Source organism: Helianthus annuus, chromosome 14 (genome assembly GCF_002127325.2).
Source record: "Helianthus annuus cultivar XRQ/B chromosome 14, HanXRQr2.0-SUNRISE, whole genome shotgun sequence".
In the NCBI taxonomy this organism is placed as follows: Eukaryota; Viridiplantae; Streptophyta; class Magnoliopsida; order Asterales; family Asteraceae; genus Helianthus; species Helianthus annuus.
In genome coordinates this window covers 34,463,743-34,535,831 of record NC_035446.2, presented here as the reverse complement: position 1 = coordinate 34,535,831, position 72,089 = coordinate 34,463,743, and the positions used below count along the sequence as shown (strand labels likewise).

General features: G+C 38.2%; 1 protein-coding gene across 1 annotated transcript; it reads right to left on the bottom strand.

Annotated features, from left to right (window-relative positions):
* Window positions 1-49,571: 49,571 nt before the first annotated feature.
* On the bottom strand, window positions 49,572-69,264 carry LOC110921665 (lipoyl synthase, mitochondrial). Its single transcript, XM_022166012.2, has 4 exons — window positions 68,769-69,264; window positions 66,824-67,035; window positions 66,343-66,722; window positions 49,572-49,897 (listed from the first exon to the last, which is right to left on the bottom strand). The coding sequence occupies exons 1-4, from the start codon at window positions 69,191-69,193 to the stop codon at window positions 49,793-49,795; spliced, it is 1,122 nt and encodes a 373-aa protein (XP_022021704.1). The 5' UTR covers window positions 69,194-69,264; the 3' UTR covers window positions 49,572-49,792.
* Between the last annotated feature and the right edge of the window lie 2,825 nt (window positions 69,265-72,089).

Sequence of the window (72,089 nt, the reverse complement as noted above, 5' to 3'; positions counted from 1 at the left end):
CTATATGTAATGATGGTGATTTCTTGGCAAGAGCATCAAATAAGGAGGTCCAATCAAATGAAAAGGGAATATTTGGTAGGGGATTTGTAATGATTAAGGTGGGTCCCCTTGCTTGAGCCGAAAATTAGAGAGGGGGGGTTAATTGTAAGTTTTTTTTATAAGTAGGTGATTACTTGGAAGGTTTAGTGAATTATCTAAGGTAGTAAGTGTATGACATATTTATATAGTGTGTTGGGATTTTTGGGACCATTATTAGTTAAAAATAATAAAATAATGTTTCTGACAAAATTTTGGTGTCCCGAGTAATGTCCGGGTTCCGTTAATGTGTTAAATTGTACCGTATAGTGTCTTTTATGCATCTTTTGTAACACAATTAATTCTCAACACATAGAAAAGCATACAGGATCATTTAGTCAATTTTTCTGCACAATCAATAAGCACAATTTAATATTAATTAATCGTACGGATACATGTAATTATGAGGGTTGTCACATTCTCCCCATGTTAGAAAAATTTCGTCCCGAAATTTAGCACGTGGTTACTGAGGAAGCTAGTTAAGTTGCGTAGTTTCCCGGTTTTCCTGGGGTGTCACAGAACACACCTAAGTCGAGCCTTAATCTCTTTGACTGAATGGTAGTTCATACCTGAGCTCTCAAGGCCTCGCACTAACCCAGAGTACAAATAACATTTAGGTATATTCACCTGTAAGACTGAATCTAGGGAATCTTGATACGGAAGTATATTCTGAGGTGGGACACGCGAATAAGTTAAGTTCTTAAAACACTAATTTCGTATCTTGAATCAATTTAACTTTGTGTGAAAATTTAAGTGGACCAGTATACTTGATGAAGATTCTTGGAGGCTTTATCCCAGTAACCAGCCTTGACTCGCTTGTCGTTGATCTCAGCAGCGAGTAAGAAGGTTTCCTCAATAGTTGACATCTTTGCAGCTTGAACGAAATCAGCCACGCAATCCAGAAGAGCACGGGTATACTTCTTAATGGTGATTTCGGGCGTAGTAACTTGGCCTGGACAGATTATGCTCAGCTGCTTAAAGCGAGTAGTTAAACCAGCGTTGTCGCCATCCTTTTGTTTGATGTGCCAAAACTCATCCTCCAACTTTTGAAGCTCGTGGGGAGGGCAGAACTCTTTCATCATAATGTCCTTCAACTCGTCCCACGTAAGCCAGTAAGCTGCATCATTTCCACGCTTGTTTCTTTCGGCAGTCCAGAGCCCTGGACTGGAAAACGCCGGTGGCGTTAACAGTGCGGAGATTATCAGGACAGTTGCTTTGGCGCAGGGTGACTTTAATAGAATCAAACCATTGGAACATGGCAGTAGGTCCATCTTCTCCGGTAAATTCTTTGGGTCCGCAAGCTTTGAACTGCTTGAAGCTAAAAGTAGCTCTGGGCGAATCAGTCCTGGACTCTTCAGAAGACTTGCTAGTGTTTTCATTCAGCTCACTAACAATTTGAGGGATAACTTTCTCCATCTGCTTAGCGACCAGAGCGGCGATGCGTTTGTCTTCAAGATTGCGGGTAGCGGTTCGAGAATAGCGTGATCCAAATGACGACATTGTCTGCAACAGACATCGTCATAGGACTCAGACACAAATTACGATTAACCCTAGTATAGACTCTCACTCCGCTCTAAACTACTTCATATAAAGCCCAGGAACACAGTCAATCATATAAACACATATTCACGTTGGCACGTAAACACATCAGCACGTAGAGCACAGAGCACGTAATCCACAGAAACTACCCCATATTTTGCATATATTCACCTACATATATTGCACGCATTCACCTATCATTCAAAGTTCACACGTTCGAGAATAGCGATTGCGATTAGCGAGTACACAACGGGTAGCATAAGCGAGTAGTATAGCATAAGCAAGTAACATAGCACGCGATTATCCACAAGTAGTAGCGATTTGTTAGCTATTTGAGATAGATGAGCCGTGCGTGTCGTGTGTGTTGATTCAAAGAATAGCAAAAAGTGTATAAATACCAAAATCGAAACACATAAACAGGTAAAATCCATATAAAACCTTCACATAAAAGTGACAAATATCAGAGTCAGCAGTTGCGGGCTTAGAATCGAAAACACATAAAATTAGCGATTGCGAGCTTGAAATCGAAAATAGATTGTCTAAGGCTTGATAGACGTTGACTACCTAAAGTGATTCGACTATTCTCAAGGACTACGTGTATACGTTTTGGCCTAATAGACTGTGCTCTATCACTGACACACGGTGAATGGCACGCATCCTTTCGGTTATCTACGCAACTCTAGTCGTTGGAATCCATCAAGACTTTGGTGAGAGTTTTGTAAAACAAAATAGAGAACGGAACAAGTCATCAAGATTCAGGTTTCACCCCTAGCTCAATGATTACATCCCTGTTTGTGTGATAGAATCACGAGATCGAGAGAGAAAATTGTGTCGAAGTACGGATTTCACTCCTAATTCAACGCAATTTCCCTTGTTTATAGTAAAAATGCGGGTCGAACAAGCGATTTAATCGAGAGTTTGCGGTTTTCACACCTAATCTCGATCTAATCACGCATTTATTTTCGAAAATAGTGCAGTGCGACTGCCTTAGGAAAGGCAGTGTGATAGTGTAGCATAATTGCGAGTCGATCGAATAATAGCAATAGGCTCGTGCGGAACCCCTAACGGGTTCGCACAAGGCGGTCTGTTGGTACTTAGACTATAGACTAGGTCGTTTCTAAGACATTGACCCGGACTAGGTCGAGTCTTGCCTAATTCCCTATAGTTATGGCTCTGATACCAATCTGTCACACCCCAACCGATGGCGGAAACATCGGGGCGCGACACTGAGCGAAACATCCAGGAGTTTCCATAACAACTACGATTACCAAACATCACGTCCCGTACCATGACATAATATGTAGCATAGTTATTACAGACAATTCAAAGACAAATAACTCTGTTTCGACAACTCAAATATAAATTGTTTTTGTTTCTAGACTCTCCTACTCGATTTCCATGAAAGCAAGCAACATCCTAGCATCTCCAACACCTATCACATACGTTAAAAATAGAGGTCAATACACATAGTGTAAAGGTGAGCATACAAGTTTAATAGTATAATAGAGTTCGAAATCGTTTACGCATAACCAACATGTAACATGTAACAAAGTGAAGGCTAGTAGGTTATAGACAGAGAAATATGCACAGACGTGACTGCAAGTTGTAGAATGTGCAACACATATCCCCACCGGGACACGTGAAGTAAAGCCCTTACAACCCCTGTCCACCACAGGTGCTGAGTCCAAACTATAGTACGATCGTTGCTAAAGTGTCAGGCAACAATCACTGTGTTAACATAACATACAAGCATTCATCGAATAACACGTTGCATGCAATACGGTCAGCGTATAAATAGTGTTTGCGTTGTGTGTCGATTGTGATTTGAATAAGTAACGTATGTAACACCCAAAAGTGCATAAAGCAAAAAGGGTTCGAGTATACTCACAGATCGTGTTTAAGTAAATAAACACTCTCTTGGATTGGAGGGAGCGCTGAGAGATTAGCCTGAACAGTTAACGATAGCATAAGCGAAGAACGGCGCGTTAAATAGTAAAAAGTGACTAAGTGTCGAATGGTAATCCGATCGGCGGGAATTCGATCGGTTGGTCATTCGATCGGATATCAATCCGTTCGGATGGTCATCCGATCAGATGGCCATTCGGTCGTATCGACATTCGATTGGGAAGGATGTGTTTGTGCATGATGGCTTTGAAGTTTTTGTTGTAGCATTTTGAAATCAAGGAAGTATCTCTACCCTCCTGGTCGATCGATCGAACGGTCGATCGGTCGAACGGCCGTTCGATCGGATTGCAATCCGATGGGCGAGACATTTCAGTTGAGAACAAGTTCACAGCAGGGTGGTCATTCGATCGGATGGCAATCCGTTAGAAACTATTGATCTTTGAAAATTATGAAAATGTTAAATGTTGGAACCAAGTGCAATCCGATCGGATTGTCGTTCGATCGGATGGCAATCCGATCGGACGACAATCCGTCCCAACGACCTAATCGTCTTGAAACTTGATTATTTTGCTAATTTTGAAAAGTTTTGCGGTTTGCTCGAGACGGTATGACAACGTTCTAAACAACGGAACCTCGTCAAGTGCCAAGTCGTCCGATCGAACAGGAATCACCCAAATCCGATAAGTTTACTGGTTCATGACGGTTGTTCATGTTTAATCCGAAATCGTTCATCTCATTGATAGAAATAAGATCTCAGACCGACACTTCACTAAGAAATGAGTAGAAGACCTGAATGAGCTCCGATTCTACCAGTTTTGAGTGCATTGAGTGTAAAAGAGTTGAAAGAAAGTTGGAAAAGTATCTTTCAATCCTTTTAACTTTGAAAATGTTTAGATCTTTGTGAAATCGTTGTGAAATCATGTGGTAATCCTTCAAATCTGAGTTATTCTTGGTGAAATGAGGTCAAAATTTGAAGTTCATAAGAACTCCATGATGACATCACCCTAGAACACCTCAAATCCACTGATTTCACGGTTAAAAGTTTAGATTCAAAGGTGAAAAGGATGAAGAAGTGCGTGTAGATCATAGAAGTACAAGATCTAGGTTGAAAACTTACAAGAACCGCGAGAAATCGAGAGAAAGGTGGTCTGGAACACTGGTCGGACGAGAGAGAGCCGTCACATCACTGTTGTGATGTGACAGGGGTATTTATAGGTTGCCAAAAGAGGAAAGTGTGCAAGGGTGTCGGATAGCACATCGATCAGATGAAACTTTGATCAGATGGCAATCCGATCGGATGGCAATCCGATCGGACGGCCATTCGATCGAACGATCATTCGATCGAAGTGGTCCGGCGGTTTGAGTTTTGGCGTTTCGTTTTGTGTTTCGAGCGTTGCGATGCGTTTAAGCGAGTATCGATTAAGCGATATGATAGATTAATAATAAATACACAAATACTATATCTAACATACAATCATCCTAATTAACTTGCGTTTAACATTCATGATTGAGTTGCGTTGCGATAGAGTTGCGATTGCGTTTCAATAAATCACCACAGACATAAAGTAAACATGCACAAGTAACACATAAACAACACACACACGTAAAACAATATACAGAACCTATCAATCAAGTTACGAACGCGATTGCGATGCGATTAGCGATAAAGCATAAAACATGCGATTAAACCTCTCTCTGAGTAACACGGGGTGTTACATTTAAAGGGCCAGGAAACGATCTTGAAACAAAAATAGTTTTATATTGTCAGTCTTTCATAGAGCTAGGTTCATGATCATGATAATCTAAAAAGCTTTAAATGTCATACATCTGTATTTAGAGCCAGGTTATCAATTCTGGGTGACCAAAAAGCTTTCACTGTTAAATATTTGTGTTTTTCAGATATTGAGTCAGATTACGATCCTGATAGCTGAGGCTAAGGGGGAGTCTGAAGAAAAGCTCAAAGCAAAGGGGAGTTTGAAGTGATAGAACTAGGTGATGATCCTAACAAGCCGGAAGCTTAAAGAAAGGGGGAGCCTGGAGATAGAGTCTAACGAAAGGAAGAGTTGAGGATTCAGAACGCAGAATCAAGAGAAGCTTATTACAGCATTGGGGAATCTGCGGTGCTGAAGATGTCAAAGCTTCTAGAAGACTCTGAGAGAGAAGATAGAAAGTTACGAGATTGACTGCAGCAATATCCAAGGGGGAGTCTGTGAATGCAGTATGTCTATCGCTTCCGTCAATCACGTATCGTAGATGAGAAATGTTCAAGACATGGTTTAGAATTATATATATTTATTAAGGATCATACTTTGTTAAGGAGTCTAAGCTTGATTAAGTGTCCATCCTTCGATATAAGTCCATCTTTACAAAAGTCCATCCTTACGAAATGGATATGTTAGTTGGAAAGGATGGACTCACCCCATAAATAGTGGACTTGTGTTGAACATTTAGAACTTTTGCCCACTTGAGAGAGAACGTGTGGGAGATTGATTCAAGGTGCTTGTAATTGTCAATATTATGAATAGAATCAACAGTTAATTACATTCTTATGCATGATCCACTCACGTACACGGATTCCGCACGTGATACGTGATTTTCGCAGTCATTTGGATTACGAAATTGATCCGGAAACGAACATACCGTATGTCTATCCACGAGTTCGCATGGCGTCTTCCACAGAACCAATGACATTTTCAAGAGGATGATTTCGATTTGTCGTGTAGCGTGCGTTGGTTTGGGTTTCAATTTGTTGGGGAAGATTGGTAAAGTGTTCATCGACATAGATGATTGGAGGTCCGTCTTCTTGAGTTAGTTCATCCACATTCGTCTGTGAAGAAGAAGCATCATTTCCAGATGCATTCTCAGCCGAAGTGTCACCATTTGCTTCTTCAACGGGAAGAATCGAATCAGCTACAAAGGGAGTGAAACGGGTGGTGAAAGGAGTGAAACCAATGTCTGACGAGTCAAACTGTAGGATCGTGTTCCAACCCGAACGAGTCGATCAAAAGAGCTTTTACCCAAAACAAGAGGCGGAAACTAATGTTTCGGTGCAATCTCAGCCGTATTCACTTTAAACTGCTGTTTTTATTGATCTGCAAACGTTTTACAAGCCTGACATCACTTCGGCAGCACTTCGAGGCTCACCGGAAGACAATGACCTAAGAACTATGTGATTTCGCTCCTAATGACACCCTATATATAGATGTCCTGATTCCGCTCGAACACACAAGATCATTACGAGCGGAATCACAAAGATGAACTCGAGCGAAATCAGCAACTTAAGCACTCTCGGGCGGAATCAACATGTGGGGTTTCGCTCCAAATGACAAGATGTCATTTGGAGCGGAATCATTTCCTAAGTACAATTTCTAGGATTCCGTGCTCTGTTCTATCCTATACGATACAAGACTCGATACAAGACGTAGGCGACAGACGGATGCACCAACAAACTCCCCCTCGGATGTTGACGGAGTCTTCAGTGTCGAGTCTTTGGTAGTCAACCTTCAGTCTTTATCAGTCTACATGCTTCTCTCCGAAATGTATTTCCAGGATCAACACTGGCTCTTACTGCTTTATCAACTTTGTCTTCAGACTCCCCCTCTCAATCTGCTGGGATCGTAGTCTGAAAATCACAGATTCAGAATTCATTCCAAGATCGTGACTTGGCTCTTTTCCAGCTCAAGTTACCTGCACAATCTCTCCCCAACACATAAGTTTCTCAAAGATTAAATCTTTAAAATGTAGAAAATATTCAAAATGATCTGTTTTTCTAAAAACCACTTATAAACATAACATCTTCATACACTCTCTCCCAAACCTGTTCTTCATGTTTAGCACTTGAGATTTTGAAACATCAGCTTTTCAACACCAGTTGTCGAAAATCTTTTTGGATTTTTCAAAATTTATGCTAAAACACACTTAAAATCTTTTTGAATTTTCTGAAAGAAAGTAAATGCAGTAAAGAAATATTTACAAACAATATTTTTGTGAGTTTGTGCAAGAGGATCATATCAGTTTTTGAGACAGATCACTAACACCGTTAAGCTTTAAACATTTTAAGTTTTAAACAATTCACCTAGATTGTCAGTATATTGGTCCACTTAAATTTTCACACAAATTTCAACTGTTCTGAGATACGTGATTAGTGTTTTAGATACTTAAACTTATTCGCGTGTCCCACCACTTGAATATACTCCCGTATCCAGATCCCAATATTCAGTCTTACAGGTGAGTATACCACAGATGATATCTGTAAAGGGGTTAAAATGTGAGGGCCGTGAGAGCTCAGGTCGATACTTCCGTCTACGCAGAGAGATGACGGCTTCGACTTTTGGTGTGTCCCCTTTAGAGGATCTTTTCTTCAACAACAATGATTATCAATTTTATTGTTTAATCATTTTTGCTGAGGGCTGCGCTATTTTTCAAGCATTTGTAGAAAGTATTATTCGGGGACTAGGTCAGAACTTCCATTCAGCAGAAGTCCCGGAATAATACCCCAGATATCACTGAGTATAAAGACCTAGTATCTCAGAAAGAGGGACCTTTCAAACGAGATTTTGGGGGTTACCCATATATCCAAGAAATGTACCTCACAAAATAAGCAAGTTTGAATTTAGGTTTATATCTCGAAAACAATTTACTGAATGTGTAAAAATCTACTGACATATCCACAGTAAGATTGTTTATCACTTTTAAACATTCCATATCTTTAGCGTGTTGTGATAGTCCACTGATGTACTATCATTTCCTCTTTTATGCAACAAAAACTCATTTTTCATTTTATCATGTTTTTGGCTTTTTCAAATTTTCTAATGTTTTTGGATTTTCTGAAAATTACTTACTCCCCCTAAAATTCAAAAACATTTAATGAAATTGAAAACAAACGCCTCAATTCTCCATCCTACCTGGCATAAACAATCAAAACTCCCCCTCACAACAAACTATTTTCCCATTAAGATTTCAAAACATTTAAGTTTGTTTTAATCAGAATGGTTTTTCCAGAAAATGAGTTTATTTATCAACCACTTGTAGGTTATGGGGTCATTTCATCACATTGTTTACCAATCTTTTAAATAATAGTCAAATCAAGTTTAACTTAATGACCTTGATTAACCACTTGTAGGATCAAAAACCAAACACTTGCAACAAACCTTTTCAACCAATTATCATCTGTTGGTTGAATTCTCAAGGTGCCGATTCCTACTCCACACTTACCATCCTGGGAGTTCCGACAATTCACATTTCTCCAATTCAAAATTCAAACATTTTTTCAAGAATAATGCCGATTCATGCTCCGCGATTACCAACTTGGGAGCTCCGGTAAGTCAGGTTTCTATTCTTTGAAGAATATATCCACCCAAGCCTGACCAGCCTTGGGTGTAATAATCTCTTCTTCATCATTGCTTTTAACAGTCTTGTGAACATTCATTTTGGAAGCATAAAATTCTTTGACTCCTTTGGCCTTACCATTGACCATTTTTCCAAAAATGTTTTTCACATTACTGTTGAAAGCTTTTTCAACATCAAACTTATTCTTTTCAGAATAAAATTGATTTGAAATTTCAACTTTCCCAACTTTAGATTTCCAATTTTTAGCATTCAGTGGTGGAAAATTCTCATCATCCACTGTCAAAACTGATTTCTCATCTTTTCCTTCATCACGTGGCTACTCTGTCTTTGTGGAGACAGATTCATCACCAGAAATGTTACCTGAACCCTTAACAACCCATTTTTGATTTTTTACAATTTCTTTTCTTTTTAAAACATTCTTTGAACATTCTCCCACCTCAAAGATTGAATTTTCAAAGCCTGTAAATTTTTTGGTTGTCAGTTCAGTTTTCTCAACAACTTTCTCTTTCAGTTTACCAGAGACTCCCTGTTTTGTCTGTATTGTCTTTGGACAATTCCTGGAAATGTGACCAACTGTTTTACACTGAAAACAGGTTCTCGTCTCTGTAGGCTTTTGAGCAACTCTTTTCTTCATGTCTTCTTGCTTCTTGGCAAGGAATTCTTGATTTGTCTGCCTTCTAAAAGCTTGCTCCTTTTCAGCTTCTGTCTTTTTTCCTGAAACAAACACAGTTTTTGGTTTATAAACTTTTTCATTTTTATAATTTTTCGGTTGAATATATCCAAGACCTTTCTTTTTGAGATTACCATTACGGTTTGGTTTCTTTTGAAAACCATAACCACAATTGTAACCCATTTTCTTGTTAATTCTTTGTTGAACTCTTGAAGTGTATTGTTTAGGTTTTCTTGAAAGATTTAAATCTTTTATTTCAGAAATATTAATTTCTGTGATTTTGGAAACCTTTTTAATCATTTCAAAGTTAACACTTCTTATTGGAAAAATCTCATCAGAATATAATTTGTCAGAATCTTTCAAAGTATATGCTACTTTGACCAGTTCATCATTCAAATTAGATTTTGATAGCATAAATTCCTTATCATAAACCCGTTTGTCCTTTTTGATTGTTGGCTTTGATGTATCAGACTCAGACTTTGACTCTGGTTTGGACTCCGGTTTTGACTCCTCTATGTCATCTTTGTCTAACACCTAATCGACCACACTTTTTATCAATTTGGACTCATGATCGGTATCGGACGATGTGAACGTGACATCGATATTTTCTGGTAAGTTATCTGATGACACAGACTCCCATTGTAGGTTAATTGCCTTTTCGACTCTTTCGGAATTTGGATTTCGAGGTGAATATCCATTTTCAACCGGGGTGGACACTTATTGTAGACCACACTTGGTTTCTCACCAGAAATTTTCACTTCATCATCTTTTTTTGTCTCGGACTTCTTTTCTTCTGAAGTCTTCACTTCCTCAAATGTCTTCAAACTCTCCACAATCGGATAAATCCTGTCAACAACAAAAGTAGAACATGAGTAACTTTCCAATAAATTTTTAACTCTCTCAGTTTCTATTCTTTGTGTTGCCAGCTTCAATTCCAGATCAGCACATTTCTTTGTGTAGAAGTTGACATCATCAAGTTGTCTCATGTAAGCTCCTTTGAGTGTATTCATTGCTACAACTTGTTCACAGTTTGAATCAGTATACTTGTTGATTTCTCTGTTCAAAGTATCATATGATTCTTTCAATCTCTTTATGTTGTATAACAATTCATTGTTTTGCTTGATCAACGAATCACAATTCAAACACTTTTCAGAAACTTTGACTGCTTCAGTATCAACTTTGATCTCAAACTCTGGAACATCTTTGACTGTTCTGTTTGATTGGAAAAACTCATTTCTTTTCTTTCTATCGGCTTCCGCTTCAGCTTTTAATCTCTCTTCCTCTTCTTCCTCTTCTTCAATTTTTCTCCATTTTTCTTCTTCAGCTTCTCTCACTTTTCTGCATTTTTCTGCCCATTTCAAATCATAAGCATTAGCAATAAAAGCTTTAACATTTGAAGCTTCTTTGGACATTTCTTAATTGAAACCTTCAACCAACTTTTCATCGTCTTGATCTGCCACACACACTTTGCTGTTCATTGGAATGTATTTATCCCAACTGAAACCATCATATTTCCCCTGATTAACCAGACATGCTCTCTTTGAATCTTCAATCACACTTCTCCCATGTGCAGTTTGTGCCTGATGCGTGTTGTTGGTACGGCTGTGGTGTGACTTGATGATAAATCGCCTTTTTGTGGTAGTCGTTGTTTCCGAAAGGGTTTTGTGCTCCACTCGCTTCTCGATTTGTGCATTCCCTCTTGAAGTGCCCCTTTTCCCTGCAACGAAAACAAATAACTTTAGATTTATCAAAACCTAAAGTTGACACATGAGCCTCGCGAAAATCATCTCTGTCTGTAATTTGTTTGAATTTTTCAGCCCGTCTCAATACACTAGCCATGCACCATTTAATATCCATCAATTCCATTTCCTCGGCATCGATTTGATCATAATCCTCCTTCGTGAGCATTGGATTACCGATCCTCCCTGCAACTAATCCTCCATAGGATTCAAGCACTGTAACCAACAAAGACATGTGGCTTTTAGCAACTTCCTATGTATAGTTCTGATCATTTTCAAGCTTTAAGGCAATGTTACATTGAAGAACTTTGCCACTTTTTGTTGTAGTAAACTGAGGATCATATGTTGGAAATGAAGAGAATCCTGTTGTGCTGCTTGATCCCTGAGATGGTTTTTCAGAAGAACCTTTTGCATTATAAGTTGTTTCAACTTTTGAAGAAAAATTTGTCTTATCAGTAACACCACTTTTAAAGTACAAACTAATATCCTGTTCTCCGTCATAATTCTTCATCCTGGCAATCTTTCGCTGCTCCATCTCTTGAGCTTCCAGATGTTTGATGAATTCTCCCAGTGTTAGCTTTTTGTATTCTTTTCTGTTGTTTCTCAGCATCACCAGAAAAGTTCCCCAGATTTCATGTGGTAGCGCATCTGCAAGCTTTTCAATCAATTCATCAGTATCCTTTTTAATACCAAGTTTTGACATATTTCTCACCAAGTTACAATATCTTTCAATAATTTGCTTGGTGTTTTCAGATTTCAAACCCCGGAAAAGATCAAATTCTTTCTTCATGAGTGACATTTTGTTTTTAAGCATATCATCGCTTCCTACAAATTTTGCTTCCAATTCAGTCCAGATCGAATAAGCAGTTCAATCATGTTGACGCAATATCAAAATGTCCTCTTTAATCGCTTGCTGAAGCAAACTCACCATCAATTTCTCATCTCTGTATTTCTTTTTCTCATCAGCACTCATTTCTCTAATTGTTTGCTGAATACCATTCCTTGTGGGTCTAACATATGGTTCTTCAGTATGTTCCCATGCGTCCAAATGATAAGCTTCAACCCAATTTCCAAACCGTTCGGACCAAGCATTGTAATCATCAATATCCATGAGCTTAGGTGGTTTCTGAGATGTCCCGGTTTCATTTTCAAGCAAAGTACTTTGAGTAATGTTCATTGGTCCAGCAAAGGCATTATAAAACTTGTTGTCCATTGTTCAATTGTCCAAAAGTTCACAAATTCCAAGTTTCAGGCGAAATCAGGTTTGGAGCGGAATCAACAGTTAAGTCTCAAGCGAAATCCCAGTTTGAATTTGGAGCGGAATCAAACTGTTGTTTGGAGCGGAATTAAATTGTATCTTGGAGAGGAATTAGACTGAAGATCAACTGGAGCGGAATCAATCAAAACTTTGGAGCGGAATCTGTATTTGGAGCGGAATCAGCTTTACTTTGGAGCGGAATCAAAAACTGATTTCGAGCGGAATCAATGTGCAATTCAGGCGGAATCAGAATGACGTCATGATATTGATCCAGATTTCAAGCGGAATCAAGTAAAACTCAGATTTTAGATTGATTTGAACTTTGAAACTTTCACGGGTTTATCAAAACATGATTTCGAGTGTTGTGTGTGAAATTGAGCCGATTTTACCCTGAAAAATTTTGATTTTTTTAAGAAGAAGGTGTAGAAAATCAGAAAACACAGCTGAAATGGAAAGAACTCTTCCTCCTGAGCTCTGATACCACTTGTAGGATCGTGTTCCGACCCGAACGAGTCGATCAGAAGAGTTTTTACCCAAAACAAGAGGCGGAAACTAATGTTTCGGTGCAATCTCAGCTGTATTCACTTTAAACTGTTGTTTTTATTGATCTGCAAACGTTTTACAAGCCTGACAACACTTCGGCAGCACTTTGTGGCTCACCGGAACACAATGACCTAAGAACTATGTGATTTCGCTCCTAATGACACCCTATATATAGATGTCCTGATTCCGCTCGAACACACAAGATCATTACGAGCGGAATCACAAAGATGAAATCGAGCGAAATCAGCAACTTAAGCACTCTCGGACGGAATCAACATGTGGGGTTTCGCTCCAAATGACAAGATGTCATTTGGAGCGGAATCACTTCCTAAGTACAATTTCTAGGATTCCGTGCCCTGTTCTATCCTATACGATACAAGACTCGATACAAGACGTAGGCGGCAGATGGATGCACCAACACAAACAGTGGTTCAATTGGAGTAACCTCCACAGGTTCGGTTTTAGGAACAGTTTCGGGAATATCAAAGGTGTTGAACACAACTTCCACATCGTAAAACCAATCGGGAGCACTTCCAGTGTTTGTGTAGTTTCCTTCTTGAAAGTCGACATAGTAGGATTCAGTCACCATCTTGGTTCTCTTGTTGTATACTTTATACGCCTTTTATGTAGATGAATAGCCCATGAAATAACACACATCACCGTCTGCTTCAAACTTGATTAGATTATCTTGAGTTTTGAGAAGAGTGCATGAGCATCCAAACGGTCTAAAGAAATCTATCAGAGGCTTTCGTTTGAAAAGGAGTTCGTAAGCTGTTTTTCCATGAGGTTTAATAATTAGAACCCGATTCAAAACGTAGCATGTTGTGTTGACTGGTTCTGACCAGAAGATGATTGGTAGCTTGGGGTGCACGAGCATAGTTCTAGCAGCTTCGATGAGTGTTTTGTTCTTACGTTCTGCTACCTCGTTTTGCTAAGGAGTTATGGCTGCGCTGTACTAAAGGCAAATTCCTTTTTCTTCACAGAAGAATATAAACGTTTGATTTTTGAATTCAAACCCATTATCACTTCTGAGTGACTTGACGTTCAGTTTGGTGACATTCTCGATCAAAGGAATGAAAGACTTAAGGATGAAAGCAGTCTCGCTTTTAGTTTCAAGAAAATAAACCCATGAGAAACGAGAGAAATCATTTGTAATCACCAAGCAATAAGAACTTTTAGCTAAACTTTTAACACTTATGGGACCAAAGAGGTCCATGTGAAATAATTGCAAAGGTGCAGCTATCGTATTCAATGCTTTGGACTTGTGCGGCTTTTTGTGCTGCTTGCCTTGGGCGCATTCGATACATTTTTCTGAAAAAGGAAATTCTTTTATCGGTAAACCTCTTACTAATTTTAACTTAGAAAGTTTATTCATATTTTTGAAGCTCACATGCCCCAATCGCCTGTGCCAAAGCATTGATTCCGATTCTAATGCCTTAGGGATCAAGCAAGTCATTTGCTCACCAGTTTTGGCATTTTCATATTAAAGACATAAGTATTGTTTTGACAAGGAGCTATGAGCATAATCATTTTGGGAGGAACTGAGTAGCCAGGCTTGAGAAAGATGCATTCTATATTGTTGAAGAGCACAAATATTCCTTTGTCACAGACTTGTGATACACTCATTAGATTGTAACACAATTCTGGTACATAATTGACATATTCCAAAGTAATAGCATCAAAAACAACATCTCCAAATCCAACTATTTTCCCTCCCTTTTCATCTCCTGCAAAAAACACAAAGTCGCCATCAATAATCTGACGTTCTTGAACAGTTCCTTTAACCCCGTCATATGCCTAGAGCATGCACTGTCCACATGCCAAATGTATTCCATGAACATTCAAAGCCATTTTTGAATGTTATTCTGTTATACAACAACAAACAAAAGATATATACAAGTTAGTTAGATTTCGGAACCCAGACTTGTTTCGTCTTTAATTTGTCATGATTTTCTTTGACAATATCTTCTTTTCTTTTCCTATAACAAGTTATGTTAACGAGGTTTTTGACCGATTTCTTAAAATTATCAAATTGTTATGTGAAATTTTTGGAAATTTTTTTCGGGTTTAGGAAATTTCTTGCTTTTGCAATGTTTCGCAGTGTGTCCTAAATGACCACAACGAAAGCATCTGGTGCAATGAACCTTTTTATTTTTGGAGGTTGACTATAACAACTCTCCAAAATAATTCCGACACTCTAAAAATATTTAAAATGTCCCAATACGTCCTAAAATACACCCCGTATACGAAAACAGGCCCCGAATACCTTTATTTTTATTAAAATTAAATAAAAACAATAAAAACGAGTTTGTCGCGGGCCGCGACAGACTACCTTTCGTTCTATGCGGGCCGCGAGCGAGTGGACATGAGGCATTACCCAGAGCCGCCACGTGTCGGCGTCGTGTCAACCCTACTCGATGAGCGGTCAAAGCTATGCCGTAGACCCCCTATGTCACGGGCCGCGAAGGCCCTGCCTTCCTTCTTCGCGGGGCGCGACGGACATGTCGACCAGCCCTATAAAAGGGGCCATCAGCTTTCAGTTTTCGTCGCTCATTTCTTTCTAATTCTCTCTCAATTCTAAAGTGTAGAAGTAATACCCGGGCATTATACCCCCCTGAATAACGAAGTTCTGCCTCGTTGTAAGTATCATATGTCACACCCCAAAAACGTCGCAGCGGAATATAGACACGTAGTGGTGACGGAAGTTGGTGCCCATTTATATCTTGTTGAACAATGCATTTTATTTGTTGGACATATTGATTTATTTTAAACATAAGTTATTAAACATTACGTTTTAAGACACGACACAACCACATAGTTAAGTTGTCTTTGATACTCGCGGATCTTAGTACATACGTCCCAGAAAGTTTAGAAATTTGTCCAGCATTTTCAAATAACACAACATGCATCATCAAACACAAGATACGCCATAATTCCTGAAGCCGAATCAAGTACCTGTAGAACACGTTAAAATCAAGTGTCAACACAAAGGAAGGTGAGTTCACATATTCACGTACAAACAATTCATTCCAAAGGAAAACTTTCTGATTATGTGTTTATTTTAAAACATCCATATAATTTTTAGAAAGTCCGTTTTACTTCCTTAATAAAATCCATGGGTCATCCGTCGAAAGTTTAAAACCCCGACAATAAGGCTCCTACCCAAGTTTTGTATAATAAATTCACAGCGTCAATTTTCAGACTCGTATGTTAGCTAGACAATACGAACTATATATTTACCATGCAGGGATAATCAATGCTAGATAATAACCAGAATCTAAATTCGTCGTTTGACTTGACACGGGGCGACCGGTCACGACGGGGTTGTCAACCCAATAGATCTACCAACAATTCCTCGCGTACATTTACTTAATAGATTAAACGACATCATGGGCTCAGGGTCCTCTTTGAGACCAAATATGATGTCTGCCTCACGTACAATATATATATATCCTACTAATATGACAATTTAATATACGAAGTTGTACGAATCCCCTAAAATCCCCTCCCTTGAGACCAGGAAGCATTCGTTCCAACTTTACGGTCTGTTTCGCCTCGGAAACACCGTATCATCCCAATTTCTCCTCCAAACATTCATTCATCAAAACGTTTTACCTCGAATCATATGATTTATCAAACTCCATATATTTTCAACGAAAATATATATTTTATATTAAAAGGTATGTTTTAATCCAAAAACATTATTAAACCCTTTTATTGGTGTGTTCTACCCCCAAAAAATATATAAAGCAGTAAAAGAGGGGTTTAGTGACACTCACCTTTGGGTGCGTATTTTAAATAGCTGATGTGCACAAAATGCAACATATAAATTATATCAATTGTGGCATAAAACTAACCCTTTTTAGTGCTAATGTTGGAAAAAGTGTGCTTTTGTCTTCCTTTTGTATTTTCAGGATTAAATGAGCTCAAATGAACAAAAGAAGCAAAAAGGCAACTAAATCTAACATAAATACAAGAAAAGGAGCAAACGTGGCATGCCCGACCTCCCGACAGCATCTTCCCAAGCAAAACAAGAAGACAGAAGACTGAACACGCCCCGTGCTCAGTGAGCACGGGGGCGTGCCCAAGTGTCAGCAGAAAAGACAAAGTTGTAGAAGCTTCCATCGCCCACCACGGGGCCGTGCTCAGCGGACACGGGGCCGTGGTCAACTATAAGATTCGCAGAATCCAGACAAATCTCAATAGTACAGATATGCTTCTGCACACAGGGTCGTGCTCAGCGGACACGGGGGCGTGGTCAACTAACGCAGACAAACTACACTTAATGAAGAAAGAGAGGAGGATGGACACGGGGCCGTGCCCAATGGACACGGGGCCGTGCCCGAGCTTCTGTTCAGCCTATAAATAGGAGTGCTTGGAGCTCTTGCAACTCATCCCTTGACACACCACCTCTCTCACACTTCACCCACCACCCACCACCATCACAACACCATCATCCACCACCATCATCCATTGTCCATCATAGAGTGTGTGACTCGTCTCGGGATCCAAGATTGATCGTAAGAGTTCTTGACAATCAAAGGCCATGTTTGCCTAAGTCTCTTACATCACTTGATGAAGACAAGTGTTTAGTGTAATACTTTTTATTTTTAATCTTTTGCACTTTTTAATTGGTTATGCATTAATGACTTTAATTACTAGTTTCTTATGTTGAAGGTGATTCTTCCTTATCGTTTGTTCGTGGTGTCTTGGCATTATTTTACTGTCTATATAAAATAAAAGATTTTCACCATTCATATCTTGTTGGTGCACTACATCTGCTGATTACGTCTTGTATCGAGTCATTGTCTTAGAACGTTAGATTTGGGCTTGAAATACGAGAAATGGTCAAAATGTATAGGTTTTAGGTTAGTGGATCGCTCATTAGGCCCATTAGGGTTTGGACCGCTCGAGCGGACATGTTTGGACCGCTCGAACGGCAAAGCAGTTTATGGACCGCCGATATGACACATGGTTGGAACGCTCTTGTGTCATCATGTGTGGATCGCTTATGTGTCATGTTGGGCCGCTTATTGGGCCTGTCCAATAAGCGGTCCCAGAGGTCTATATATACCCTTGGGGCGATTCCAGTTGTAACAGGGAGAAGACATTGCGTAGAAATCGTGCCGAAGTTCTGCCGGTGCGAGATTTGAGCTGTAAACGTTTGAAATCAATAAAACAAGTAGTTAAAAGTGATTTGCCTGCTGTTTCTACCTTAGTTTCTTGTTATTCCGCACCTGAAACCAAGGAGAAAGCCTCTGAACGACTCGTTCGGGTCAGATTCCGATCCTACAATTGGTATCAGAGCTCAGGAGGAGGTTCTCTGCAGAAATTAGCTGGTTTTCGTCACTTTTTCTTACTTCTACACCTTCTTTTTCAGATTCAGACACTTTCAACGGTCGAAATTTGCTGAAATCTCAGGGATTGTGCGCGATGGCATAGAGACAAATCCTGGAAAGTTTCGGATCAAAATTCAAAGTTTAAGTAGGTCAAAATTGAAATTGATTGTGAACCGCTCATTCGGTCGGATCGACCCTGAACCGCTTATCCGTACAAGTCTGAACCGCTTATTCGGTCGAACAACAAATTTTTGAACCGCTTATTTGAACAAAATCTGGATCGCTTTTTCGATCAGTTCCTGGATCGCTCATCCGAACTAATCTGGACCGCTTATTCGGATTGATTTGGACCGCTTTTTCAGACAAGTTCTTTGAACCGCTTATTCGAACATCGGTTGGATCGCGTATTCGGACATTTGGTTGGATCGCTTATTTGGCAGATTATTGGATCGCATATTTGGTTCATACTAGTTCGATTATTTGTTGCCGTGTTTTGAAAAACCGAGTTAAGAAATCATGGGTTTCGATGTGTTTAATATGACTCAGGAAACAATGGATAAAATAAGGAAATTAGAGACAGAATTTGATTCGTTTTCAAGTTTTCCAGGAGAAAATACAAAGAGTATCATTAAGAGATATATCCATCTTGTTAGTTCAATGTCTGATTTAGATATTACAAAAGAATCAGATAAATGGGTCAACAAATTTGTCAAAGCTTTACCTCAAGAAGAATGGGAAGATTATTTGTTGAAGTTGAAACATTCAGGAGAATTTTCTCAATTGACAATTTGTCAACTCATTGGTAAGATTGAAGAACAGATGGTGATCAAGGATGAGAAAAGGAAAAAGGAAGCTTTAGAAATCAGAGAATCTGTAGAGTCTGGATCTTTAAGTTCTACGTTGGTATGCTCTAAATGTGACAACTTGAAGACAAACAATGACAAACTCATGAAAGGGGCAGAAAATTTGGTATATGAAGTCAAAAAGTTGAACGACGAGAAGCATGCTGCCGAAAAACAGATTCTTATGATTCAGGGTATTTGTGAGAAGTTGAAAGTCGAAAATGGCAAACTGTTGGGTAGTGTGAACAGTTTGACATTAGAGAACAAAGGTTTGAAAGAAAATGAAAAGGTTTTTGAAAGCAAACAGAAATCATCAGAAAATGAAGATTTTTGGATAAAGTTGGAGAACAAAAATCTGAAAGCTAATGAAGTGAAACTTCAAGAACAGATAAATGTTTTGGAAAATGAAAAATCTGTTCTTGAAAACTTGAAAAATGAAAATGAAAATTCAATCAAGTCTCATCTTGAAAGAATATCTAAGCTTGAAGACGAAGCTAAGAGTTCAAGGATCAAGATTGATGAACTTGAAAAGAAATTGATCAGTTTTGCGACTAAATCTGACAAGTTGAATATTCCTTGTCCAAAACCGATCAATTCAGTTCCAATAAGTGACTGTGTCACAAACTTTGACTCTGTCAAAGTTGAAGATTGTGATGATGCATACGATGATGAAAATGTTAAAAAAGAAAAACAAAAATTGTTTTTAAATTTGAAAGAAAAATTTCAGAAAACTGTTTTGCAATCGACCGAAAAAGGTGAATGTTCTAAGCAAAAGCCTTTGAAGAAGAAAGCACAACAGAAACAAAAAGATAATAAAAGTTCATCGGATCGATCATCCAATCAAAAACAAAATTTACAAAAAATAAAAAATGAAAACTCAAAAAATGTTGGTAATAAGTGGTGCAGGTCAGACCACAGTGCTAAAGCGTCAAATCTAGCAAAGTTGAGGAAGGAATATCACCAGGCCAAACAGTGTTACAACTTGAGTGTTTGGTACAACGGTGATAACTGGTACGATAACAGAATGTGTTACAGCTGTGGCTATCATGGACACATTGCTGTTAATTGCCAGTACTGGAGATATGAGACCAGGAGGTGCTATAACTGTAATATCAAAGGTCATATTGCCCGAGATTGCCCGAGGAGATCAATGGGAAGATCAAGGGTTATGTCTCAGAAAGTGGCAAGAATTCCAGTCAAGGTCAAGCCCGAAGAACTAAAAGTTCGAGAACCAAAAGTTCAACAACCGAAAGTTCTAGAGACGAAAGTTAAACTTTCTCAGGGGCAGAAAGACCGACTGAGGAAGAAGAGAAAGAAAGCAAGAGAATATCTCGAGAAGATTTTGTCCTCAGGTTCACAGGATAAACAGAATAAAAGTTCTGATGAATCGACTTCTTCAGTTGCAAAAACAAGCAAGACGAATTCATCAGATACAAATCTGAGGACAAAACAGAGAGGGAAGAAGAAAGAAAAGGTCGGCGATGAATCTGACAGATCAAAGTCGGACAAGCCACCTTCAGGCAATGATTCTGGTATGGTAAAACCAGAGGAGCCATTGGTTGAGGTAAAAGTTGAGAATTCTAGTTTAACAATGGATGAGAAAAACTTTCCACCATTGTTGAGCAAGAATTCAAAATCACCCAAGGTCAGTCAGGCTTGGGTGAAATTGTTTAAATAGAAAAACCTGACTTGCCGGAGATCCCAAGATGGTATCGTGGATCATGAATCGACACATTTCTTGAGAAATTTCACTTTGGTGATTTTTCGCCTCAAATGTGGTAAATCAGGGACATTAAGTTGTACTTGATTTTCTACAAGTATCATGTTGATTTTTTTTAAAAAAATCTGATAGCATCAAATCTATTATGAGTTTGATGAAAACATGATGATGAAGATAACCCCGAACCTACAAATGGTTGTTACACAAACTAATTTTTCCGGAAAAACCATTTTGATTGAAACAAACTTAAGTGTTTTGAAATCATTATGGGAAATTAGTTTGTTGTGAGGGGGAGTTCTGATTGTTTTTGCACGAGAATGGTGAATTGAGGTAATTCACATAATGTTGTCAAGTTTCTTGTATAGTTTGTTTTCAATTTTTCTTCAGAAAATCAAAATTGAAACATATTTTGATTTTAGGGGGAGTATTAAAATTTTGAAAAAATTTAAAAAATTGAAAAATGAAAATGAGTTTTGTTGCAAAAAGAGGAGATGATAGTACGTCGGTGGACTATCACAGCATGCTAGAGATTTGTAAAGACAAAATTGTTTTTAAACAAGTCTTACTAATGATGTGTCAGTAGGCTTCACACAGTTAGTAAATTGTATTCGAGATATAAACATAAAATCAACACTTACTTATTTTGTGGGGAACACTACTTGGATATATAGGTAACCCCTGAAATCTCGTTTGAAAGGTTTCTTATTCTGGAATACTAGGTTCTTGTACTCTATGATGTCTGGGGTATTATTCCGGGACTTCTGCTGAACGGTGGTTCTGACCTAGTCCCTGGCTAATACTTTCTTCATATGCTTGAAACATAGCATAAAGCCCTCAGCTGATTAGACAATAAAATTGATGATCAGTTGTTGTAGCTGAAAAGATCCTCTAAAGGGGACCCACTGCTAAGTCGAAGCTGATATCTCTCTGCTGAACGGAAGTTCTGACCTGAGATCCCTCAGTTCTCGCATTTTTCCCCTAATTTATATACAGATATCATTTGTAGTTATACTTACCTGTAGATCAGAATATTGGGATCTGGATACGGGAGTATATTCAAGAGGTGGGACACTCAAATAAGTTTAAGTGCTAATACATTAAATACGTATCTTGAATCGATTGAAAACTTGTGTAGAGGTTTAAGTGGACAACAATACTGACAATCAGAAGTAAATTTGTTTTTTTAACATTTGCTGATTAATCAAGATCAACGGTGTTAGTGATATGTCTAAAAACTGATATGATCCTCTTGCACAATCTCTCAAAAAATAGTGTTCATTTCTGTTTTTCTATAAATTCAAAAATCCAAAAATATTGTATTTTTGTTTGATATTCAAAAAATTACAAAAAGATTTTCGACAACAGAATGTGAAGAACTGATATTTGACATTTCGAGTGCTAAACATGTTGAACTTGTGGTTTGAGAGAGTGTGTTAAATTGTGAAGATTTGAAATGCAAATTTGGTTCATTAACTTGATGAATAAGTTGAATGGTAACCTACAGTTTGATCTTCATAATTTTTCTTATATGATTTGCTGTTTCATTAAGTTGAATTGCAAATTGTATTAGTTTGTAATAGTATGGTTGAGTTTTGCAGGTTTCTGATCCTGTTGCTACAAATAGCCAGGAGACACATCAGAACCAGAGAAGAGCTTAAACAGAGAAAGCCAGGAGTTGATTTCAATGGTGATAACGATTTCCAGACAGAGATCTCAGCATTATGTTAGGGGGAGTCTGATGAAAGTTAGAGCCAGAGAATGATCCAGGCATATGATTCCAGGAAGGAATTCCTGAAGAAGATATTATTCCAGGCTGAGTTCCTGAAGAAGGCCGAACAAGATTGAAGAGTTGTGAATGTTGAAGACTCTCACTAAAGATTCCGTCAACATCCAAGGGGGAGTTTGTTAGTGCAGTTGTCTGTTGACTACATCTTCGTTCGTGTCTTAGAATGATAGAATGATAAAGAGAGAGAAGCCCGAAGACTGATCAAGACTGAAGAACTGAAGACAGCATTGTTGTGACTCGATAGTCGACTCCATCAACATCTGAGGGGGAGTCTGTTGGTGCACTACATCTGCTGATTACGTCTTGTATCGAGTCATTGTCTTAGAACGTTAGATTTGGGCTTGAAATACGAGAAATGGTCAAAATGTATAGGTTTTAGGTTAGTGGATCGCTCATTAGGCCCATTAGGGTTTGGACCGCTCGAGCGGACATGTTTGGACCGCTCGAACGGCAAAGCAGTTTATGGACCGCCGATATGACACATGGTTGGAACGCTCTTGTGTCATCATGTGTGGATCGCTTATGTGTCATGTTGGGCCGCTTATTGGGCCTGTCCAATAAGCGGTCCCAGAGGTCTATATATACCCTTGGGGCGATTCCAGTTGTAACAGGGAGAAGACATTGCGTAGAAATCGTGCCGAAGTTCTGCCGGTGCGAGATTTGAGCTGTAAACGTTTGAAATCAATAAAACAAGTAGTTAAAAGTGATTTGCCTGCTGTTTCTACCTTAGTTTCTTGTTATTCCGCACCTGAAACCAAGGAGAAAGCCTCTGAACAACTCGTTCGGGTCAGATTCCGATCCTACATATCTCCACGGTCTATATGGAGGTATGTTGGCTACCTGGTCGGGGGTTAAGGGAACGGTTTGGTAAGAGTCTTGCCGTTGTTCAGTGTAAAGATCCTGCAAAGGACCTGGGTCAAATTTAGTAGGACCTCCTTCAATACCCACCGGTATTGGATGGCGGGGGTCCAAACTCTTTGATCCCCTCATAAGTTAAACTACTATTAAAACTTTAACCCGGCTACTTAGGACTGTATCCCTGCTGACTCAGACTACTTAGCCGAGGGTAACGTCACCTTCAAAAGAGGGGCCTACCACATTATGCATTAATAACTTAATTAATTATCTTTCAATACTCCGACCCTTTAAGATTGTATCCTTGCTGACTCAAACTACTGGGTTGAGGGTAACGTCACCTTCAAAAGAGGGGCGTACTACAATAACTAAGATAATCTCTTAAACAAGTGCAAAAGTGCGAAAATAATCAAAGGTTACACTACACACGAGTCGGAGCCAAGTGATTCATCTTGTCTATCTATTTTTACTTTTATTTTTATTTTCAGCATTTTAGTTAGTTTTATTTTCTAGTTTAAAAACCTTTTTTCTAACATTTTGATTTGATTAGACGTTGAGGATAAACCGGTACTAAAAGCTCTTGTGTCCTTGGACAACCTCGGTATCTTACCAATACTATACTACGTCCACGATGGGTGCACCTGCCCATATGTGTGTTTAGTGTTAGTAAATATCGTGTTTATAAATTTAAAACTTGGCTAAAAAGTGTAAAAAAGGGCTTAAAATATACACCTAAAATATAACACACTTCACGCACATCAAGTTTTTGGCGCCGTTGCCGGGGACACAAGGATTTTAAGAAAGTTAGGAATCAGCGACCTAATCATTTTTTTATTATTTATTTTATTTTTTAGGATTTTGTTAAATTTTTCAGCTTCTGCATAACTCAGCACGAGCCATGCCCGCTGAACACGCCCCGTGCCCAATCATTGGAACTGGCAATCCTGTTTTAAGTCAGACAGTACGCTGAACACGGGGCCGTGCCCACCCAATACGCCCCTGTGCCCAAGATTCAGTTACTGAAAACAGAACCGTAAGATCCCGATGGTTGGTAATTTCTGACACAAAAATGAGTGATGATGATATTTTTTACTTTCGACACTCTTATGGTACGTGGTGTCAAATATGTGGTGGCCGTCATAAAGAATTAGAATGTTATTTTCTAAATTATAAGCCCCATTATATAGACCCATCGTCTTCCTTTAGCCTTAAGAGGGGCGAAAGTAAAAATAATCCTTAGCTCTCCCTCGAATCCGCCCAACCAGACATTCTAGGAGAAATGCTCCTCGATGAATTATTTCAATTAGAAGATCTTGTTCTTAATTGGTTAAGAGAACTTAAGATGGATTTCCTTAATTCATCTCAAGACGATAACCAAGAAGAATTGTTGGGATCGCATTCAAATAAAAACAACTTCGTTGTTCCTGACGTTACCTTCAACTCTAGCGAAGACTTGGACGATAGTCGTCCCTGTGCCGATTGTGCCGTGAAGGACTCTCCATCGACTTCGTTCGATGCATACATAGACCTGTGCGATTCGGCATACACCTTCTTTAACGAGAGCCCGGGAAAGGGTTGGACTTGTCCACCTACATTTAGCATAGGAATCACCCTCACCGACAACCTCTTGCGTTCTCGTCTTAATCTAGAGCAACTAAGGTATCTTAGGCACTTTGGGGTTGTTCCATCCAGTAAGGAACCGCCCGATCCGGATAAGTTCCTTGAAAATAGGCAAACTCCATAAGACAGCTTCAAGACACGGGGCCGTGCCCAGGTCAACACGCTCCCGTGTCCGCCAAAAGATTCTCTTCTGATTTCATCAGAATACGGACAAAATGTGTCAGGATTCTGTCTGCACACGGGGTCGTGTCCAGCCAACACGGGGCCGTGTGCAACGTGCTGTCGTTTTCTATAAATGCAGCAAGATTCCTGCTCATTTGGACCACTCCAAAGACAAAGATTTTTGGGATCTTCACTCATACCATCCTAGGTAGTTCTAAAAGAAGGTTATCAACAACCATCTTGTCTTTTCCACTTTCGTACATTGCCTTCTTCTTCAATTTTCACTCGATACCTCCATTAAAGCTTGGAAACTTTATAATTCCAAGCTTTATTGAGATGTTTGTAAGGTTATTATTCTAGGAATCTTGCTTAAAATAAGTTATACAACTTTGTTTTGAATTATTTATGCTTAAAATTAACCTACAAACTAAGAAAATAATTTAAAACTCCAAGATTCCTTGCTTTAAAAACCTGCAGGCAACTGGACACGGGGCTGTGTCCGAGGTACTGTTTCATAAAAATTGAAATCTTTTCGGTCTATTTTCCCAGAATGGCGAGCAGAACAAGCGGAACATCTTCATCGCACTCAAGGAACAACCGACAGGGGAGGAGGTCGTCAATGGCGGAAGACTCTCTTGTAAACTGTGTTTACGCCTTAAGAGAGGCTATTGATAAAATGACGGGAGTGGAAGAAGCATTGGTCGACCGTATCAATCACTTAACGGTGGGACTGGAAGGGTGTCTCCGAGAGGTCAACCTCTTGCACCAGAGGTTGAACATTCTTACTTCTCCTCCTTTGGTACCAATAATAACCCAAAGGGCATGGAACGTGGTGCCTGAAGTCATCATACCAGCCGAGTAGTACGCCATACACCCGAGACCTCCTCGCGATGTATTACAAGGGGTCCCGGTTGGTGCTTCCCCTTCTCCACAAGATGTTGAGGAAAATGAAGCCGCCTTCTTCCTCCTAAGAGAGATAGAAGAATGGCTTTAACGACATCTAGGAAATAACCCTCGGCCGAGAGTCCTACTACACTTCTTGATACCGGAAAGCTATTTCCGGAATTTTGGCTCTTAATGTAAAAGTAGAACTCCCTATGATAATTTTACGTACCACTTGACCTATCTAGTTTAACTCCTATCTCTTCTTTATTTTAACTTTCTAGGAATATTATGTAATTCTCTATATGGTTTAATGAATGATGGTTTTAGTCAATTTGGTGTTTGGATGATGTTTTAATGGGAAAAACACACTCGGGATGGTGAAGGATGACAAGGGAAACGAGAAACATCACCCCATGCACAAAAACAGAGCTTCCCGACAAAATTTCTTCATTACAGTAAGTTCGGCACGGGCCGTGTCCACTCAACACGGCCCTGTGCTGCACGATCTGCAGAAAACACCCAGTTCAGGTAACAGGACACGGGCCGTGTTCACTGAACATGCCCCGTGTCTAGGCTTCTGTTTCTTTTTACAAACTTCTGTTACTGGCACTTGAACAAGGGGCCGTGCCCGGTCACCACGGTGTCGTGTCCAGAGTACCAGTAACATAAAATTTTGCTTTTAACACCCATTTACACATTCAATCAACCTAAAAACTTATTTTTGGGACACATTTAGGACAATGTGTAATTTAAGTGTGGGGGGGGGGGATGCTAAAACTTTGAATCTTGCAAGTCCTAATTAACAAGCCTTACACAAAACTCTATTGGAACCGCTAATCACCCCAAATTTTTTCAAAATTTTATTTTCTTTTTACTTGTCTAGGTTTAAGTTGGGAATTTCAAGTTCTAACAAGGTTATATTTTTACAAATTTACAACCGATAGCGTCGTGATAAAAAGAACCAACATAAGAAAATTATGAAACGACATGACAAGCATAGTTAAAATTTGATTATATATACTTGATCACATAAAAACTCATTCCCACAAAAGTGAGTTTTGAGCCTTTATTGAGCATACAAATACATATCTTTACACTATGCTCAATTTTCGTTTCTTGTGTGAATAGCCGCTTGGTTCTTACGACTCTAGAACTTGCCACGACAATGTATTCCCGGTCCTTACCAACTTAAACCCGAGTAAGTAAATGATGGAGGCATTAGGACTAACCCTTTTTCTTTCTACACCATTATTTTTATTTTTTTTTACCACCTACCCAACATCCCCCTAGTTAACCCCTTTGAGCCTAAACCTTTTCATTTCTTAACCCACAAACAAACACCCCTTTTTACCCACCAAAACCCTTTTTCATTTTAACCCTTTCTTTTAGTAACAAAGCTCGGTTTTTCTTATGACTTACAAAAAAATAAAAAAAATGATATGATGAAACCAAATAAACAAACAAGTTCATCAAAAATAACTTTGTTTGAAAGAAATGGTTCATCAAAATAAAATAAATTGTCAAAAATAAAAAGTCTTTCAAAAACCGACGCTTTTTACGCTTTTCTCCCTTTCACTAACCACTAACCCAACCACCCACCTTTAGCCCAAGCCTAACCCTTCACCCAAAAAGTCCTCTTGATATTTACAAAGGTATATAGTTAAAAATGAGGAGGATTGATTGCTTGGCAAGCTTATGGTAGGAGTAAGTTCCATGCCGCTCTCGAGTGATCCACTAAAAAAATTTACACTTTCGGCCGAGTGTTGAGTGATCCCCCGTGAGGTATGTGAACTTGTATATAAATGGAATTTTAAAAAGGCATATTATGCCCTAATAAGTAATTTATCTTATGAAACGTTTTTCATAAATCATGACGAATAGGATTGTAAATAAATGAAAATAAAACATAATAAAGAATCTTGGAAATCCCGACACTCTATGACAAGCCCAAAAACCTTCTCTTCTACCCATTCCATTTGGGAGTGAAAAAGCCACATTATAAAGAGTTTTGCTTGAGGAAAAGCAAAGATTCAAGTGTGGGGGTATTTGATGTGCACAAAATGCAACATATAAATTACATCAATTGTGGCATAAAACTAACCCTTTTTTAGTACTAATGTTGGAAAAAGTGTACTTTTGTCTTCCTTTTGTATTTTCAGGATTAAATGAGCTCAAATGAACAAAAGAAGCAAAAAGGCAGCTAAATCTAACATAAATACAAGAAAAGGAGTAAACGTGGCATGCCCGACCTCCCGACAGCATCTTCCCAAGCAAAACAAGAAGACAGAAGACTGAACACGCCCCGTGCTCAGTGAGCACGGGGGCGTGCCCAAGTGTCAGCAGAAAAGACAAAGTTGTAGAAGCTTCCATCGCCCACCACGGGGCCGTGCTCAGCGGACACGGGGCCGTGGTCAACTATAAGATTCGCGGAATCCAGGCAAATCTCAATAGTACAGATATGCTTCTGCACACGGGGTCGTGCTCAGCGGACACGGGGGCGTGGTCAACTAATGCAGATAAACTGCATTTAATGAAGAAAGAGAGGAGGATGGACACGGGGCCGTGCCCAATGGACACGGGGTCGTGCCCGAGCTTCTGTTCAGCCTATAAATAGTAGTGCTTGGAGCTCTTGTAACTCATCCCTTGGCACACCACCTCTCTCACACACACTTCACCCACCACCCACCACCATCACAACACCATCATCCACCACCATCATCCATTGTCCATCATAGAGTGTGTGAGTCGTCTCGGGATCCAAGATTGATCGTAAGAGTTCTTGACAATCAAAGGCCATGTTTGCCTAAGTCTCTTACATCACCTGATGAAGACAAGTGTTTAGTGTAATACTTTTTATTTTTAATCTTTTGCATTTTTTAATTGGTTATGTATTAATGACTTTAATTACTAGTTTCTTATCTTGAAGGTGATTCTTCCTTATCGTTTGTATGTGGTGTCTTGGCATTATTTTACTGTTTATATAAAATAAAAGATTTTCACCATTCATATCTCCACGGTCTATATGGAGGTATGCTGGCTACCTGGTCGGGGGTTAAGGGAACGATTTGGTAAGAGTCTTGTCATTGTTCAGTGTATAGATCCTGCAAAGGACCTGGGTTAAATTTAGTAGGACCTCCTTCAATACCCACCGGTATTGGATGGCGGGGGTCCAAACTCTTTGATCCCCTCATAAGTTAAACTACTATTAAAACTTTAACCCGGCTACTTAGGACTGTATCCCTGCTGACTCAGACTACTTAGCCGAGGGTAACGTCACCTTCAAAAGAGGGGCCTACCACATTATGCATTAATAACTTAATTAATTATCTTTCAATAATCCGACCCTTTAGGATTGTATCCTTGCTGACTCAAACTACTGGGTTGAGGGTAACGTCACCTTCAAAATAGGGGCCTACTACAATAACTAAGACAATCTCTTAAACAAGTGCATAAGTGCGAAAATAATCAAAGGTTACACTACACACGAGTCGGATCCAAGTGATTCATCTTGTCTATCTGTTTTTACTTTTATTTGTATTTTCAGCATTTTAGTTAGTTTTATTTTCTAGTTTAAAAACCTTTTTTCTAACATTTTGATTTGATTAAACGTTGAGGATAAACCGGTACTAAAAGCTCTTGTGTCCTTGGACGACCTCGGTATCTTACCAACACTATACTACGTCCACGATGGGTGCACTTGCCCATATGTGTGTTTAGTGTTAGTAAATATCGTGTTTATAAATTTAAAACTTGGCTAAAAAGTGTAAAAATGGCTTAAAATATACACCTAAAATATAACACACTTCACGCACATCAATAGCGCAATCACAGAGATTGATTTCTACACGACCTATTATATATAGGAACGACTTTAAATCAATATAAAATCACAAAAATCTTAAGTTTCTCCGTTTCTTAGAAGTGTCACATAACTTTGAGATTTTTCGAAAAGTTATCATTTTTGATTATGTTGGCACGTTAATATATATATATATATATATATATATATAGGGGAATGCTAAAATGAGAACCACCTCGAGTTGTAAGAACCGTGAGAACTACACCGTAGGGGGCGCGGTGGACCAAATTTTTTTTTCATGGACGTAGATGCATGTATATAAACATCATTTGTAAAAACAAATTCAAAAAAAAAATGTCGTGTGTGTAGTTTTGAGCGCCACAAGTTTGTGTTTACGGGACCCGTAAATCTGGTCGGAAAATTTACGGGTCCTGTAAAGACAAACTTGTGTTGCTCAAAACTACACCCACGACATTTTTTTTTCTGAATTTTTTTTACAAATTTTGTTTTTATACATGCATCTACGTTTCTGAAAAAAAAAATTTGGTCCACCAAGGCCCGGATCAAAAAGTTCTCGCGGTTCTTACAACTTGAGGTGGTTCTTATTTTAGCGCAATTCTATATATATATATATATATATATGATTCCATATATATAATTTTAATATTTTTGCGGCTTGAACGATTTTATTGGTGACTGTTATCGTATAAATCCGTTAATACTCCCGTTTATACACAATATATCCACGATTTGCGCGTTGTAATATATATACATAAACATTCAGATAAATTATCATCGTAACATGCGAAATCTTGTTAACTTATCTATTTTGTCATTTTTAAAACAATTATATATAAACTATCTCATATGTATCAAATTTCATGCTCGACAAACAAGTTACACATTTAACGCGATTTTTACCTTTTCTACCGCACAAAACGCACAAATATACATGCATAATCCAAATTTTCATTATCATGTTATAACTTAACATATTTTCACATCCACATGTTTAAATCACATAACACATCTTAACACATAAGGTTCACCCAAAATTTACCCATACTAGTGTTCATTGAAAAATGTGTATTTTAGCGATTCGGTAGCGTTTTCGGGCGTCGAAAGTCATGTATGACTAACCAAACACCAATTAAACTTAAAATTAGTTAAAATTATTATTTTTAAACTAAAAATATCAGTTTACATACTGATCTAAATCAGTTTTATAAAAATCACTCGAAAAGCCGATTTTTGACCGTTTTAACGCATAGTTTTGCGTTAAGCATTTCTATAATCATCCCAACTCGGAATGACTTGATATTTTAACAAAATACATATTATTTACTGATTAAAACAGTGGTTATAATCATATTAGTGCAGTTTTTATGTAAGTCACATAAATCATGCGATTTCACGTATTTTACAACTTTTAATGCACCAAGTACAATATGCAAAGCTAGCAAACATTATGACAAAGTTATATGTCACTAAGCACTTTAAAATAACTTTATTTTAGTGTTTATAATCTGATTAAAACTGATTTTTACTAAATCATACTCAAATCACCTTTTTATGATCACATATCATCATGCATCTCTAAGTATATGCATCTAGTACACCCATATCATAAAACCATCATCCAACATGATCTTAAATGCATCGAAGACCATATTTATGTCATGTTAATGTAAATCAAGACATGTATATTCCATCATCATCTAATCATAACATTCTTTCATTTATTTACATGTGACAAGACTTTTATACATGCATACATATATACATACATATATACAACACATATACACACATATATGAACTTACAAAAGTTCACTTTACATCACATTCATCTCAAATCACAAGACCCCTTTAGAACCTTCTTTTATGACATCTTTTTAAACCATGCATGAGTCCATCTTTCAAGAATCAAATCATTCATGAATCATTTAACAAAAATCAAAACACAACTAAATACACATGTTCATACATATTTTCGGCCACACACACATACATATACACGCTCATTTTTACTTTGTTTGAAATCTTATTCTTTGTTTGTTACAAGTTTGTGATTTATTTCAAGTTCAAGAGAAACCATCTAACATCTCCATCATCACTAAAAAATCAAGAATGTGGTTTTAAAAAAATAAGTTTATACCTTCAAGATTTCTAAGAGGGTTTTTGAGAAAAGATGGTGATATGAGGCTTGTTCTTTCTTGAATCTTCTTGAAATCCCTTCCAAACATCTATATTAACTTGAAATCACCTTGAAAAGCCCTTGAATCTTCATGGAATGATTTGAAAATTTTGAATGTGTATGTATGTGGGGGTGTTCGGCTGAGATGTTCATGAGGGGAAGAGAGAGAGAGTGATTTTGATCTTTTAATTCTTGATATGGAGTGTTAAATGAGTTATAATGATTAGCTATAGACATGGGTTTGCACTTGGCACACTATCACAATTCCAAGAAGAGGTGGCACCTCCCCTAGCCGCCAACTATCATTCTTCTCACACACTACACGCATCCACACACACACACACACACACACACACACATATATATATATATATACTTATATGTATTGTAGTGTTAAAACAGGTGTCTTACTGGATACCGGGTATTTTATCTGGCGTTTTAGTCCCATTTTAGTGCGTTTTAAATTATTTTTATCATTCTATAAAAATAATCACTCAAAATTATTACTAAAATAATTACCAGTTGCCTTGACTGGCTGCGCTAACAGTATTCTGTCTAATGCGCGCAGCATCGCGCGGTACGCGCTCAAACTCGAAAAAATAGAGTTTCTTAGCGTTTTAATTTATTTTTCCTCACGAATATGATTAAAATTATTATTCTAATCATAACAGACTATTTTTAGGATTTTAACACTGATCGGGTGGTCACCGACATTCGTTTCGCACTTTAACCGTTACGCGATAAGCGTTTATCTTATCGTCGCCAACATAATTTTTACCAAGGTTTAAATTTACCAACTCATTAAAATCCACACATAAACATCATAACCAGTGAAATACAGCCTTTTACCTATTCACAACACGTGTTACAATTGTACGGTACGGCTTGAAAAGCCGGGTGTCACAGTCTCCCCCTGTTTAGGAAATTTCGTCCCCGAAATTTTTACTTTACAGGTTTTGTTTTCGCACTAGGTGGAAATTGTAAAAAAAAAGCTTGATGAATATGGTCTTGTAGTTTCTGCGAGAAACTTTGATTCTTACAAAGAATCTTCGTAGACCTATATTACACACATCCTCAATTCCTAATCTCACATCTCAACGCTCTCCACCCTTTACAAGGTTCCACATTTACAAGCACTTAATCAAGAAGATTAAGGGGCTGTTTGTTTACCTCTTAATGAGGCTCTTAATGGTTCAGACCTCTTACTGGTTCAGCACTTAATGGTTCAGACTGTTTGTTTCACGAGCAGATGTCTGAATGGTTCAGATATTTGCCTCTGAATGGTTAAGATTTATACAGAGTCTGAATGGTTAAGACCTCTAATCTGAATTGGTCAGACATTGGCTCTTAATATTTCAGACCTTTTAATGGTTAAGTATTATATCGGCTCTTAATATTTCAGACCTTTTAGTGGTTAAGCACTTAATGGTTCAGACCTCTTACTGGTTCAGCACTTAACCATTCAGATGTTGCCAAATAGCCCCTAAGTCAAAGTTCCACCGTTTAGGGTTTAACATACATATATTTACATATACATTACCCTGTACCTAAGATAGTCTGAGTCTACACACGATTGATCCAACTCGAGATGGGCTCTCGAAAGTATCAAATCTCATAAACTCGTTTTCTTTCCTCCTTGCATTCATTTCAGGTATCCACAAATTGCAGAACCAATAAATCATATATATACTACTGGAATTCTGAAATTGCCTCTCCGGTTATCAACATAACTCTTCTAGCTATACGTACTGCTTCTACGGTACTTCGATAAACCTCCGTTTATCTCCTAAAATAAATCTCTGCAAAGAACAAAATTAGTGTATTATCCATAATACACTTTCTCAAACTGGTCACATGCAACACATCATGCACACCACTCAATCCTTATGGTAGCTTGAGCCTATAAGCGACTGATCCAACTCAAGATGGGCTCTTGAAAGGACCAAATCAATGTGGCTCAGCTTTTCCCTTTTTCTACTAACTTAATAACATCCTTTAAAGTAACTCCTCCAATAGAACCAATTCTTCGATCTAAAATCACAATAGTTTCCTTCAATTATCCATGTAATCCTTCTGTCGATCAATTGGTGAATTTTAACCTTCCCTCGATCTAGGCAAATCCTGTCGCTGGTTTCCTAGATAACTCGGGTCTGGTTAATTGTCCTTTAAACGCGTTTCAGGTAACAAAATGTGAAGCCAAATAGAAGCCAGCTGGACAACACTGAAGGCTTGGAAAAGTGGCTATAAAGTTACCTAAAATAAAGAGATATTTTTTTAAATAAAATAGGGTTTATCCCTATGAAAATGTGTGTACTAGAAACTTGGGATTTTCCCATGTGTTTAATATTATAAAAGTGTGGTATTTTACTCTAATAAAATATTTCCTAACTACGGTCCTGATGTAATTTCCGCTGCCAAACTGATAAACATCGATACCACTGAAACTGGCCACGGACGCCCGTTCCCGGGTAATTAGGGGACGGGGGTTGCGACAGAAGGTGGTATCAGAGCTAAGCCACTGATTCAGCCACATAAGTGTTCCGCTGACACCAAGATATTATTCAAAATTTTAGGAAATTATCTGTGGAACTACGTGCATATCTGTATTATTATTGTGTGTTAATTGACAATTTGTTAGTTTACAGTATGAGCGACCAAGGACCTTCACACGCTTACCGTCAGTTGTCCAGCTCACCTAGGGACGCGGGCACCTCTTCACAGCCTACCCTCTCAGGGTATTATTCAGCTGACAATGAAGATGGGATATTCGTGTTCAAGGCCCAATCTAAAGAGCCATTCCCTCCTAAGAAGAGAGGATGGTTCAGCAGAGGAGCGCATGAACGTAGGAAAAGGATGAGAAAGTTACAACAGCAACGTGCTTTAGCAGCCGTTAAGAGACAAACAGATGCTCACACTCATGATATGCTCAATATGAGTCTAGCAAATTTTCATATCTTAGCAACTACAGCTGCAGACCCTAATCTAGAGCAACTCATAACACCCCAGCCATTACCACTATTTCCCACACAACCAATGGAAATTGAAGCCAACCCAGAAAACCAAATCCCAATGCTTGATTTTGACCCCGCTGAGATACCTAGAGTACTAGCACCCAATCCCTTAGACCCAGACTACGACCCATGGTTTGACGACCATAGGGATTACCAGCAACGCTACCCAATACCCGAAGAACCTATGCCAAACCTAGCAGCTTACCCAGATCTAGACCCTTTAGACCCCTATTATGATAATGACCAATACATCAGGGAAATTCTAGAGAACCCTTACCCTTACCAAGAACCCATGCCCTAGTTCCCAAACCCAGTACCAGCCCCTACACCACCCATGAGCGCAGAAAATGTGCAAGAACTCCGAACCTTTGGTGAGGAGATTTTAGAAGGTAGTGAGAGGATGAGGCAAATAGGAGAACGACTCGTCTGGAAGTATGACGAGCGTAATATGGAATTCTGGATGAACCCATACCAATGATAGTAATAATAATAATAATAAAATAAAAATACATAATATGTGTGTATGTTTGAAAAAAAAATCTAGACATTAGCTACGGATGCCTAATATAAAATAGAGTAAGTCACAATGTTGGACGATTTTGATCAATACGTTTGTGGTGTGATTGTTGTTATTAAATATTATCTTGTGATATTAATATGTGATAAATGTTTAAAACCCAGATGGACAACGAAGTGAACCAGGAAAATCAGAATAATGATAACCAGAATAACAATAACAATGGATATCGAGTGGATAATAGTGCCTTCCAACACATAGTAGCACAAGGAATTATAGACGCAATGCCATATATTATCAAAAAGGTTAAGGAAGCAGATAATAAAAGTAACAATGGTAGTAAGCGACCTACTGAACCAGAAAACAACGTAAACAATGGATCAATACTTCAAGTGCCCATTCCCAAAAGAAGAAGAACCATGTCTTATGGTTGTTCTTACAAGGAATTCTGGTCCTGTAAACCAATAGAATTCTCGGGCAATGAAGGACTTATTGCAACTCTACGCTTGATAGAAAAGACTGAGGCAGTTTTGAAAATAAGCAAGTGCGCGGAAGAGGATAAGATAATGTTTGCTTCCAATCTGTTTAAGAACTCAGCCTAAGAATAGTGGAACACTATCCTCCAGTCTAGGGGAAGTGACAGGGTTTACAATATGGAATGGGAAGAATTTAAGAACATGGTGGAAAGGAAATTCTGCCCTCCCAATGAAAAAGAACAGATAGCAAATAAATTTTTAAACCTTAGAATGACTGGAGTGGATAGTAAGGGTTACACTGCTACATTCTTTGAATATGCTAGAATAGTGCCAACCCTTGCATCACCAGAACCCGTATTAATCTCCCGTTACATCTGGAGATTAATCAGTGAGATTAGACATGTAGTCAAGGCAGCTAGACCCCAAACTATAGAAGAAGTTGTAGAACTAGCAAATACCTTGACTGATGAATTAGTGCGTACACGAGAAGAAGACCAGAGAAGAAACTTAACTCAAAGGCTTACCCAGGAATTCTGCTACGGTAATTCCAACCGTGGGAAAAATGTAGGTTCTACCTCTGCACCTTACTGTAAGGCCTGCAAGAAGAAGCATTCAGGAAGATGCTCCACTTACTGTAATTTCTGCAAGATGCCAGGATATAAGGAAGAAGACTGTAGGAAGAAACCTAATAATGGAATATGCTTCAACTGTGGAGAAAAAGGTCATATCAAGCCGAACTGTCCGAAACTAGCTCCAGCCATGAACAAGAAGACTACTAAAAATGCTAGAGCATTTGTTCTGACTACAGAAGAAGCCAAGATGATTCCGGACGTGATTGCCGGTACGTTTTTAGTTAATGATGTTTTTGCTAAAGTATTATTTGACTCTAGTGCGAACCAAAGTTTTATTAATACTTCATTTTGCAAACTTCTCAATCAACCATTAACTAAACTCCCACAAGAATGTCTAGTAGAGACAGCAAATGGAGAAACCATTAAGATTACCGAAATCTTGCAGGGAGCAAGAATAGAATTTTTAAATCAAAAGTTTATTGCAAACCTCTACCCAATGAATCTGGCAGGATTTGATGTTGTATTAGGAATGGATTGGTTAATAGCCAATAAAACCAGTATTTCATGTGATCAAAAGTCAATCCAAGTAAATTCACCAAAAGGTGAAAAGATCACAATTAAAGGAGATAAACCATCTAGATCCACGAAATTCATCTCTGTGATGAAAACAGCTGGTTATGTAAGAAAAGGATCATTAGTGTATTTGATTTCCATAATCACTAACACTAAAGGAAAGGAACTAAAAGATATTCCCGTAGTATCTCAGTTTCCAGATGTGTTTCCAGAAGAATTACCAAGATTACCACCAGACAGAGAAGTTGAATTCAGAATCCATCTGTTACCAAGAACAACACCAATTGCCAAAGCACCCTACCGTCTGGCACCTGCAGAGATGCAAGAGTTAAAGAAGCAGTTAGACGAATTGTTGGAGAAAGGATTCATACAGCCAAGTTCATCGCCATGGGGAGCACCGATACTGTTCGTCAAAAAGAAAGACGGATCGATGCGAATGTGCATTGATTACCGTGAATTGAACAAAGTCACGATTAAGAATCGGTACCTATTATTGAGAATCGATGATTTGTTTGATCAGTTGCAAGGAGCTCGATTTTTCTCTAAAATCGATTTACGATCAGGGTATAATCAAATAAGGGTACAGGAAAAGGACATTCCTAAGACCGCTTTCAGAACAAGGAATGGCCATTATGAATTTACTGTGATGCCATTTGGTTTAACCAATGCCCCAGCTGCATTTATGGACATGATGAACCGAATATGTAAGCCATATTTGGATAAATTCATAATTGTCTTTATAGACGATATTCTCATTTACTCTAAAAGCAAAGAGGAACATGCAAAGCATTTGCACGCACTTCTAAGTTTATTGAGAAAAGAAAAGCTTTATGCAAAGTTTTCAAAATGTGAATTTTGGTTAGAAGAAGTGCAGTTTCTTGGGCATTTAGTTAATCATGAAGGAATTCATGTGGATCTCACAAAGATCGAGGCAATTACCAAATGGAAAACCCCTGAATCACCAACCGAGGTTAGAAGTTTCTTAGGATTGGCCGGTTATTATAGAAGGTTTATTCGAGATTTTTCTAGAATAGCCATTCCCTTAACTAAGCTAACCTGTAAATCTGTTAAGTTTGAATGGGGACCAAAACAAGAAGAAGCCTTTAGAATTCTTAAGCAAAGATTAACCAACGCACCAATACTAGCGTTACCAGAAGGAACTGAAGATTTTGTAGTCTATTGTGACGCTTCTAAGTTAGGTTATGGATGTGTGTTGATGCAACGACAAAAGGTTATAGCATACGCCTCTAGACAACTTAAGAGTCATGAAAAAAATTATTCAACCCATGATTTGGAATTAGGAGCTATAATTTTTGCCCTTAAGATTTGGAGACATTACCTTTATGGTAGTAAGTTTACCATTTTTACTGATCATAAGAGTTTAAGGTATGTCTTCGGGCAAAAGGAGTTGAATATAAGACAGAGACGCTGGATGGAAATTCTTAGTGATTATGATTGTAATATCCAGTACCATGCAAGAAAGGCTAATGTAGTAGCTGATGCTTTAAGTCGAAAGTATCATGAAAAGCCAAAAAGAGTGTGTTCTCTTAAATTAAACCTACAGGTAGATTTAAATGAACAGATCAGAGAAGCACAAGAATCAGTAATCAAGGACGATACTGAGAAATTGAAAGGAATGATTAAAGAATTAGAACAAGGAACCGATGGAATTTGGAGATTCCATAAGAAAAGAATGTGGATACCTAAATTAGGGAACCTACGCCACCGTATATTAGAAGAAGCCCATAAGTCTAAGTATACGATGCATCCTGAAAGTGATAAAATGTATCAGGACTTAAGAAAGAACTTTTGGTGGATAGAAATGAAGAAAGATATAGCAGCTTATGTTTCTAAGTGTCTAACTTGTTCACAAGTTAAAGCTAAGCATCAGAAACCTTCCGGTTTGTTGCAACAGTTAGAAATGCCAGTTTGGAAATGGGAATTAATAACAATGGATTTTGTTACCAAATTACCCAAGACAAGAAAAGGTAATGATACAATTTGGGTGATTGTTGATAGGCTAACTAAGTCAGCTCATTTCCTACCAATGAAGGAAACTTTCAGTATGGAACAACTAGCCAAGTTGTATGTAAATGAAATAGTTTCATTACATGGAAATCCTTTATCAATTGTTTCTGATAGAGATAGCCGTTTTACCTCTCATTTTTGGACAAGTTTCCAAAAGGCAATGGGAACCAAGTTAAATCTAAGCACCGCTTATCATCCTCAAACGGACGGACAAAGCGAAAGGACAATTCAGACAATGGAAGATATGCTTAAAGCTTGTATAATTGATTTCGGAGGTAGTTGGGACGATCACTTACCATTAGTAGAATTTTCTTACAATAACAGCTATCTCACCAGTATCAATGCTGCACCATTCGAAGCACTCTATGGACGAAAATGCCGAACTCCAGTTTGTTGGGCAGAAATTGGAGAAAAGCAACTATCTGGACCTGAGATAGTACAAGAAACAACTGATAAGATTATGCAAGTCAAGGAAAGACTGAAAGCAGCACGTGATCGACCGAAGAGCTATGCAGATAACAAACGCAAACCGTTGGAATTTCAAGTAGGAGACAAAGTGTTATTAAAAGTTTCTACTTGGAGAGGAGTGGTAAGATTCATCAAAAGGGGAAAGCTAAGCCCCAGGTATGTTGGACCTTTTGAGATTATTAGAAGAATAGGATCTGTAGCTTATCAGCTACAACTGCCAGAGGAAATGGCAAGAATACATGATGTATTTCATGTATGTAATCTCAAGAAACGCTTAGCTGATGAATCACTGGTAGTACCTCTTAAGGATATAGAAGTAAATGAGCAGTTAAAATTTGTAGAAAGACCTCTACATATTGAAGACACAAAAGTCAAGAATCTTAAACACAAGAGATTAGTTCTGGTCAAAGTGAAATGGGACTCCTAGAGAGGACCAGAATACACATGGGAGCTTGAATCAGAAATGCAAAGGAAGTATCTACACCTATTCCAGTAGACCTCGAGGACGAGTTCTAAAACAAGGTGGGGAGGATATAACAACTCTCTAAAATAATTCTGACATCCTAAAAATATTTAAAATGTCCGAATACGTCCTAAAATACACCCCGTATACGAAAACAGGCCACGAATACCTTTATTTTTATTAAAATTAAATAAAAACAATAAAAACGAGTCAGTCACGGCCGCGAGCGAGTGGACATGAGGCATTACCCGGAGCCGCCACGTGTCGGCATCGTGTCAACCCTACTCGATGAGCGGTCAAAGCTGCGCCGTAGACTCCCTATGTCGCGGGCCGCGAAGGCCCTGCCTTCCTTCGTCGCGGGGCGCGACGGACATGTCGACCAGCCCTATAAAAGGGGCCATCAGCTTTCAGTTTTCGTCACTCATTTCTTTCTAATTCCCTCTCAATTCTAAAGTGTAGAAGTAATACCCGGGCATTATACCCCCCTAAATAACGAAGTTCTGCCTCGTTGTAAGTATCATAACCCCCGGTTACGTATTAGCTACGTTGCCCGATTGATTTAAGGTTCCGTAACGGCTGTCGAGGTTCTGCCCGACGTAGTCATTGGAATGTCGTCTCGGGGAGAGTATTACTAATATAAATATTGGGTTATTATACTAACGCGTGTGCAATTGTGTAATTAATAGATAATCACCATGAAATCCTAAAGGAAAACCCTAAAACAGTAATGTGAGTAATCTCCTTTTTGTAAACTGTTTTTGCAAAACCTCAAATATTAAACATTATATGAAACAGTGATTGAGTATTTGTATTCTACAATTATCGTCGGTATGTTGGGGTTTTGTATACAAAATTTGTTACTACATTGTGAGTAGTAACATGACCACAAGTCGGGTTGACAGTACCGTGGGTGGTAATTAAAGTAGATGGAAACAAATGTAATTGCGCGACCACCCCAATACTGTAACGGTTTTACTTATCTTGATTAATCTGGGATTCACTCACCAGTATTTCCCACTGACAAAATGTTTTAAATGCGTTTCAGGTAACAAAATGTGAAAGCCAAATAGAAGCCAGCTGGACAGCACTGAAGGCTTGGAAAAGTGGCTATAAAGTTACCTAAAATAAATAGATGTTTTTATTAAATAAAATAGGGTTTATCCCTATGAAAATGTGTGTACTAGAAACTTGGGATTTTCCCATGTGTTTAATATTATAAAAGTGTGGTATTTTACTCTGATAAGATATTTCCTAACTACGGTCCTGATGTAATTTCCGCTGCCAAACTGATAAACACCGATACCACTGAAACTGGTCACGGTCGCCCGTTCCTGGGTAATTAGGGGACGGGGGTTGCAACATTGACGCGTTGGAAGATGATGTATGTGATAAGAGTCTTGAACTGCATGATGCGTTGTCCGATGATACAACGGGGCTTGAACTTTTGACTTTCTTCATTTTCTTGTCAAGACGACTCTCATCTTCTAAGCAATCTTCATCATTCTCGTTATTTGATGAAACATCCGATCCTTGATCTTTACTTGAATCATCTGAACCTTGATCCTCACTTGAGCTTCCTTCGCCACTCTCTGAAGTTGTGGTGCTTGAGTCTTCACTGCTGCTTTCTTCATTTAGCTCTTTCTCCGACTCTGACGTACCTGTGTGAGATGGAACAAATTCTGATATTTCCTCGGTGAGGAATTTTTCGAATCTGTTTTGTTTCAATTCTGGAAATAACACAGGAGGTTCACACACTTTTTTTTTCATCACAAAAAGCAGATTGCAAATCAAAACATTCAACCACTACATTATCATGGTTTTGGGTCATAGGTTTAGGCACATGCCTTTTACAGTCATCCCGAATATTTAAGCTAGGTTTAATACAGTCATCCGTCCTAGTTAAATTATTACATTTATCCCAAATAGAAGTTTTGTTTGTCTTATCACAGTTCCAGGCAAACCAGTTAACAGTGGAATAACTATCACCTGAATATCCTATCCTTATTTTTGATCCTCCACAATCCTCATCGCACACATCTTCCTCACGCTCAAACACATCTTCATTGCTTTCAGAAATGTTAGTAACTTTATCATTTTCGCAAGTGACATTTTGAGAAATTAAATCATTTTCATCAATTAAAACGTTATCAGGATGAGGAGAATCCATGGGTACGTAGTTTTTTTATGTAAGGAGGAGGAAAGAGTTTTCTTCCATTTCCAAGCTTATCTTTGTACACAATTCCATCCTTCACGTATGTCGGTCGTTGCAATTTTTAATATCAAACTAGTGACTTTTTGCTTACATTCCATTTATCAATTGTGATTTGCAACTTATTGTTTTCATTTTTAGATTTTTCTAATCTTTCTGTTAAATCATTTATGACAAAATCTTTTCTGAAAACAAATTCCTTCAAAGTTTGCATTTCAACTAAAGTTGAGTTCAGCTTTCTCTGATAGGCTGCTTCGTTTTGTTTTAGTTCTTTGTTAAATTGCAAAACTTTTGCTTTATCTCTGATCAGGTCACGTTTGAGGGATTTATAATGAACCACGACATTGACACACGGTTGGGAGCATAATTTGACTTTAAATTTGTAGGGTATGTTGTTTACCAAATCCTTTTCCTCTTTTTCTTTTGTGGATTCGGCTTTCATTCATACGACACTTGATTCATACTTTGTGCTAAATATGTCAAATTTGCAAACTTGTGATCTATATGCTGAATTTACGGAATTTCGACACTAAATCTCGACAAATAAACATAATTATACTTATTTTATGTTGGTTTATGACATAATTACCTTCCATACCCTTAACTATGATCCATTGTGCCAAAACACCTTGAAAACCCCTTAAAACATGAAAATATGAAAGTTTAGGGGCTTAAAACGTCAAAAATCAAACTTGAGCCCATCCCCCACTCTCTGGCGGCCCGCGACCCGGCCCAGAGGATTGCCTCGCGGCCCGCGAGGGCGGCCCAGTTCAAGAAATGCTGATCAGACGCGTTTTAGGTGGGTTTTTGATGTTTGGTTTGAGTTTTGAACATGTTTTGAGCAATAAATACACACCTAACCCAACCCTAAACACTTCCCTATAAAACCGAAGCATAATCCTTACATTTTACACTTTGCAACTCATCTAAAACTCTCTCAAATCAGCCTCCAACCTGCAGTTAATCAGAAGTTCGAGCAGAATCATACCAACTTACAAAAGTGAGCATATCTCACTCATTTCTTAACCTTTTCACTTGATTCTTTTTCCCACTTGCTTTGAACAACCTTAGGAACATTTCCACATTTTTCCATGGAAAATCAAGCTCTGGAATGTCACCAAAAAGGCTCCAAAGTGGACTGTTACTTTCTGTTTTCACTTAAACTTTGTTAAACTTAGCTAAACTTGAGTTCTCTCATCTCAAACCTATGTCCTAATGCTCATAATCAATTGAATGGTTAGTTGGGCTTAAAAACAAGGCTGAGACAAGTCAAATCAGAGGTTAAAACCTCACAAACATTCTGTTTTAGAAAGGGTTTTACCCACAAGAAGTGTTCAAACTTGAAGCTTGATGTATGTGTGATTGTTAGACTAGCTTGGGCTATCTTTCATAAGAATCCACTCACTTCTTGATGTTTTCCACAGATTAGTTGTTCTTATTTCTCTATTTACTTGTAAGTTCATGACCCTCCTTGTTGTTCATAACAACAAGTGTAGCACTGAACAATAGAGGTACCTAAATGGAAGACTTGATTCTTCCTACCTCATGTTTGAATTATATGACACTAAGAGGTGCCTAAATGGAGACTTTAATCTCCTACCTCATGCTTGATCTATAGAACTTGTAATCTTTATAAAATATTCTTACGTTATCCATATAATCTATATAAATCTAGGTAGCCAGACTTGATGATAACTTAATAGTTACTTGTCAAGAATATGTTACATCACATATGACCATACACATGTTACGAGTCTAATGGACTTTAATCCATGAAAACATACAAACTCTTTCGAGTTTCAAAAGTGTCAAGAACATGTGATATGTGTACAAGATGATTACTTTCATAAGTTGTTTTCATGACCTCAAGCTCCAAATCCTTAAACCATATTTAAACACCTCTTAAACTCCAAAATGAACACATTCAACTTTCTAGTCTCAACAACCTCGTCACGTTGGATAAATCGGAAAGCATATGCAATTTTGTGAGTATACTCGAACCCATTTTTACTTTTAAACACTTTTGGGTGCAACATGTATTCTATAAACACGAAACACTTGAAACTATTTGAATCACTCTTCATCCATGTTTGAACATGAAACTATATGATGCTTGTTAATCTCGTATGTTATGTAAACTTTCCGTGTCTATATGCTCATTAACTACGTACAAGCCTACCTTAACAATTATAGCACTATAGGAGTAATGCACCGCCCACTAATCTCGGGGTATTGTTAAGTTAAACATGTTACCTCCCGTTATTCTTTGGGATAGGCTTTTTTAATGCATTGGATTCTTGGGTTTGAACATATACTTGACACCGTTTCAACATACTAGTAACTTGCATATTGTGATTCATGTTGGATACGAGCCATTAGACTATTTTAAACTATTTTATACTATGTATCAAACTTATATACTCGCCAACTTTTTGTTGATCATATTTTAATACATGTTGCAGGTTTGATAGACAAGATGATGCTAAGTGAAGAAACGAGATTTAGGTGGACTTAGAAACACATTTAGATTAGTCTATTTTGTCAATGTATGTTTGAAACAATGTTGTCTTATTTGATTCTTGTATGACATTTTTAGCAATTCTTATGAAATCTGTCACATAGTGTTATGAAGTCTCTTGCAGTCTCGTTTTCGTCTCATCCCGATGTTTCCGCCATCGATTGGGGTGTGACACATATCTTCAGCGGTAAAAATTTCTCGTTTCAGCTCTCCTGACATGAGGGCTTCATAGCTGCTCAGAAACGTGTTAAATAAAGACACGTGTTCAGTAGAGATCTTGAGAGCTTAAGTATCACCGACCACAGTTGCTTTCTCGTTAGACTGTGGAGCCCTTGCAACGCTTGCAGAAGCATTGAAGTACGAAACATTTGTAGCTTGTGGGTTTGAACCCTCTGAAGTAAGGAACACTGCATTCTTGAGACTAGCAGTTGATTGAGTAGATTTCTGAGAATATCCAACTTGATTCATTTCTCGTTTATTGACATCCATTTTGAAGGATTTCAGAGTGTTGATTAGATCTGAGAGTGTGACATGATTCGGACTGTTCAAGAAATCTCTTTTAATCATCATACATTGAAGGCTCCATTCTTTTGGAAGAAAATCCAAAAGTTTCTTGATTGTAGCACGGTTGGTAATGGGGTTACCAGCCTTCTTCATTTTCATCATCATGTTCAAGAATCGACTGAAGCAAGGAATGCTACCGAACATATCATATTCTTTTTGAACCATGTCTCTCTTGTTCTGAATCAGTTCTTCGTTGTCTTCATAGAAATCAATCAAGGCAAACCAAAGTTCATTCGATGTCGTGTATTCTTCAAACATGTTGCAATCGTTCGTCGATAAGGACATTGTCAAAGCAGCGTGAGCACAGCGGTCACGTTGGATCAATGCCTTGTCTTCATCGGTGAAGGTCAATGGATCGTTGTTGACCACGCGCATGTCATCATGAACTGTCATCGGGACGTGGGGTCCAACAGCGACCGAGATCCATTGATTATAGTCTGTATACTCAAAAACGGACTTGATTCGGTTCTTCTAGCTACCGAATCGGCTAATCCTTTCAACTTTGGAGGTCGGATTGCGGTTTCGGTCTCAAGTTCGGTTTGTGCAATTGGATTAAGTTGATTAAGTGACATTTTGGTTCGATTTTAAGTTCAATTTGAAATCACAGGTTAAATACGCCGGTTTTGAGGACCTAGGCACAAATACGCCGTAATTGTTAAGTTCGCTGGTGGTTTAGTTATGAGGTCACAGTCAAATACGTTGAAAGTGTCTAATACGCTGGCTGAAGTAGACTTGTTTCTTGGATCGGCGACGCAACAAATACGTTGACACAATGATCACACTCAAGAATTTGGCTAAAATCGACAAACACCGTGATAAAATCATTGAGGATCTTTATCACTGACTCCGAAGTCACCTTCGGTTAACAACGCTGACACACAAATACGCTGACAAACACAAGTTCGCAGACCAACGTAATTGTAATTACGCGACCTTCAAACACTAATACGCTATCTTCAAGATTATCTACACTGACTTCAACAACAAATACACCCAGCAGGGTTTTAATACGAATAAAAACCCACTAATTACACCAAAACAGCTCAAAAATCATGATTTTTTGTATCAAAATGACCTAAATGTTTACCTAAACACTGATAAACAACAACCTAATCATTAAACACACCAGATCAAGCCATTTAAGTCCAAAAATTTTGAAAAACTTGAAAACTTTGAAAAACCTTTGAAAAACATTCAAGACTTGAAAATCTTAACAAAACTCAGTCAATCAAGAGCACAAAGGCTCTGATACCAAATTGTGAGTCCCAAACAAGATTCGGATCACAGTGATAGTGATTGACAACACCTTTGAAGGATGAAAAGTAAGAAAACAAGATGAAGGTGAAGATTCTTGACCAAGAACTAATCAACTAGTGTTGATTTGTAATCCCACAATGTTGTAAACAATCAAAGATCCTGGATAATCAGATTCAAGCACAAAATCAGAGCACAAACACAATATGAACACCAAAATGCCTTAGTCCAAGAAACTTGGAGGCTAAGGGCTTCAAGCTTTCATATATATAGAAACTAACTACCCAACGTATTTAATAAATACATTGGGTTTACAATTACGCCGCCACTATGGCAAATTACAATAATTACACTTTTAGCCCTTCTAACTATCAAACTATTACTAAGCAAACCCAAAACTAGTAAACTCAAGTACCGATGGTCTCAAACTAGTCTAACACGCTACTTCAAGCCACTATTGTTTACTGCGACAATGTTCTAGCCGTATATCTTTCAGAAAATCATGTCCAACACCAGCGCACAAAGCATATCGAGATCGACATTAACTTTGTTCGTGAGAACGCTCGCCTTGGTCATCTTCGCGTCTTACATGTCCCTTCAGCGTTTCAATATGCCAATATTTTTACTAAAGGGCTTTCTCGACAGCTCTTCGAGACATTCTTATCCAGTTTAAGAGTCGCTTCTCAAACCGTTCCAACTGAGGGGGCGTATTAGCACATTATATTTTAGTGTGTATATCTTGTAATTATGTAGAGATAATTAGAATATTTGATTGTTGTAACTTCGGAAAGTTGTTAGATATTATCTCTATTTATACTCACTCTCTTGTACAATTTTGATCATGGAATACAATTAGCTTTTAATTTATACAGAATAATAAAAAAAATTTATTGAAACTCGCTTTCTTATTCATCCCAAACGGTCGGCTTGGCCCCCCACACATCCCAAAGGCTCTCAAATCCTACCCCACGCCTATGAGCCGCCCCATGCCCCAAGTACGTGCCCTGTTGTCATCTTCTGTGCCCGAGTCCATCCATATGGCACATCCACGGGCCCACAACAGGTTATCTAAAGGGTTTGTTTTTTCAGAGAAGAGCTTCCTAGCCTTTTATGTCTCCGCCGCGCAGACCACGCGCAGACGTTTGGGTCTGCAGACTGTTTGTTTTTTCGAAGATCTTTCATTAAAAAACCTCAGCGCGTCCTCTTTTTGGTGCAGATGTGGGATGTCCTCTTTTAATGTCTGCAGACTCTTTTCTTGCCCTAAAATCTAAGCACGGTATTTCACCCACAAACCCTAGCACCTCTCCACCCCATCTCCTCAACCGCCGCCACCCTTTTTCCACCCGGCGGCACCTCCCCACCGAAGCCACCCTCCCCATATCCTCCCTCGTCACCTGCCGCCACCTCTTCAACTAACGCCACCACGTCACCTGCCGCCACATCTTCACCTTCAACAGCAACATCCCACCGAGCCACATCCTACCGGAGTTTTATCAATGTCAACATCCCACTGGAGCCACATCCCACTGACATCAACGTCAACAGCAGACGCATCCCATCAACATCAAATCTGGTATGTTAATTTTGTGTTTTTTGGTGTTAATTTTCAGAAATTTGGTGCTACTTTCAGAGTTTTTGTGTTAATTTTCAGAATTGTGGTGTTATTTTTTAGATTTTTTGATGTTAGTTTTTCACATTTTTTATGTAAGTTTTTCTGTTTTTTTGTATTAATTTTTAGAATTGTGGTTTTAATTTGCTGAATTTTGGTGTTTATTATTAGAATTTTTTATTGTTATTCATGCCTATTATGTTGTTTTACATGTTCATTGTGATAAAATGGTAATTAAAATTTCAGCACCTTACAGAAGTTAAAAAACAAACAGCCTTCTTCTTGCAGACTGCAGAAGTTTGGCCCGCCTCTTCTACTACAGATGTCTGCAGATATGGTTCACAGACTGCAGACATTTACCTCTAAAAACAAACAGCACCTAAGTCTATAACCTATGTTCATGATTTTAGTTGGAAAAAAAAAAAACCAAAATAATGAATTAATAGACTTATTTAAATATTGCTCTAAAATATAAAAAGGGTAAAGCCACTTATATTCTTTTCTAAGTATAAAATTAAAAACTATTTGAAGTTTCATTATAGGTTAAAGCAAGTGACTTGAATAAAATACATATGAAATTTAATTTAGGGGTTATTTTTTCTAGTTAGTTAAATTTATCAATTATGAAACTAATTATTATTTAAATTTATATTTAACCATACCTTTTATTCCAAATTATCATGTAAATATATACCCGACCAACATTCAAAATATAAAATACACCATTTTTATAATAACTTTTAAATTGTGACTATTTTAACCTTGTTTCTTCTTGTCATAAAAGTTAAAAAGACTTCAAACATCTAACTCCATAACTAAGGCATAATAATGGAAGTCTTATTACCCTTGGTTTCTTTCTAAACACTAAATGATAACCAAGACTCATTTATGTTTCGTTTTGTACACTTCAATTAAACAAAAACATTAATAAAAAACAAAAAAAAAACCATAATACTGAAAGAATAATTAAACATAATTAGTTTTTATAGTTGGAAGATAAATATGAGTACCTTTGGTGGAATAAAAAAATAAAAACCGAATAAATTTTTATAACAAAATCATAATCAAGTTTAAATCACCACTACGATGAACATAATTATAATTACAATGAATGAGGTAAACAAAGTAGCAGCAGTGTGAATTACCAACAACAATGAGAAGCAAGAACTTTTGACCAGTTACATGTTCCCTTCTCAACATTCATCAGGATTTAAATTTTTAATAAATCACACAAGAGATCATACATGTTACGCAGATGCAGCGCGATCTTTTTCTATCATGGATTTGATGTAAAACTCTCCCGCTTTGTATGAAGACCTCACCATAGGACCAGATGCCACGTATCGGAATCCCTGCCATTAAACAAGAGAAAGAAAACACAATATGATTAGGGACCAGATTTGACCAAATGCTCTAGCTTTATCATGAAATTTGACTAAATTCTCACAACCTATTGACTTTGAACAGATTCATGTGTATTATAAATTATACCTGATTCTTACCAAATTCATGTGATTTATCACAAAATATAACCAAATTACCGAGGTTTAACAAAGAGTCAAGAACAAATTATCATGTGCTTTATCACAAGAATAGACCAAACCCTTAACACTATATTAAAAATCTTTTAATTAAACTGTTATCTGGATTAACTGGGAATTTGACAGGATGAGAATCCTGTTTAAAATTTGTAGTTTTTTAACTGTTAAATGAGAATTTAATTCGGATTGAGGTTAAGGTTGGAGAAATATACCTACAAGAAATCAAAACCGATTATTGAAATAGAACTTTAATCCACTAGAACTTGGATTACCCAAATTGGCTACCTGATTTTTGTTGGATAAGACACAAACTATGTGCGCTGTTCGCCAAAATAAGGATAACAAAAAGAATAGGGCCCGCATGTTTTTTTTGGGGGGATAAAGTCATAATAAGAAGAATTAATTACATAGTTAGTCCCTGTGGTTTGTACAAAATAACATACTTAGGTACTAATAGTTTAAAATCACATTCTAGGGTATTAACTTTTCCTTTTGTAACGTTTGGAGGTATTAACTTCTAGGGTATTAACATAGTTAGTCCATGTGGTTTGCACAAAATAACAAACTTATGTACTAATAGAATGTGATTTTAAACCTACAAATAACGTTAATACCTCCAAACGTTACAAAATGAAAAGTTAATACCCTAGAATGTGATTTTAAACTATTAGTACCTAAGTATGTTACTTTGTGCAAACCATAGGGACTAACTATGTAATTAACTCTAATAAGAAAATGAAATGAGAATTTACTTAAGGATCAAATAGGAAGTTTATTTTGGCTAGGGAGTGTAGGAAGCAATAGGATTAGGACATGTGGCAACATTTAAAATAAAGAAAAAGGGTATTTTAGTCAATCCAACCCCTTCTTCTTCCTTTTCAAAACCCAATAACTTCAAAACCCACCATCTTCAACCATTTCTTCACTTTCTATCTCAATAATCACTACATTATAGTGCGATTTTCATCACCAATCAATGATTCAAACACCCGATCAACGTGTTCTTCAGCTTTTTTGAAGAAAACCAAGTTTAATTTCATACAAAATCTCGTTTTTTCCGGTGACTTTGAAGATAATCACTCGATCCGTTCGATTCGAGCGCTGATAAGTGTTTCAATCATTCAAAATTCGTCAATTGTTGAAGAAATCACTCGATCCATGTAAGATATTCTTTAATTTCATTTTTACGATCTGGGTTTTTGATTTAGTCATTGCGTTTTACAATCTTGGCGGGGTCCGGGGGCAGCGCCCCTGGTAGCAGGGTCCCAGGGGCGGCAGCCCCTGGCGGGGTCCAAGGGGCAGAGCCCCTGGCTGGGGTTGAAATGCATCAGAAAAATTAATTTTCTGTAAATTGCCTCTGGAAACTGCATTGGTTCAGACAGTTCACAGCACAGACAATTCACAGCACAGACAAAACTATTGTCATGGTTTAATGCATTTTAGAAAGAACACTTTCTTTGGTATTTTTAGGCAATTGCGTTTTAGAACTAAAACATTTTTATGTGTTTTCTAACCATTGCGTTTTAGAAAAACACATTCTTGAAGTGTTTTTGGTGCATTGCGTTTTAGATATAACACTTTTTTAGGTGTTTTCAGTCCATTGCTTTTTACAGAGAACACTTTCTTTTGTTTTTTAGGCAATTGCGTTATAGAATGAGTCATTTTTAAGTGTTTTCTAGCCATTGCGTTTTACAAATAAGACATTTCTTTGTGTTTTTGGTGCATTGCGTTTTAGGTAAAACACTTTTTTATGTGTTTTCAGTCCATTGCGTTTTAGAAAACAGACATTTTAAGTGTTTTATGGCCATTGCGTTTTACAAATAAGACATTTCTTTGTGTTTTTGGTGCATTGCGTTTTAGGTAAAACACTTTTTTATGTGTTTTCAGTCCATTGCGTTTTAGAAAACAGACATTTTAAGTGTTTTATGGCCATTGCGTTTTACATATAAGACATTTCTTTGTGTTTTTGGTGCATTGCGTTTAAGGTAAAACGTTTTCAGCCCATTGCGTTTTAGAAAATAGACATTTTAAGTGTTTTTTGGCCATTGCGTTTTAGAAATAGGACATTTGTTTGTGTTTTTGGTGTATTGCGTTTTAGGTAAAACACATTTTTATGTGTTTTTAGTCCATTGTGTTTTAAGAAGTACATTTTCTTTTGAGTTTTTAGGCTATTGAGACATTTCTTTGTGTTTTCTGGCCATTGTGTTTTACAAATAAGTCATTTCTTTGTGTTTTTGGTGCATTGATTTTAGAAAAATGTCATTTTTTAGGTTTTTTTTTTCATTGCGTTTTACGTAACTGGGGGTTTTTCTATTGCGTTTTACGCAACTGGGTTTTAAATTTTTTTTTTTTTTTTTGAAAATATAGCAATAGTATATACTCGTTTTAAAGATAAAAAAACGCTCGTTTTTTTTTGTGCAATTTTTATAAAAAAATAATGTCGTATGAAAGAGTTATTAACGTTTAAAAAATGGGGAGGGGGGGGGGAATTGGAGGAGAGAGAAACTATTGGCTTAGATTGACTAGAATGCCCCTAAACAAACTCACACGCCTCTTTTCTTCTCTTCAATTTCCCTGATTTAATCTTAGCCCTTGATTAACTAAATGGATGGTCAAGATCACTTCCTAGCCAAATAAACTTCCTATTGTATCTCCACCCATTTTAAGCTTGTTTTAATCATTTAAGAAATGTTAGTCCTAATTGATGGTAATAAATGTTTCTACTAGACAGGTGGGGTAGTGTTTTATGACTTTTTTTGCAGTTGATTATTAGCGGATATAGATCATTACCGGTTATGTATATATTTAGAGATAGATATTGTATATGTTATAGATTTATCTCTTTCCTTATTTTGTGCTAGGGTTTGTTATTCTTTGGGTCTATAAATATGATCCTCTCCTATGTAATATCATTCATTCACATTAATAAAATCTTCCGCACTTTTATGGTATCAGAGTCTCGGCTCTTTACCTAATCGCTGTTCTTTTTCTTTCGATTCCCTGCCCAGCTTCGACTCCCTCCCAATCTGCCATCAAATCCAACCTACACCCCGCATACTCGGTTACCAACATACAAAGCAAAATCCGAACCTTGGATGATAAGAAAGTTACATACGATCAAACTTTTTCGTTTACATGCTACGGCGTATCAAGTTCTCAATCACATCGATGAGACACCCCCACCCGAACCCAAGTCTCCGGATTATCCATCTTGGAAAGAACTCGAGGCCCTTGTTCTTCAGTGGATTGATGCCACATAATCTGATGAACTCCTTCTTTCGGTCTTGGAGAACGAGTCCACTGCAAGTAATGCGTGGGTTAAATTGGAAAAGAAATATTTGAGCAATAAGAAGGCTCATGCGGGTGCCTTAGAAACAAAATTTTGCAACCTGACACTTTCTGCTTATAAATCTTTGGATGATTATTGTCAACAGTTGAAGGACCTTGCTAACCAACTTGAAGATGTGGACCACCCAATCACTGAGGATCGGCTTGTTCTTCAGCTTGTACGCGGTCTCCCTGCCGAGTTTGATACGACCGCGTCTTTAATCAATGCTAATAATGTGGATTGGGACTTAGCCAGGATTATGCTGAATGATGAGGTAATACGTCTTGAGGCTCGAAAAAAATCTTCGAACTCTGTTTTAATGGCCCAAAACCAAACCACCAATAACCAACATTCACCGAACCCTTACCCCTCATACTCCCCTACACCCAACCAACAACATCAAAACTAAACAGGGTATTATCGTGGCGGTCGAGGCCGCTGTCGTGGCCGCTCCTATAGGGGCGGTCGTGGTCGAGGTTCTGGCCGCTCACAAAGACAGCACCAATATGACAATATCAACAATCATGGGCCCCTCAACAGTCCTCTTATCCCCAGTGGGCCTGGTGGTCCACACCACCATGCCCCTACCCTACCCTACCTATGTTGTCAAAAGCGCAAAAAGCGCGCGCCTAGGCGCTCGGGCGCAGCGAGGCGCACATATTGCGCCTGGTGGTAGCCTAGGCGCAAATCTGGGCTTTTTTTGTAAAAACGGTGGCCAGGCGCGTGCCCGGAACAAGGCGCAACGAACAAAAAACGTGGGCTTTTTTTCTGTCAGGCGCAGTATCTGCTTTTATGTTATTTTTTTAAAGTTTTTTACAGTTGTACCCCATTTCTTTTAACCACTGGATAAAGACTTGTTTCTTTTATCCTTTTTAACCCTAATAGTCAGCCACAGAAACCCTCGATCTTTTCTTAAAATTAAAAACCCCAAATGCTCTCTTCTTCTCCAAGAAACTCAAGAAGACAAGTCGACTGCAGCATTTAATCAGGTGAGTTGTTTTCGTTTTTTTTTATCTTTGTTAACGTTTAATGTTGTTCCTACTTCCTAGTTTCCTTTTCATTGTTGTTGACTTTTAAATGTTGTTAAATTCTGACTGCAGTTAGTGTTTTTGACCGAACTTGGCTAAATGTTGTTAAATTCTGACTGCATTTAATGTTAAGTTCTGACTTCAGTTAGTTAAATGTTGTTCCTATCATGTTTTATCTTGTTAAATTGCTGATGATTTTTGACATTCAATTTCCAGCTGTATGTTTTATCTTGTTCGGTTGTTCCTTTTTTCTTCTGTGTAATTGTTATTGTTCTTCCAGGGGCTTTTTAGGCTTAATAATGTTTGTTTTTCCTACAGAATGTCTTCTAATGCACCTGAAGCATCATCACAATTAAGAAAAGATCCCGGGTGGAAGTATAACTTTAATAAAGACAAAAATGACCCAAATTGTGTCACTTGCGTATTCTGCAACTTCTCTACCAAAGGAGGAATTTATCGAGCTAAACAACATCAAATTGGAGGTTATAGAAATGCAAAAGCATGTACCAAGTGTCCTACAAATGTTAGAGATGAATTGAAAGCGTATGTGGAAAGTCAAAAGGCAAAGAAGAATGTTATTGCTGATGGTTTCGATGACTGAGATTTTGTTGAGGATGAAGAGGATAATGAGGTAATCGAGATATCGAATGTTCAAAAGAAGAGGAGTGGAATTAATATTGGTGGGGGAAACAAAAAGATGAAGTCAAACACAAAAGGCCCGATTGATATGCATGTAACAAGAAGTAAAGGAAACTCAACAAGTCTGAGACAAACAAGCATAAATGATGCTTGTGACAAAGAACTCCGAGAAAGAACAATTCAAACAATAGCTGCGTTTTTTACCAAGCGGGAATAGCATTCAATGTCGCTAAGTTAGATGCTTTCAAAGAGATGATCGCGGCTATCGGAAACTATGGGCCAAATCTCAAGCCGCCTTCTTATCATGAGTTGCGAGTTCCACTTCTAAAGAACGAGGTAGACAATGTGGAAAAGTGGATCGAAGAGCAAAAGGTGGAGTGGTCAAAAACCGGGTGTTCGATTATGTCGGATGGTTGGACAGATCGAAGGCGTAGAACATTGATCAACTTTTTGGTCAATAGTTCTAAAGGAACCGTTTTTATGGAATCGACTGATGCTTCTTCTTATATGAAGACAGGGGAAAAGGTGTTTGAGCTACTTGACAAATTTGTGGAGCAAGTCGGGGAATCAAATGTTGTTCAAGTTATCACCGATAACGGAAGCAACTTTAAACAAGCTGGTTAGTTTTATGTTCTTTATCAGATTACAATTTTTTAAAACTTGATTTTTAAGTAATAAATACTAATCATTGTTTTTAATTTTATATCTCATGTTTTTAGGCAACTTATTGATGGACAAAAGGAAACACTTGTTTTGGACCCCTTGTGCGGCGCATTGCTTAGATCTAATGCTTGAAGATGTTGGAAAGATTCCTAAAGTCAAACAAACCATTGAAAAAGGAATTTTTCTTGTTGGTTATATTTACAACCATTGTGGTGTTTTGAACATGATGAGAGAGTTCACAAAGAACAAGGAGTTGACAAGAAGTGGAGTTACAAGATTTGCAACAACATATCTTACTTTACAAAGTTTGCATAAGCAAAAGTCGGCTTTGAGAACCATGTTTGCTAGTGATAAATGGAAGGAAAGTAAATGGGCAAAACAACCTAAAGGAAGGCGGGCTAAGGATGTTGTTCAAACATATGCTTTTTGGACCAATGTGACTTTCACTCTTAAAGTTATGGGTCCTATTGTACGCGTACTTCGCCTTGTTGACAATGAGAAAAAACCCGCGATGGGTTATCTATATGAAGGTATGGAAAGAGCTAAGATAACAATTGCAAAGGCTTTAGGTGAAAATAGCGTTGACTACCAAGTGGTGTCGGGTATTATTGACAAAAGATGGGATTGTCAACTCCACCATCCATTGCATGCGGCAGGTTACTACTTTAACCCGGAGTTCTATTGCTATAGGCCTGAAATTGAGCAAGATCAAGAGGTGACGGATGGGATGATCAAGTGTGTTCAAAGACTTGTTCCTTCAAAGGACAAACAAGACTTAATCATGAAGGAGATGGTGAAGTGGGTAAACCAAGAGGGCCGTTTTGCTTTAGATATTGCAAAGCGAGCACATTGCACAATAGCTCCTGGTAAGTTAACTTACTTTGAATTTTTTATCTTGTTTTTTAGGTATACTACATTAATACTTGCTAAGTTTTACATTTGTAGCTCAATGGTGGAATTTGTATGGGAAAGAAGTCCCAAATATCCAACAATTAGCTATTAAAGTGCTTAGTCTAACATGTAGTTCATCGGGATGTGAAAGGAACTGGAGCACATTTGAGCAAGTAATTTATCTTTCAAAGTTTGATGATAATATGAAATTTATTTATGCTTTAATAATTTACAATATATTATTTTAAATAATAGGTCCATTCCAAGAAAAGGAACCGATTAGAACACAGGAGGTTGCAAGATCTTGTGTTTGTCAAGTACAACAAGACACTCAAGAACCGTCGTGATAAAGAGGTTGTGTATGATCCGATATCTTTAGATAACATTGACGATTGTAATGAGTGGATGACTGGAAGGATGGAAGAAGAACGGGTTTTTGAGGATGAAGACTTGACATGGGAAGTTGTAGGAGATGAGAGTGGGGCTGGAGAAGTAAGGGCAACAAGATCATCACAACCATCATCTTCAAGAGCTTTAGTGGATGAAGATTCTGAAAAAGACGATCTTGATGAATCCGAAGCTGAATATGCAATTGATGTTGATGGAAGTTCTGATGATCAGTTTGATGATGGTCTAGATGATTGATGATGAACTATTAGTTTAAATGTTTTAGACTTAGTGACCACAAACGTTTGTATAAGTCCTAGACTCCTAGTAACTTTTGGTATAACTTTTGGTTAGTGACCGCAAACGTTTGTATAAGTCCGAGACTCCTAGTAACTTTTGGTATAACTTTTGGTATCACTACGTGTGTATAAGCCCTAAACTTTTGCTACTAACTATTTGCTACACGATCTTAAATGACATATATAATAGTTTTTTTTTATTTTATATGTGGAATCTTATTTATTTTCAAAGCATACATATTTTTTATATTTTTTTATTTATGTGCGCTTTTCTTAAAAAAGCCCACGTTTTTTTGCGCCTTGCGCCTAGGCTCCGGGCGAGGCCGATGCGCCTCGCCTGCGCCTTGCGTCTTTGACAACATAGTACCCTACCCAACCCAACCTTCATACCAGCCCACCCACAGCCCATTATGCAGCCGCCCCAATGTCTGCCTACCCATCTGCACCTCCTCCGCAAGCTGGCCCACCTCAGAATGTTTATTACCAGCCCAACGCAGGCTCAAACACCTACGGTCAGCATCAGCAGGGTCCACCTGGGTTCAGGCCACCACAGCAGCTGGCACCCTCAAACCCACTGTCGCGACCTGCTCCGCCTTCGGCTTCTGCTCAACCGTCCGCCCCAGCTCCAACCGAACCATCCTTCCATTCCCGACCACCATCGACTCATCCTATGACCACTCGTTCCAAATTTGGTACCCTTAAAACCATTCACCACTCCACCCCCACCCCCTATATCTCCCCCATTCCCACCTCTTATACACAGGCCCTAACCGACCCGAATTGGTCGCGCTCTGCAAGCTGAGTTTACTGCCTTACAAGAAAATGGGACATGGGAATTAGTTCCATGGCCTACGAATCAGCCAGTTAGTAGATGCATGTGGTTGTTTCGACATAAATTTAAGTCTAATGGAACTTTAGAGAAATATAAAGCCCGGTTGGTCGTTAATGGGAAATCACAGACTGTGGGTATTGACTGTGAGGAGACTTTTAGTCCGGTTGTCAAGCCGGCTACTATCCGGACTGTTTTATCATTGGCAGTCTCGAGATCTTGGCCGATTCATCAGTTAGATGTGAAGAATGCGTTTTTACATGGCCATTTAAATGAGAAAGTATATATGCATCAACATTCGAGTTTTATTGACGAGCGTTATCCAGGTTTTGTATGCAGGTTGAAGAAGTCTCTCTATGGCCTCAAGCAGGCACCAAGGGCTTGGTATCCTCGGTTTGCTACATATATTCTCTCCCAGGGTTTTCGCAGCAGTGTATGCGACAACTCGTTGTTCGTTTATACCCAGGGTCATAATGTTGCATATCTCCTTTTATATGTTGATGATATTGTCCTGGTTGACAACTCGTTGTTCGTTTATACCCAGGGTCATAATGTTGCTTCTTCATATGCATTCATACATGATATCATTCAGAAACTCTCACGAGAGTTTGCTATGACAGATTTGGGTCAATTACCCCATTTTTTGGGGATTAAGGTTACTACACGTCGACCCACAGGTTTATTTTTGGATCAATCTCAATATGCCAAAGAGATTATTGCACGTGCCTCGATGATAGACTACAAGCCTTGTGCAACTCCTGTTGATCTTTCATCTAAATTAAGTGCCACTGACGGGCCTCTCTTTCATGACCCGACTCTTCATCGGAGTCTGGCAGGGGCGCTTCAGTACTTACCTTTTACCGGGCCAGATATCTCCTACGCAGTGCAGCAGGTTTGTTTATTTATGCATGAACCTCACGACTCCCATTATGCTTTCATGAAACGGATTTTGCGCTACTTACAAGGCATATTGGATTATGGGATTCGGATGGTTCGTTATGTTACGCACTCCCTAACTGTGTATTCTGATGTTGATTGGGGTGGTTGTCCTGACTCCAGGCGGTCAACGAGTGGCTATTGTGTTTTCTTGGGGGATAACCTTATTTCGTGGTCTTCTAAACGAGAGCCCACTGTGTCACGATCCAGTGCAGAAGCTGAATATAAGGGGGTTGCTAATGCGGTCGCAGAAGCCACGTAGATTCGAAACTTGTTACTTGAGTTACATGTTCCATTGAAACAAGCCTCGGTTATTTATTGTGACAACGTGTCCGCTATTTATATGTCAGATAACCCGGTCCAGCATCAAAGAACGAAGCATATTGAGAAAGATATCCATTTTGTTCGAGAAAAGGTACGCATTGGTCACATTCGAGTTCTGCACGTTCCCTCATCTTACCAGTACGCTGATATCTTCACTAAAGGCCTTTCGAGGCAGCTTTTTCAATCTTTCAGGTCCAGTTTGACCGTTTGTCCGATGACCGATCAAACTGTGGGGGCCTATTAGCGGATATAGATTATTACCGGTTATGTATATATTTAGAGATATATATCGTATATGTTCTAGATTTATCTCTTTCCTTATTTTGTGCTAGGGTTTGTTATTCTTTGGATCTATAAATATGATCCTCTCCTATGTAAAATCATTCATTCACATTAATAAACTCTTCGGCACTTTTATTGATATGATGGATGTTGGCTTTATTCTTATTCCTAGTTTTCAGGTTTGATCAAATGAAGTTTCTAGGCTATAGCTGACCCATTCCTTCATGTGAAGAAAACTTTCGAAAGCACAAAATGCCCCGAGGCGATAGGGTCCGTATAGCCGAGCCAAAAGTGCATGCATCGCATTCGTGATGTGCACTTCTTTTTGTTAAAAAAAACTTTTATAAGCCATATTTCACACATAGGGATATTCTAGAAATTCAGTTGGAGTTTGATAAACAATTTTGAGATAAACTAAAAACTACAACACTAAAAAAATTACTGAACTGTAATAAAATTAAATAAAGAAAAATAACAGTTTCTAATTTAATAATCAAGATGACTTGAAATATTCAAACAAAATCAACACGAAATATGATTAATAAAGGAACAAAACAATGAACTAATTTAAATTAAATTATTGATGTGAAATTAGACACATGATTTTAAATGGGCCACACTAATTACCAAATTGGTGGAAGAAATTATGTTGATTGATGGTATAATCTGAAGATATTTGGAAGTGCACTCAGACATGAGAGGAATTGTACCTAATAAGTGAGACTTGATAGATCATATATGAAATAGATTAAAGCTATGAGTAGATATATGATTTTACATTTAGTTCAGCTTCTTATCGGCATATATAAGTGTAGTTATTTTGACATCATATAACAACTCAAACTTATAATTATAATACTTTGGCCCAAGCAGTTATTAAGGTTTTTACACTTCAAATACACCACAAACACCCCCTTAGTTGTGATAAGAAACCAGATAGCGGTGAGCCTTGGAATTAGGCTTTTCTATATAGGAGTGAAGTTTGTAATTAAAATTTCATGTTCTTTAACCATAGTTGTTAATAGCGAGCATAGCGCTCGCTATAGCGAATAGAGTAGTGGTAGTTTCCCAGCTATATGATGTTTAGCGCCTAAATAGCGTGAAAATAGCGGATTTAGATTTTTATTCTCTCATTTTTTAGATAAATGTATATAGAAGTTAAAAAAAGAAGCAATATTTAGGGTTTTTTTGTTTCAGGATTGAAAACGATTGGTCCCTGTGGTTTGCCATTTTTTCACCTTTAGTCCCCATCCCCAACTTTCTTAAAAATTACATGTATGTTCCCTGTGGTTTGATCATTTGTTACTCAGATAGTCCCCGGACTGGATGAATATTAACTTATCCAGTTAATTCTATGTGAAATGGCTTAACTACCCTTTCTCATTAAAAAATCAAGTGGGACCCACTTAAATTTTAAAACATAGTTATATTTAAAAAAAAAAAAAAAATTCAATGTGGGGCCCACCCACAACTCACCAACTTCATCAAACCACCATCACCAATCAAGCCACCTTCAACAATCGTCAAACCACCATCACCAAACCACCAGCACCAATCGTGCATCAACGCCCCATCCTGATGTAAACATGGCCTTCAACTCCGAATTTCAAACGAAACGGTCACTTCAACGGATAGTTTCTACGGTCGATTGGGTTACATATTCACCACCCAAACAACAATAGGGCTACGGGTTCAATTGTTGGATACAGATTCACCACCGACAATCAAACACGGTACCTTAGATCACCTACTCGAATTGCCAAATTCGAGTTAGCAAAGGCAAATCAGTTAACTCACTAAGAGCAACAGACGTATTCTTTTTCATAAGCAAATTCACCACCTTCAGTGATTATAAAAGTTAATACATATAGGATACATGCCACGACTTCACGTCCTAAACAAAAGGAAATTTAAATAACTAGGTACTACATAGAAAGCTGAAAGTACAACTACTAAAGCATTAAAAAAAACTAACTGCATTAAACATGCTATAAAAAGTGGGAAAAACTGCAGGTGGTGGGACGTGGGCATGCAATTGTGTGGTCCATTCAACCTCCCCCATGAAGCTCCGGTTGACCCGACTTGAGTTCGTTTAGTATTGGCCCATTCTTTTTAAGTGACCCGTAAGAAGCTATTGAACCAAACCCAACAAACTTTTGAAACCCAACGGCTATCTCATTTAATTTATCGTTTTCGAATCGAGGATCGCTGCGGCTATCATCAGTTAACTGATTTGCCTTTGCTAACTCGAATTTGGCAATTCGAGTAGGTGATCTAAGGTACCGTGTTTGATTGTCGGTGGTGAATCTGTATCTAACAATTGAACCCGTAGCCCTATTGTTGTTTGGGTGGTGAATCTGTAACCCAATCGACCGTAGAAACTATCCGTTGAAGTGACCGTTTCGTTTGAAATTCGGAGTTGAAGGCCAGGTTTGGATCATCTGGTATCAGAGCCGAAGCACATTCCGAATCGATTTCAGTTTTCATTCATCATCACAAGTATCCAGTCCAGAGATGGCATATCAGCAGCGAACCATGGAACAACAAATCAAAGATCTTCAAGACCAATTACAGGAATTGACTCTTGCTATGCGAAGGAGAGATGGCGGCCGAAGCCCACCTCGATATCGACCTGATGACTATGATACCGATAATTACTCAAGCGACAACGACTATAATCCGTATGGTCGTCATGCTCGTGAAGTGCAACGCAACAGTGACATTCGGGTTGATATTCCCGAGTACGACGGGAGGCTCGACTCCGATGAGTTCATTGAATGGTTACGCACAGTGGAGCGTGTTTTCGACTACAAACAAACCACAGAAGAGAAGAAAGTTAAATTGGTTGCATTAAAGCTTCGCAAATATGCTTCTACATGGTGGGATAATGTATGTCGCAAAAGGGCTCGTCAAGGTAAAGAAAAAGTGAAGACGTGGGCCAACATGAAGAAACTTTTGAAGCAGAAGTTTATGCCAACAGTTTATGTGCAGGAAAGTTTTTCAAAGCTTCATGCTATCAAGCAAGGGAGTCGTTCAGCTGAAGAGTACTCACAAGAATTTGAACACCTCCTCATGAAATGTGACTTAGATGAGGATGATCCGCAAACCCTTGTTCTCTATTTGGGTGGTCTTGAATCCCGAATCGCTCATGTCGTCGAGTTACATCCTTATTCCTCCTTAGCCGAACTAACCATCTTAGCCCGTAAAGTAGAACTCCAACAGAGAACGAAAGGCAAGTTGGAGGTGACCAGAATTACCGTTGCTACACCCACAAGCACACCTGATCAAACAGTGCAGAAAACCGTAGCCACGAAACAGCCAGCAACATCGGAACCAGTTAATCCACACCCGCGAGCCCTACGACGCTGTTTTCGGTGCCACGGATTAGGGCACATTGCTTCTGAATGCTCAAACAGTAGGGTGATCACTCTTGCTGAATTCGAGGTAGCTAACAATCCTTGTTATGATGAAGACCAGAATGAGTTGCAATCTTGCAAATTGGAAGAAAGTATAGAGCTTGGACCGGATGAGGGTGAATGCTTGGTCATACGAAGAGCTCTTAATAGCACCACTAGTCAGGATGGAAGTTTACAAAGGGAGGTTATCTTTCATACGCGTTGTACCATTGCCAATAAGGTATGTAACTTGATCATTGATAGTGGGAGTTGCACCAATGCTGCATCTCAAAGCATGATTTCAAAACTCAACATTCCCACTGTTCCACATCCTTCAGCTTATACTATTCAATGGCTTAATCATGGTAAGGGTCTCCTTGTTTCACAACGTGTTCTACTTTCATTTAGTATTGGCAATAGTTATAAAGATGAGATTTGGTGCGATATTATACCAATGGATGCAAGTCACGTTTTATTGGGTCGGCCATGGTTATTCGATAGGAAGGTGATGCATGACGGATACAAGAACACATACTATTTTATGAAGGACAACCAGAAGATAACCTTGCTCCCTATGTCCACTATTGATTCAGCTAAACATCTGACTGTTCAGCATTTCACCAAGAAAGAATCACGTCAGCTTTGGGTGGTAGTTTCGACAAAGTCTCAAATACTTATGAGAACAAAGCACCACAACCTGAATTTGCAGCTAACGACTCAAGTTTGAGGTCAAATTTTGTCAAATCAGTTAACTGATGATAGCCGCAACGATCCTCGATTCGAAAACGATAAATTAAATGAGATAGCCGTTGGGTTTCAAAAGTTTGTTGGGTTTGGTTCAATAGCTTCTCACGGGTCACTTAAAAAGAATGGGCCAATACTAAACGAACTCAAGTCGGGTCAACCGGAGCTTCATGGGGGAGGTTGAATGGACCACACAATTGCATGCCCACGTCCCACCACCTGCAGTTTTTCCCACTTTTTATAGCATGTTTAATGCAGTTAGTTTTTTTTAATGCTTTAGTAGTTGTACTTTCAGCTTTCTATGTAGTACCTAGTTATTTAAATTTCCTTTTGTTTAGGACGTGAAGTCATGGCATGTATCCTATATGTATTAACTTTTATAATCAATGAAGGTGGTGAATTTGTTTATGAAAAAGAATACGTCTGTTGCTCTTAGTGAGTTAACTGATTTGCCTTTGCTAACTCGAATTTGGCAATTCGAGTAGGTGATCTAAGGTACCGTGTTTGATTGTCGGTGGTGAATCTGTATCCAACAATTGAACCCGTAGCCCTATTGTTGTTTGGGTGGTGAATCTGTAACCCAATCGACAGTAGAAACTATCCGTTGAAGTGAATTTGTTTATGAAAAAGAATACGTTTGTTGCTATTGTTGTTTGGGTGGTGAATCTGTAACCCTTCTTTGGGTGGTGAATCTGTAACCCAATCGACCGTTTGAAATTCGGAGTTGAAGGCCAGGTTTACATCACATCCCCACCTCTTTCTCTCAAGCAAAACCTAAGTAACCAGATTAAAGACCTCACCATCATCTTCCCCGTCGAACATCAAACCTGGAACTTCATTTTTCGCGCGAACCTGGAACTTCGTATACTTGTAGCGACCCCGTTTAGCTTCACATGTAAGGGTGTCTCATCACCCCCATCTTCACATACCATGAGAATGATCAATGTCACGTCCCTCTAAATACGTACAGTATTTTTTTTTTCTTCTTAATTTTGGCTCTACCTCAGGTACTTTACTGATTTCACCCATCAGTTGTATCACAAAAGGAATGACTTTTACTTTTAGCACTATTAACACTTTGAGAGCATCTTAATATATACCTCATTCATCCCCTTCTTTGTCCCAATTGTCGTCAGCCATTTCTAGACAAGGAAATGCCACCACCCTCAAACCTTCCAAAGTCAACTCAAACGCCCCCCAACGACATCATAATATAAGCAATCATGGTAGAACCACTGCTGCACAGGACACTTTTATGGGTCTTCTGATCTAAATAATTTAATAAATAGAAGTAGCAGAGAATTGAGTCCTTTTTACGTAAGCAAGATCCTCGGGTTCTATGCCGTAACCAATCAGTTTACCACCTAGAACTTCATTTCACCGGAGCAGGGAGGGAGGGTGGGGTTGGTGTGTGCTCATTTATCAGAGAAGAGATCGAAAAAAAGAAACAGGAGAGTTTGCTGCGGAAGGAGATGGCAAGGCTGGTGGGGGTACGGTGGAGTAGGTGAGGTGGTGGCGAGGGGGCGGAGAGGATGAAGGGTTTGTTTTGGGAGAGGTAGTGGCGGAGGAAGTGGAGGAGCTCGGAACAGGGTCATCGGATGTTGGTCTGGTGGTGATGAATAAGAAGAAAAGGGGGCTTAGGGTTTAACTTTATATTTAAAAAACAATGGTGGAGCCCACTTGTTTTTTAATGACCAATCAGATTTTTGTTATTTTATTTATTTACATTGAAAGTGAGGGTAGTTCAGTCATTTCACACGTACTTAACTGGAAAAACTAACCTCCATCCATTCAGAGGACTACCCGAATAACAAGTGAGGATACCACAGGGAACAAACATGTAATCTTAGAAAGTAGAGGACTATAGGTCAAAAAATGACAAACCATAGGGACCATCCGGCCAATTAACTCTAAAATATCTATATAAAATATTTCTTCTAGTGTCGCTAAACATGAAATAGTGCCCGCTTTTCATCGCAATGGCTACGAAGCATATAGGTAGCTTGTAGCTATCGTACGCTATTTGCTATTGACAACTATGCCTCTTAACTGATTCTGTAACCTATATGACCAATATAAGCTATAAATGTTTCTTTTACCTTTTAGAACTATAACTACTTAAATAATCACCTTTCAATATAGGAATGTCATCAGTCATATAGGGTTGTGTAATTCTAACTCAAAGATTAATAGATGTTTTGATTTACTAGAGACGACAGTTCCAACCCATTTACTGGTGAATGGGTGATTTTCGGTTATGTTTTATCTCTGATAGGCAATATAAACATAGTTAAAAAGAAATGGGTCGAATGGGCCAAAGTCACCTATAGTGTATATTTGACCTCCTATCTTGCTTTATTCTTAAACTAGATTATTATTGCAAGAATAGTTTTTTAGCTGTAATAAAGTTTTGAAAAATTTGACAAAAACCATACCAGCCAACCCCTAAAAGATTCCGTTTTGACCCATTACCTGAACCCGCCCATGTTGATAAGAGAGGTTGGAACATACCATTTCCATGCCCAGTAATCGGTATTTCTCAAACGCTTGAGGTGTTATGTACTCAGAAACTGGCATGTGGCGCTTAGAAGGTCGCATATACTGGCCAAATGTCATCACGTCAACACCTGCTGCCCTGACTTTCTCCATTGTGCTCACTACTTGATCTGGAGTTTCCCCACAACCCAACATAATAGATGTTTTTGTAAGTGTGCCAGCTGGCGCATATTCTTTCGCCTTTATTAAAACATCCAAAGATTGCTTAAAATTAGCACGGTGATCTCTTACTGAACTCTGAAGCTCTTCAACTGTTTCAATGTTGTGAGCAAACACATCCAATCCGGACTTTGCAACTTTCTCTACACATGAAGCATCTCCTCGAAAATCAGGAACTGAATGATCATTCCACATTAACACATCAAAATAAAATTAGAAATTTTTAATGAATATAGTACGACTAAGAATAATAATAAAACTGAAGAAGCATAGATACCCAAGGCTTCAATGAGCATAGTAGGTTTCAGTGTCTTCAACTTCTGAACCGTTTCAGCAAAATGACCACTTCCTTGATCAGATAAATCATCACGGTCAACACTAGTAATTACCACATAATCCAAACCCCAAGAAGCAATTGCTTCAGCAACATTTGAAGGTTCATTTGGGTCAGGAGGTGGTGGGGTGCGTGAAGTCTTCACATTGCAGAATCTGAAATAATAATAATAATAATAATAATAATAATAATAATAATAACAATAATAATAATAATAAATAATAATAATAAATAATAAATAATAATAATAATAGTAATATAAATAATGCAAATATAATTTAATGAGCATTTAAACTGAAACTAAATCAAGTATAACCAGGTACAATAAATAATGAGCTTGGTTTAAAAAAGCGTGAGGCGTTCCGAAGCATTTTGGTTCCAAAAGCTTTAAGCGAAGCTTCAAGCGCGAAGCGAGAGCTCCACGTATACGAAGCGCTCAAAATTAAAAAAAAGTATAAAAAGTATTTGTACACATCAATATGATATTCTACTTGTTAATCATAAATAAACACAAAAACATGATTAAAAACACACTTAACACATAAAAAAAACATAGTTAATACATAAATTAAAGTCAAAAGTCGAAACACACTTAAAACATAAACATAAAAATAGTCTTTAATTAATAATCATCATAATCAAGTACGTATTCTTCTCCATCACCATCACTCAATCCAATATCTTCTTCATGCTCATCTTCTTCATATAGAGCTTGTTTTCCCTATTATATTATTCGATACAACTCAGAAACCGAAATCCCTACTGGGAGAAAACAAGGCTACTTGATCTCCTTTGTTCCTGAATTTGCAGATTATATTCTGAATAGCAATAATAATCTTTACAAAATAGGGTATGACGCATCGGGTGTAAATGATGAAGAGTTGTCTGAAGATTTAGAGTTTTCTGATGACGTGAAAGAGCCCGAGTACAAGAAAATGCTAAAAATATCAAAAAGGGGATCAAATAATATGAAAAGGGATAAGAAGTCAAGAAACAGAAATGGTGATTCACAAGTCAACAGTTGCTCTTCTGGTGCACCCACCAATGGAGTTTGGCTAAACGGGTTGTCGTCTACTAAGCCTCAAAATGACGGGCTTCCTTGTAATGTACAACCATTTATGCAACAGGCTTTTATTCAAAATCTTGTTGTGCCGAGTTTACCTCACTTTAATCCGCAATTCAACACTAGCATTGGTCATGTGTTTCCTTGTGATTTTGTTCAAGTTGTTCATCCCAATTTGGGTGCATATGCATTTTGGCCTCAGAACAATTCAGCCAGTCACAAGTTTGGCCACCAATGGGCTTACCACAAGGGGTTGCTGCAATCCCCAAAGGGCTTGGTGGTCTGGAAATGGTGAATCTTGTCCAAATCTTAATCAAGCTAATCGAGTTCCTAATCATGGAAGATTACTATTTCAGAGGACAGTGCCTGTTTTAGACGAGGGAGACCTAAACCTACACTAAATCTTAGACCCTAAACTCTAGTGAACACGAACGCATATCCATAGGAGAAATGTAACACAATCTAGGTGAACTATAAATAGAACATAGTAACATTTTATGTAGTTTTATCTAGTTGTCATTATTTTGGTGTTACTTTAAGTTCATCTGCCATTGATGTTACATTTTCTTTCCTTGCTAAGAACTCAAAACACCCAATTCCTTAATCTGCCATAGTCTAGTAATTTGAATATGAATTTAGCAAAGTATATGAACTGAGCACCACATCTTCCCTAATGTTAACTCAATTCTAAAATTACTGTTGTTGTTTCTCGAGTTGAATTGCCTGAATATATATATATATATATATATTCTAACAATTAAATGAAGACATCCACAACAACAATTCAATTATCCAAATGGAGAGCAAAAACAAACAATGACTAACCTGCAACCTCTGGTACAAGTATCACCAAGAATCATAATAGTAGCGGTAGCAGTACCAGTTTCACCACCAGACCAACACTCCCCCAAGTTGGGGCATTTAGCTTCCTCACAAACCGTATGAAGTTTCAATTCTCTCAACTTCTTCTTAATATGCGTATACTTGTCACCGCCAGGAATCGATTCCTTCATCCATTTAGGCTTCGGCAACGGCTTCTTCTTGGTTCCGACCTCAACGGAATACTCTTGGTCGGATGAGAGGCGGATGAAGTCGTTCAACGACGGCGATTCGGTGGCCAGACGGTGGCGAAGCTCCGTTAGGGTTTGCGGATGCTGGATTTGAGAGGAGAAGGTGCGAGATGAGATTGAGGTGAGGAGATTGGAGTTCGTTAGGGTTCTTGTCAGAAATTTTAATCGAGAATTATGCATCTTGCTTTGGGCGAATGGAGAACGATGATTTTCAGGGGGTGTTTGGCCTAGGGGGTAGTTGGCCTAGCTTTTATTATTTTTTTTTTGGCTTTAGATGATTTTCAGGGGGTGTTTGGCCTAGCTTTTATTATTATTTTTTTGGGGTGTTTGGCGGCCTAGCTTTTATTTTTATTATTTTTTTTTACAAAGCAATGGGAGGTAGTCGGGCAACAAGTTGCGTCATCACCCTCTTTTGAATAGAAAAACCAATTCTACTAAATACAAAGTTTGAAACCTTTAGCGACGAAGAAAAAAAAATATAGGTGGTAAAAATATTTACCGGAGTTAAATGCTTGGTTGGTCCCTGTGGTTTGCAAAAATTGCAGACTTGGTCCCAGTGGTTTACTAATTACACGCGTGGTCCCAAAACTTGTCAAAAATGCACTCGGTTGGTCCCCAGCCCTAACTTCAGTTAAATTTCTCAGTTAAGTCCATGTTAAATGACCAAAATACCCTTGCTTATTAACTCTCTTTATAATCTGCATCATCTTTAAGTCCCTGCGTTCGCCGCCGGAGCCACGCCGTTTAAGTCCACTTAAGTCCCTGAGTTCGCCGCCGGAGCCACGCCGTCTACGGCAGTGGTGGTAATGGTGGTGATTTTGTTCAGGTTACAATGTTCCGGAATTCATCTTACCGTCGGCCACATCAAGAAATCATCATCAAAAACAACAACAACCTCGTCATCACCTGAAAACAATCCACATCGGCCAGAGAAAACGGCTCGAGCGAAAACTTAAAAAGAGAGGAGTGTGTTGAAAATTTACCTGATTACACGGCTGCCGGACTCCGCTGCCGCCGCCGCTGCATCTAGCGGCTCCACCGCCGCCGCACGCCACACTCTCTGATATCTCTCTTCCGTCTCTCTCTCTCCGCGATGTGTGACGGTAGGAGGTTGGGGGGTGTCGCTTCACCGGGTGAAACCACCGCCGGCATTGACGCCGGTGGTTACTCCGGTCGTCTTTGCCGTTCGAGAGAAAGAGGGAGGGATCGAGATGGTGCAGGTGAGATGTGGGTGTGTATGTTGAACTTGAGAGGTGGTGGGGAAGGATCTGGGTGTGGTTTGTGTTTCATCTGTGTGTATGTGTTTGTTGAGGAGATCCATGAGAGCATTTGGTACCTGTGTTTTTGTTTTGAGGGTTAGGGTTTCCCTTCTCTTTCAAATGAAGAAGATAAAAGGTGCAGAGAATTGAAAAGGGGTCTCAGTGGTGGTGATGATGCAGTTATAAAGAGAGTTAATAAGCAAGGGTATTTTGGTCATTAACATGGACTTAACTGAGAAATTTAACTGAAGTTAGGGCTGGGGATCAACCGAGTGCATTTTTGACAAGTTTTGGGACCACGTGTGTAATTAGTAAACCACTGGGACCAAGTCTGCAATTTTTGCAAACCACAGGGACCAACCAAGTATTTAACTCTATTTACCGTGATGGATGATATTTTTAACAGCTTTTATTATTTTTTTTTTTTTTGGCTTATCCTTATATTTTAACAGTTTTTTTCAATTAAGTATAGGTGGTAAAAATATTTACCGTGATGGATGATTTGAAAATTATTTACTAAAATGGGTGTGTTTCATATTTATTTTGTATTTAGGTTTTGTTTATCAAAAAAAAACTCTATCTCCGATGTTTCAAAGTTGTAGAGAATGATGATTGAATATACTTTTCAACAGGCAATCGAAACCAATTCTTTATTCACCCTAATCAAATATTTAGTCTTTATTTTATTTTTTTAATTAAGAGCTGAAATTAGTCGATGTGATTTCATTTTTTTAACCAAGGTATTCGAAGATTAATTCTCACTCATTTTATTTCAGTTTTGACTTTTGAGAATCTTGATTTTCAAATGTAGAAGTTTGAAGATTTCAATTATTGTAAATTGGGGTAAGTTCCACTTTAAATTGTTTTTTGAAATCAGGTACTCAACGATTTATCTATTAGAAGCTTGGAATTTTTTTCCTTTGATTTTTTTTATTAAAGATTTCACAGTTCTTTTTCCATCAAAATGCCTTTGAGATTTAATTATTAGAAATTTGATAATCTGAGAAGGAATCTAACTTCAATCCTCTTGCTTCTATCACATAAACAGGCTAATGTAATGTTACGTATGATTAAAAATGAGAATTTGAACACTGTGTTTCAAATTTGTTGTTGTAAACAATATTTATATCTATGAAGTGTTAGTTGAAGACCAAATCGGAGGTGAAACTGATATGGATCATATGTTAGAAGATGGAATTGTAAATAAAGTGGTCATAATCGGGCAAATCTCTCTTTAAACCTAGAAGAATGGATGCCAAAGATGGTCATCCGATCGGATGGCCATTCGATCGAATGGTCATTCGATCGGTGGTCTCCGGCGAATTACGTTTCGATGCTTCGTTTTGTTCGTTAAGCGTTGCGATAGTCTGGTTACACATTTTCTGTCACACCCTGAGTTTTGCGGAAGCGTATGATGTGTGACTAGCTTGTTATCATTGCATTCGATCATAATAAACAACTACATGCTTAAAATGATGTTCATCCATTTAGAAAATTTTGAATACTACAAACACTTGTTATTTAAGTTTTTAAACACAACCTTCGTCTAGGTTACAATTCAACAAAAGTGGATGACATCTAAGCTTGTAGTCTACTTCTAGTTACGACACTTGCGCCCAATATCCATCCTGTCACCTGAAATACATGTAATTTTGGAAAACATCAACATAAAGTTGAGCGAGTTCATGCGGTTTGCATACCGTGTATGAAAACATAGTATGTATCTTGTATAAATAAAGTATTCTTGCAAAAATCAAGTTTTCTTGTGTACACCACGTACTAATTAAATGTTTGTACAAAGACATTACGGCATGTGA

What these genes read in the sequence shown, in the direction of transcription:
- LOC110921665 (XM_022166012.2), bottom strand. Translation starts at nt 69,193, where the DNA reads ATGCATAATTCTCGATTAAAATTTCTGACAAGAACCCTAACGAACTCC. An exon ending in TATGCTCATTGAAGCCTTGG is followed by an intron (nt 66,723 to 66,823) that starts GTATCTATGCTT and finishes ATGATCATTCAG; the next exon opens with TTCCTGATTTTCGAGGAGAT. An exon ending in GATTACTGGGCATGGAAATG is followed by an intron (nt 49,898 to 66,342) that starts GTATGTTCCAAC and finishes GTTTAATGGCAG; the next exon opens with GGATTCCGATACGTGGCATC.